General features: G+C 49.3%; 2 protein-coding genes and 1 long non-coding RNA gene across 5 annotated transcripts; 2 read left to right on the forward strand and 1 right to left on the reverse strand.

Moving 5' to 3' along the window:
* Positions 1–20,956: 20,956 nt before the first annotated feature.
* Positions 20,957–24,552, reverse strand: ZNF787 (zinc finger protein 787). Its single transcript, XM_072615793.1, has 3 exons — positions 24,426–24,552; positions 23,751–23,845; positions 20,957–22,680 (listed from the first exon to the last, which is right to left on the reverse strand). The coding sequence occupies exons 2-3, from the start codon at positions 23,827–23,829 to the stop codon at positions 21,533–21,535; spliced, it is 1,227 nt and encodes a 408-aa protein (XP_072471894.1). The 5' UTR covers positions 23,830–23,845; positions 24,426–24,552; the 3' UTR covers positions 20,957–21,532.
* Positions 24,553–25,002: 450 nt separating this feature from the next.
* LOC140508132 (uncharacterized) lies at positions 25,003–33,854 on the forward strand. The gene is made up of 2 exons (XR_011968315.1): positions 25,003–26,706; positions 31,224–33,854. It is a non-coding gene; the product is annotated as an uncharacterized lncRNA (long non-coding RNA).
* Positions 33,855–34,322: 468 nt separating this feature from the next.
* Positions 34,323–54,745, forward strand: ZNF444 (zinc finger protein 444). Of its 3 annotated transcripts, none has more exons than XM_072615843.1 (4): positions 34,323–34,515; positions 35,291–35,640; positions 43,174–43,282; positions 46,023–54,745. In XM_072615843.1, exons 1-4 carry the CDS (start codon positions 34,338–34,340, stop codon positions 46,652–46,654), a joined length of 1,269 nt encoding a protein of 422 aa, XP_072471944.1. In that variant the 5' UTR covers positions 34,323–34,337; the 3' UTR covers positions 46,655–54,745. The 3 variants fall into 3 exon arrangements, with proteins under 3 accessions (XP_072471944.1, XP_072471945.1, XP_072471946.1); XM_072615844.1 differs by having other exon boundaries at positions 46,026–54,745; XM_072615845.1 differs by lacking the exon at positions 34,323–34,515 and adding an exon at positions 34,849–35,121.
* Positions 54,746–62,914: the final 8,169 nt, after the last annotated feature.

Consider the following 62,914-nt stretch of genomic DNA (forward strand, 5'->3'; position numbering starts at 1 on the left):
TTAGTTTGTTAATTAGGGCTTTTTGTGAGGGCCACGCTTTCAGCTTGAGTGTTTGGCTTTGTCTGTCTCACCCTGAATCCCCAGGTTGTTGTGTTGGCCTCTACTTCCCGGGATTCAAACCCCTGCATCTCTGAGGTTCAGAATGCTAGACCTTCATCGTTCTCTCTGGTATCACAGAACAGCATGTTAAGGACCTTGGAGCCCCGGGGCCTGGCCTTCTCCTTGCAGTGGCAGAGCGGCTGGTTGTTGCCACTCCCCAAAGCTCCCAAGGTCCCCACTCTAGGGCTTTTTGCTGACCTCACTGGTTTCTCAGGAGTTCTCTGCTCTGGAGCCTCAGGCCACATGTATCCCTCATTTTGATGGGGGAGGGACTTTTTTATTTCCCTTGGGTTGACTTTTTATACAGTTTGGAGTGAAGGCAGTATTCATGAAGTCAGGTAAAGAGGAGACAGAAGACTAGAGGGGGAGTTGGAATGGTAATGAAGTGAGTAGCATGGATAATGGCTCTCAAGAAATGGGGATCCTGGCCAGGCACTCACCCATCAGGAGAGCAGGCCTTGGGGCATCATCATCCTGAAGTATCTAGGCAACTGGTAGGGTGATGGGGCAGTCCAAAGACTGAGTCATCGCTAGTGAAAATGAATTTATTTTTAAAGCCAATATATATCAAATGGAGATTTGTGGCTTCATCAAGATTGTTTGTGTGTTTTGCTCTGTGGAAGGCAATTCTTTTGGGGGCCTTTATGTTCAAAATCATATATAGATATAGATATAGAGAGAAGTTCATTGTACTAAATTCAAAATACTAAGTACTAGTACATAAGAAGGTCATAGTACTAAGAACATAGTACTAAGAAGTTCATAGTACTAAGGGTATGAGTATGGCTGGAAGGCAGCTACCTCGAAGAGTGAGTAACGTAGCAAAACTAGGAGAGATGAGTGCACCAAATAATAACCCAACCAACATTAAAAATTATGACAAATTTAACCCCAACAAGTGCAAGCAGATTCTAAGGAAACATTGAATTTTTCCATAAGCCTTATATGAAATAAAAGCAATTGTGGAAAGAATTTAAAGACAAATAGTTCAGAATAGAAAGTAGTAAACGATTCTTTTCCATATTGCAATCTTGCATATTCCTTTTAAGCCATAAGAGTTAAAGAAAAGGTCAATCCCTCACAGATAGTGTGCTTCCTTCAATGTAGTAAAAGTTGAACAAACTTAGAGTCATAATCACATATATTCCCTAAGGAAATTAACCCAATCAGACAAACTCAATAGGTAAACTAAGTCAGGTTACAGATCAAACTACATTTAGAGAGTTCACAAATAAGCTGATTGAGGAGGAAGACTTACACATAATCACGGACACTTGAGAGTCTTTCTCTGTTTAAGTAAATTTTCACATCCCATAGGACAGGTTTTGGTCAATTCAGCAATCTCCCAACTAGAAGAAACAGCCCTAACATTCCCTCAATACTATAATTCTATAAGTCAGATTTTAGTTAGGTAAGGTCAGTAAGCCAAAATTCAAAAATTCCCATTAGTTTCTCCTGTTTTGATCTGCAATACCTTATCAATCTCTGCATTGGGCATATTCTCAACTGGACTTAGGCATACATTCCTAGAGAAATATTGAAAATATTAGATATTGAATATTAGAAAACATTGGATACAATAGTAAACTAAGAGTAATATAACTATGATTATTGGTATTGAAGTCTCCTTGGTCCAGCTTGTTCTAATAATCCCCTCCAAATGGTCATTTAATCAACTTATTTCATCTTGAGTCTTAGCTGTCCCATGGAGCCAACTGGTCCTTGGAAACATTTTCCCTTGAGAATTCTGGAATATATCTCATTCCCATAATGGTTCTGGAGACGTGTTCCTCATAGCACATCAGCTCCCTCGGTTCCAAAGTCACATGCAGAAGTTCCATTGGGTTAACTACTTCATGTGGTGAAAACCACTTCAAATATTATGGAGCTAACTCTATTAACATGACAGCTATGAAAGAAGAACATCAAATGGGAATGCAGAAGTTCAAAGAATTTACATACCACTTGTTCTTTCTATCTTTACCTGAACTCTGTACCTGATATGAAAAAAATGCGATCTATAATCTAAGGGAAGAATCTTACAGCAGTCACAGGGACCTGACTTGTAAAATGATCCCTTCTGTCTCTTGATATTATCAAAGACTTCAAAACTGAAAAAAAAAGGTTTAAAAATTTCTTTATAATCATTAATGCAATTTTATATATAATATCCTTAATTGAATTTTGATAACTTGTTACTAAAACATAAGCAAAGCCTCTCTATCCCAGGAGAGAAAAGAAGAGAAGAAAACTTTTTCCAAAAAAAATTAATTTGTGTATATTCAACTAAAACCAAAGACTGCTTAGTATTTTGTTCCACTTTTTCAATCTTATTCTTAATTTTCTTTAGGATAAAAAAATAATTTAAATGTGTACATCAGCCAGGAACATTATGGTGGGTTTTTTTTTTACTGTTCTTAATAGAAATATTTGCAAGCCAATCAGAGATACAGATATGGAGATATTCATCCTTGTTTTAAGAGAAAAAGCTGATCTTGTTGCTTTTATCAAAAAAAGTCCATTGAAACCTAAAACTTTTACATAAAATTTGAAACAAAACTTATATTTTTATCACACCTATTCCCCCCCCCTTGGAGGACATACACACACACATACATAAATACACACACATATGTGGCTTTGATTATGTTTTAGTAATAAGTTCTCAAAACTGGATTAAGGATTTTACATATAAAATTGCATTAATAACTATAAAGAAATTTTTTAATATTTTTTTCTGTTTTGAAGTCTTTCTCTGACAATATTAAGAGACAGAAGGGCTCATTTTACAAGTCAGGCTCTTATGGATACACATATGTACATCTGTGTATACATATGTGTGTGTATAAAACCACATCATCTAGAAAGAGGTGCATGTGCAGACGTAATGCTAAACATGGATGCTTCATCATTAATAAGGGGATGGATGGCAAATCTGGGTGCTTAAGCTAGGCACTTGGAACAAATAGTGACCATAAATTGAGAAGAGTAAAATTAAAACAATTAAGGTCTCCTATACTTGCATCCTATTACAGTAATTCAGCATCATTAGGGACAAAAATTTAAAAACTCTCATAGTTCACCTGCCCTAATTTTGGAGTTTGCTGTGAAAGAAAGGAGGAGGGACATGGCTGTAACAAAAATCAAGAGCACAGACCAGCCTGTCAGAAGAATTACTTCGAGAGATACCTTGCTCTGTTTGATTCCAGGTAAGAGTCTAGTAAGTAATAGCCAAACAATTTATCATCTAAAAAAAAAACCTCTTCTTACAAATCAAACTTGTGAGTCTTCTTACTTCAGCTGTGAAAGGTCCTAGTTTCTCATTAAAAACAACTTCATCAGTTTAGAATTCTACAATGTTGTCAAGAAACCTGATAAAATTTCATGGCCTTGCCCAAAGAAAAGTCCCAAGGAAGCCCAAAAAATTTTGCAGATAAGAAAAAAAAAACCCGTGGCATTTTTTCTCCAAATAGTAAATTATTATCATTTTTCATTTTAATGCAAAATATATCAAATTAAATACTTAACAGGTTTTTCAGCATTGTGATCACATTTTCTAAAAGCTCCATTCATAATCTAACAGCTTCTAGATTAAAAGAGAAATTAATTTCTTAAAGATAAATTGCATCACCCTCTGGGTATTATTGTTCAAATTCACAGCATTTCTTATACGATGATTTCCCAAATATCACAATGCAAGAAAGTCTAACAATAACATAAGCAATATTATGGATTTCTAAAGCATAAAGCAAAATGTATCGCTAGTCAAATAACACCATTTCCTTTGAATGCATTTCCAAATCATCTTACATGGAAAAAAATTATTTCATCCATCAATTTGGCATTTCATGTTAATTGTTTTCAAAAATGAATAATTATACTTTTAATGCTTATTTATCAAATTTCTAAGCACATTACCTTACTGTCAAATGTCCATTAAAATCTGACCCACCTAGAGAGGCTCAGACATCAGAGTCCTGCTGATAAGAGAACACATCTCACTTTAAATGAGACCACACTATAATTTAGTTTCAGGACAAACTCAATCAAATCTAGATATACAATCACAAATAGTATCGTTCAAAATCTCAATTTCCCCAAGAATCATCAGCTGCTAGCATCTCAAATTATAGGACCCGTTGCTTTCAGTTAGCTCAATCTCAAAAATTTATGGTAGTGGTCTTTTGAGGGCTCATGAGGTTCTCTTAAATTATGGAAATTTTAAACATAATGATATTGTGTTTTTGTTGATCATTTTAATCATCTCCAAGTCTTTGTGACTCCTTTGGGGGTTTTCTCAGCAGAGATACTAGAATAATATACCATTTTCTTCTATAGCTCATTTAATAGATGAAGAACTGAGGCAAATCAGGTTAAGTGACTTGCCCATGGTCATACAGCTAATAAGTGTCTGAGACCAGATTTGAACTCATAAAGATGAGTATCTCTGACTCCAAACTCAACACTCTATCTACTGTGCCTCCTAGCTACCTATAATATTATGATTGTACAGTCCCCACACAAAGATTAGAACACACCAGTCTAATGGTCCTTCAAAAACAGAATTTTGGTATGCTGTACTCAAATAATTCTGTATTGCAAATTTCTTTCTATAGTTTCCATTTGGTAAATGTTGTGATTTTGTAGAATCCTATCAATCTCAAATTGCTAACAGGCATTTCTTCAAATTATTTCTCATATCCTAATTATCTCAATGAGACAAAAAATAGCTGCTAAAACCTCTCCCAAACTCCAATCCTTGACTTTCAAATCATCCATTCATGCTAGGTCAGCACCAATGGACTACAACTTCCTTTAACTGTCCTCTCATCCCCTTGTCATCCCTATTTGCTTAAACTCTCTCTTTTCCCTTCCACTGGACTTTGATTAAAGCCCTTAAAACTCCAAACAGGCCTTCTCTTGCTATACTCTGCTTCAGCTCTTCCCTTTACCATCACCACCTTCCTTTACTTATTATTTACAAACATCTTTATTCTCATCTCATCCTTAGCTCATAATCATATACAAATCTAACACTCCACTGAATCTTGTATGAACTTTCTTATCTTTAACATTTCAAGTTGCATGTCACTGTTGTTCAGTCATTTTCAGTTGTGTCCAACTCTTCATGATCCCATTTGGGGTTTTCATGGCAAAGATACTGTAGGAGTTTGCCATTTTCTTCTGCAGCTCATTTTACAGGTGAGGAAACCAAAGCAAAAGTAGGAGGATGTGGCCTGCCCAGAGTCACGCAGCTAGGAAGTGTCTCAGGCCAGATTTGAACTCAGGAATATGAGTCTCCAAGTACAGGCTGAGTACTGTGCTGACTAGTTTCTCTTTAAGTTGCATAGTCTACTTCAATTTCTTTTTGGTATTTTAGCTCTAATTTACTTAAACAATTCTGTGAAATCATTAACAAAAGGGACAGAGCTAAGATTGCAGAGTAAAAGCAGGGACGTACTTGAGCTCTTCCCCAAACCCTACCAAATACCTGTAAAAACGACTCTAAACAAATTCTGAAACTGCAGAACCCACAGAATCATGATGTGAAGCAAATCTCTAGCCCAAGACAGAGTGTAAGGTCGATGGGAAGCGTCTGTCATGCCAGGCTGGGAGCAGAGCGCAGTCCAGCATAGGATGCGCCAGCATAGACAGGACCTGAGCAAGCCTAGTGGGGACTGAATCCCTGGCACCTGTGGTGATTCCCAACCTTCTTGAACCCCAAAATGCCAAGGACAATTTGGGAGTTCAGTGGAAAAAAACTGTTGGATGTGTGTGAGAGCAGCGCAGTCTGGCCCCAGCCCCAAGGTATTGGAAGGGGCAGAGGAGTTCACAGCAGTGCAGTAACAGTGGCCGTGACTGGCGTTCTAGACCCATAGATTGGGGCGGGGGGGAATCCAGGGGCTCACAGTACACCCTCACCCCTACTGGAAGCAGGAAAATACCTTGAAAAAGAGCTCAAAAATCAAGTAATTGGCTGAGGAAATGAGCAAAGACTGGGGGGGGGGCAGGGGATGGGTGAGGGAATCAGACTGTAGAATCTTACTTTGGTGATGAGGAAGATCAAAACATACAACCAGAGGAAGACAGCAAAGTCAAAGCTCCTACATCCAAAGGCTCCAAGAAAAATGTGAATTGGTCTCGGGCCATGGAAGAGTTCAAAAAGGATTTTGAAAATCAAGGAAGAGAAGCAGAGGAAAAATTGGGAAGAGAAATGAGAGTGATGCAAAAAAAATCATGAAAAATAAGTCAACTGCTTGCTTAAAGGGGACCCAAAAATGCTGAAGAAAATAACACCTTAGAAAATAGAATAACCCAAATGAAAAAAAGAGATCCAAAAAGCCAAAAAAGAGAAGAAAAACTTAAGAAGCAGAATTGGCCAAATGGAAAAGGAGGTCCAAAAGCTCACTGAAGAAAATAATTCCTTAAAAATTAGAATAGAGCAGATGGAAGCTAATGACTTTATGAAAAATCAAGTAATTATAAAACAAAACCAAAATAATGAAAAAAATAGAAGACAATGTGAAATATCTCACTGGAAAAACAACTGACCTGGAAATAGATCCAGGAGAGACAACTTAAAAATTATTGGACTACCTGACAGCCATGATCAAAAAAGGAGCCTAGACATCACCTTTTAAGAATTTATTAAAGAAAACTGCCCTGATATTCTAAAACTAGAGAGTTCTAGATCGCTACCTCAAAGAGATTCCAAGAGGAAAATTCCTAGGAATATTTAGCCAAATTCCAGAGTTTCCAGGTCAAGGAGAAAAACCAAGAATCACCTCCCAGCCAAACTGAGTATAATACTTCAATAGGGAAAATGGGCATTCAATGAACTAGAGGACTTTCAAACATTCTTGATGAAAAGACCAGAGATGAATGGAAAATTTGACTTTCAAATTCAAGAATCAAGAGAAGCATGAAAAATTAAACAGAAAAGATAAATCATAAGGGACTTACTAAAGTTGAACTGTTTGCATTCTTACATTAAAGACAATATTTGCAACCCTTGAGAGTTTTCTTAATGTTAGGGTAGTTGGAGGGATTATATATATAGACAGAAGGCACAAGGTGAGTTGAATATGAAGGAATGATACCTAAAAGAAATATAAAAATAAGGGGTGAGAGAAGAATATATTGGGAGGAGAAAGGGAAAAATAGAATGGGGGAAATTATCTCTCACATAAAAGAGGTAAGAAAAGATTTTTTCAAGGGAGGGGAAGAGGGGAGAGGGGAGAGGGAAAAAAGGAACCTTACTCTCATTGGATTTGGCTTAAGGAGGGAATAACATGCACACTCAATTGAGTATGAAAATCTATCTTACTCTATAGTAAAGGAGGGGGAAAGGGGATAAGCAGGGGTTGGGGGATGATAAAAGGGAGGGAAAATGGGAGGAAGGGGTAATTAGAAGGAAATACTTTTGAGGAGGGACAGGGTCAAATGAGAGAATAGACTAAATGAGGGACAGAATAGGATGGAAGGAAATATAGTTAGTTTTTCACAACATTATTGTTCTGGAAGTGCTTTGCATGACTACACATGTATAACCTATATTGAATTGCTTGCCTTCTCAATGGGAGTAGGTGGGGAGGCTGGAAGGGAGAGAAGCTGGAACTCAAAGTTTTAAAAATGAATGCTAAAAATTGTTTTTACATGCAACTGGGAAATAAGATATACAGGCAATGGGGTATAGAAATCTATCTTGCCCTACAAGAAAATAAAGGGGAAGGCAATAAGAGAAGGGGGGAGGTGATAGACGGAAGGGTAGATTGGGGGAAGGAGTAATTGGAATGCATGATCTCTTGGGGTGGGGGAAGGGGGGAATCTTGTAGAAGTGAATGTTGAAAACTAAAAATTAGCTAATTAATTAGAAAAAAGAAGTAATTTTAGCAACAACTCATATGTTATATCATTTGTAAATAGGATTTCTGATTCTGTTTAATACACTTTGTCTTAACTTTGTGACATGAATTTTATGTTAAGACTAAATCTATGTTTTCCCATGACATACATAGATTTTTGTAATTATCACATTCAGAATATGGAATGAAATTGCCAAATATTTAAAAAAATTTTAAAATAAAGAAAAGAAATCATTCACAGAAGAAGGTATCACTTGGTAAGACCTATAGGCTGCAGACTGCCAACCAATTTCTTTTTTGTTTTTTGCATTCTCCAGGTGGTGAAATTATTTTATACTAAAACAATGAATCTATTACCTTCTTAATGAAAGAGTGATTTTTTTTTTAAAATAAAGGTCTTAAACATTATTTACATTTAACCTTAGTTTTAGGAAGCTGCAAACATTCCCCCCCCCCCCCCAAAATCCCATTAAGATATTTCAGCATTTACAAAAACATTCAAACCACAATTTAAAAATTTACAGAAAGATATTACATTTCAATTACAAATTTAGTCTCTAATTAGGTTACAATGCCATAAATTCTCCTTTTATTCTTTTTTTGTACTTATCTTTGCCATTCACTTGGCAACAGTCAAGATGCAGAAGAGATAATTATTATTTCCCTGATCAAAGACAGTGGAAGTAAGTCCCTGCTCATTGGAAAGGGAAGTTCAGCAACAGAACTGCAGTATATCACAGAATGCAGATAGAGAGGATTTAGGTATAATAGTTCATTAATTAGCTTAGATAATAGTGTTAAATCACCCAGTTCACCAAACATTCTAGAATGATGGGGTTTCCACTTTTACCTCCCTCTAAGAACTTGAAACAATGCCAGTGGATCTATGGGGGCAGTCCTGATTCCAATGTCCTCTCTGCCTCCAACCCAGATATAGCCTTACAAAAGGCTCTTCCCTGGCCTCCTGACAGTTTGAGAAGGTGATGATGGCAGTCGGTCCTTCCCTTGCCCCAAGAGAGGTAAAAGCCCTGGAAGAGAGACCTCTGAGCAGCTTTGATCATTGAGATTCTCACTCAAGCCTTTTTCCCCTCCTTTCTTTTATTCTACTATCACAAACAGAGGTCATGAGGGATACTTTTCACCCCTGTTTTACCTTCCCAACCAGAGGCTAATGTTAAAAAAAGAATCCTGGGTCTCATCTGCGGCTTTACCCATGATTTGTTGGATCCTCGATTCCTGCAGTCTCAAGGCTGTCTTTAGTCTTTCCCACCATTCTACAAAATGTTTGTTTACCCCTTGGCTAAGCTCCCTAAATCTGCTCCAGTTTATTACTCTCCCATCCCTTTTCTTGGGAAGAGTCAGGGGAGTGTGTTATGCTGGGAGCCAGGGATCCTGGCTCCTCACTTGCAGTGATGAGGGAAAAGATTTCCTAATCATCGCAGCCCACAGATGCATAGACAGGGAAAGGCATCAAAGCCAACTGTTCGGACAGTCTGCTTTTCAACTTTAGGGCAGAATCTTTTATTCTCAGGGTCTGCCCAAATGTGCCAAGATTTCATTTGGTAAAGATATAGATTCACTGGAGCCAGTCTAAGCCCACCTAGGGTGTTAAAACCAAAAGATCTTTCTTATGGCAGAGGATATCTCTCCCCTGAAGTTAATCCTGTCCAAACTAAGATTTTTAAACTGGGCTTCAGAGAATTTGAATTTCTTGTTAGGAATCCTTTTCCCCATTAGCAAAGAAAAAACCCCTAGGGGTGTCTTTAGAAGAAACAGATTAACTAGATCCCATACTTTAAAGTAAAAAAAAAAAAAATGTGTACTGGGAATTTTTCAACCAAAATCCAAGGAATGCAAAAGAAGAATTATTTTGGAACTAAATTTGGATTAAAACCAATTTAACTGAATCTCTCAAAATAAAATTTCATTGTCAATCTAAAGCTTTGTTAGTGGTGACAGCAACACTACAAAGTAGATAAGTGAGACAGTAAACAGCAAGAAAAGATCTCTAGAGGATTTCTGACCTATCCTCATGCACACAGGACAACATCTGAAGCGGAAGATCCAGTCTTCTCAAACTCGCTGCTTGTCCCTTCAGAGTTTGCCAAATTTGTTACAGGAGAAATATCTCTTCTCCAAGTTCATGTGGTGGGTAACTGATGCCAAATACATATTCACATGTATGAATGTATGTATATGCATATATGTACATATACATAAATATATATTTATCTCATTGTAGAAATTATGGAAAACCTAGGTTTTATTTTTATGCTCAACTATAAGTTCATACCTCAGAGAAAAGCTGAACCCTGGTTAGGACTCTAGCAAGGTCTCGTAGGCAAAACTGCATCAGAGTAACAGAGAAATAATTCTTATCCATATAGCGATCTTGTACATTCCTCCTAGGCCATAAAAGCTGGAGAGAAGATAGATCCATAATTCCATATTTCCTTCAATATCATAAAAGTAGAACACATTTAATTAAAAGTCATAATCTTATATATTCCCTAAGGAAACAAACCCTGCCAAACAAACTTAAAGGTAAACTAAGTGAGGTCACAGATTAAACTACATTTAGAGAACTCCCAAATAAGCTGATTGAGGAGGAGTATTTACATGTTTCCAAGGAATCAGAGACAGCTGAGATTCTTTCTCTGGTTTCTTATTTAAGGAATATTTAAGGCTTTAAATAAGTTTTCACATCCCATGGTACAGGTTTGGTCAACTCAACAACCTCTCAACTAAGATAAACACCCTGACCTTCCCTTTAACATATTTCATAAATCAGGTTTTCATCAGGTGATATTAATAAGTCAAAAATTAAAAAAAAATTCCCATTACAGGGATTTGGTGACTGAAAATATTTACTTGTCCTGGGAAGGAGGAAGTTGGAACCCTTGGGAACAACTGGCACCTGGAAGAGTGTCAGATCGTGGACAGAAGGAGGAGCTTTCCATGCAGTTGTAGAAAGAAAAGAGATCAGCGGTGGGAGAGGGACTTTAGCATGGGGCAGTGTTCTTTCTGACACCTGCAACGACTGGCACTCTCCTGGGACTGAAGAACGATGGAAAAAGGGAATCCATGCAGTGAGCCCTATGAGGTAGTAGCAGAAAGTGTGAACAGGGGAGACCCTAGAATGGACACGTTGGAATTTCTGATTGCATGAAGAATACAGAGGGGAAAAAGAGACTAGATAATTAGAGGAATCATGAATTGGTGAATGAGGATCTAGAGTAAACAGAAAGAATGTGGATAATGAAGAGAGTAAGGGAAATTCTTTTTTGGAAAAGGGAACAAAAAATGAAATTGTAACAAACAGGACTATTTGAAGGAGAACAGAAGGGAGAATCTGCTTGAATGATAGGAAAGATAAAGGGGGAAAGAAAGTTAAAAGCAGGAGATAAAAAGGAACTAATAAGTAAAACCCCAAAGGAAAAGGAGTAACCAAGGAGAAAAAAGGAGAGGGAACGGAAAGGAGGAAGACAGACAGTGGAGCAGGGCCACCTTTAAAAAGATTAAGGTAAAGTAAGTGAAGGAACATTGTACTGTGATTACAGCAAAAGGAGGGGGTAATCATAACATTTTTAAAAAATTCAATATCAGAGACAGGTGGAGGAAAATATAAATCTAACTCTCATAACTTTAAATGTATATGAATAAAACAATCCAATAAAATGAAAAAGAGTAACAGATTAGGTAAGAAAACAAAGCCCTACAACCTGTTGCTTGCAAGAAACACATTTAAAAAACAAAGACATACACCAAAAAAAACTTAGGGCGTAGGAAAACAATTTTACTAGGCACCAAGCACATCCCAAAAAGCAAGAGTTGCCATCATGCTATCAGACAAATAAAAAACAAACATTCTAAAAATAAAAAGGAATAAACAATAAAATGACATTATGCTGAAAGGAACCACAGACAAGAAACCAGTATCTCCATTAATATGCTCCAAATGTCTTAGCGTTCAAACTCATAAAGAAAACACTATCTGAGCTACGTAGCAACACAAGAATGAAAGGAGGAGACATCAAATTTCTTCTCTGTTTTGGATAAGTCTAACAGAAAAATAAACAAAATGTAAAATACAAAAGTGAACAAATTGCTGGAGAAAGCAGAGTTAAAATATTTATAGTATCTTCTAAATAAGACGATCAAAGAATATACATATTTCTCAGCACCATATGGAATGTTTGCAAAAATGGATGCTGATTAGAGCACCGATATATTTCAAATAAAAATTTTTTAAAAGGCAGAAATAGTTAATACCTCTTTTACAGACCATAACACAATAAAAATAGTAATTGGTTCTGGGACCACAAATATAAGATACAGCCCCAAATGGAGACTTACAAATGCAATCCTAAATAATGAGTGGAGTCAAAGAACAAATCATAGACATATATAACTTGGAAAACTGTAAAACAGTATGGCAGAAATTAGGCTTTGACTAACACCTTATACCAAACTCCATAATATATTCTAAATGGACACATAACCTTAACATCAAAGATCATACTATCAAAAATTAGAAAAGAAATGAATAGCTATGAATAAGAAGTGTATTCTTACCTAAACAAGAGATAAAGGCAATCACAAAAGATGAAATAAATAACTGATTACTTGAAACTGAGAAACTTCTGCACAAACATTAATGCACCTAGGACACTAATCATAATTAACAAGTACATAATGATCGTTTCTTTACATATACACATATACACGCATACACGCATATTATACATGATATATGTGTATATGTTTGTATGTGTGTATAAATCAATATAAGATTAATAGTCTTTCCTAATAGATAAGTAGTCAAAGGATATGGACAAACAAATATCAAAAGAACTGCAAAATATTCATATGAATGAATGCTTTGGATCACTAATAATTAGAGCAACGCACTCCACGCCTTGAGGTTTCACCTCTCACCCTGCAAATTTGCAGAGGTTAAGAAAGTGGCAATAGCCATTGTTGGAGGGATTGTGGGAAGACATGCACACTAAGACATTGTTGGTGGAACTATGAAATGGTACAATCATTTTGGAAAACAATTTGGAATTATGCAAATAAAGTGACTAAAATATCCATACCCTTTGAATTAGAAGCTCCACTACTAGGCTTCTACCCCTAGGAAGTTATCAACAAGAAGAAAGTCACCATACTCCAAAATATTTATAACAGCACTTTTTAATGGCTAAGAATTAGAAGCAAAGCAGACAGCCATCAAGTGGGTAATGGCTTAACAAATTGTGGTGTGTAAATGTAATGGAATATCACTGAACTATAAGAAATTTTGTGGATGATGACTACAGAGAAGCATGGAAAGATCAACATGAACCAACACAGAGTGAAGTCAGCAGGGTCAAGAAAACACTCTACACAAGAGCTACAATACTCTCTTGGATATGCTTCTCTCTAGGTTTTCTCTCCTGGTTCTCCTCCTATATCTCTGACCAGTCCTTTTCTGTCTCCTTTGCTGGCTCCTCTTCCATATCACTTCTAACTGTAGATGTCCTCCAGGGTTCTGTCCTGAGTCCTCTTTTCTTCTGCCTTTATACTGCTTCACTTGATGATGTCCTCAGCTCTCATGGATTCTATTTTAATCTCTATGCTGATGATTCTTAGACATATTTGTCCACCTCTAACCTCTCTGCTGACATCCCGTCTCACATCTCCATCTATCTGCCCATTGTAAACCTGGAACTGGATGTCTCATGAACATCTTAAATTTAACATGTCCAAAACTTGAACTCATTATCCCACACACATACACCCTCTTCTCTTCCTGCCTGTCCAATTACTGTCAAAATCACCACCATCCTTCTAGTCCTCTACAACCTAGGAGACATCCTAGATTTCTCATTCTCTCCTATCCCCCATGTCCAATCTGTTGCCAAGGCCAATTGATTTCATCTTCACATCTCTTGAATATGCCTGCTTCTCTCCTCTGACACTGCCATGACTCTAGTCAAGACCCTAGTCACCTCACACCTGGACTAAGGGGTCTGCCTCCTACAAGTCCCTGTCTACTCCAGTTCATCCATTCAACTGTCAAACTGATCTTCCTAAAGTATAGGTCTAGCCATGATATTCCCCTACTTGATAAACTCCAGTGACTCCCTCCTTATTGGCTGTTGTACTTTTTTCTCAAAGAGGATCAAAATGACATCACTGTGCTAGAATCAAGTTTCAGCATGTTCCACTGTGGCTGATCAAACCAATGCAAGCTCAGAATGCTCTACACAGGTTGGGCACAAATAGTCCTTGTGAACATTTGGGATGGGTTCTCTAAATCTGCACATCCTGCATTTCCTTCAAGCTATCTAAATTCTGCTTTGCTCATACAGCACAGCACCTTCCCTGATGTGGGCACACCATGCTAAGTGGCCCTGTGCCAATGTCTCCCATATCACACAACCAGCTCCAAAGTTCTTGAGAGAACTTGAGTGTCCTTGTATCACTTATTCTGACCACCATATGAACCCTGGGTGAGTTCTCCATAAAAGTTGTTTTAGTAAGCGCACATTTTGCATTTGAACAGCACGCCCAGCCTAACATAGTTGACCCACACCCTATTAGGAACAAATGTAAAATCCCATTTGGTATTCAAAGCCCTTCATAACCACCCCCCACCCTCCTTCCTTTCCACTTTTCTTATACCTTACTCCCCAATACATACCAATGACACTGGTCTCCTGGCCATTCCTACACAAGACACTATCACTATGATCTGGGCATTTTCTCTCTCCATTCCCCATACCTGGAATTCTCTCCTTCCCCATCCCTGCCTCCTGGCTTCCTTAGCTTCAAGTCCGGATAAAATCCAACCTTGTTCAGGTAGTCTTTCTCAATTATTTTTTCAACCCTTGTCTAGAGTTTATTTGGGCACAGCTGCTTTCATGTTGTCTCCCCCATCAGACCGCAAGTCCCTTGAGGCTAGAGACCCTCTTTTGTCATCTTTGTGTTCCCAAGACTTAGGACCATACCTGGCATATAGTGGGCGCTTAATAATTCTTATTGTCTGAGAACCAGAAGAACAATTTTATTCAGTAACCATCAATTCCGTAAAGACAAGCAATTTTGAAAGACAACAATCGTGATCCCAGACAACTCACAATGAAACATGCTGCCCACATCATGAGGAGAGGTGAAGGACTCACAGGATAGATGGAGACTTTTTTTTTTAATTTTTAAGACAAGGCCAATCTTGGATTTTTTTTTTTTTTTTTTTGCTTGTTTGTACATGTTTGTAGTAGGGGATTGGTTTTTCTTTGTCATTTTGGCAGGGGTAAATGGCAGATTTTTGTTGATTAAAAAAATTAATTTTTTTCTCCCAATCTGACATATCTGACATGTTTGGGGCCTTGGTGGTTCAAAGACAAAAATACAAAAGCATCTATCTTCAAGGAGCTTATGTTCTCATGGGGAGGCAAGAGATGAACACAGACAAGGATCCATCAAGAGCTCCTGGAGGAAGGAAGGTGTAGCCACCTGTGGGGGACACAGAGAGCCCAGGATCCCAAGAGGTGGCATGGGGAGCTTGGCCAGTCTTTGGAGCCTTTCCTAGTGACCCATTCAGAGTACATTGAGGTATTCCCACCTCAGTTTTGATCATACTTGTTTGCTGGGCCATCTTTCAGCCATAAGTATTAAGACACTCAAGTAGATTTCTGCTGGGTTGGGAGCTGAGCTGGAACCAAGTTCCCATACATAAAGGTTTAAGCAGATGATTTCACTCTGTCATGGTGATGTTCAAGTCAGAAAGATATCTGCGAGTTACCAGGTGGAGCAGTAGCCAAGGCAAGCTGTATATATTTCCCTACCTGGCCACCATATGTCCTAAGGTCATGGGGCCTCCATTTCCGTTTCTTCTCTCGTTATCTTAGGTAAATGAGTATTTTGAGACAGGAGTGCCTAGGAAACAAGGAAAACATGGAGCTCCACCAAAACCCCCTGAGGTCCCACCAATAACCTGAGGCCTACAGTCAGTAGCAGCAGATTACAGAGGCAGACAAGTGTCCAAATGACCTGCTTGACCCAATGCAGCCATGTACTGCTCATCAGAGGTGACACCATAGTCCTGCAAGAGCCAGTGGAGCTGAGCGAGGGAGTAATTGATTGAGCCACTTTTTTCCACCAAGTGAATTTTGGAGGTGGGGGTGAGGGCTCTTTGGAGGGAGAAAGGACTTCTAGGAGCAAGGTCCAGGAGGGATCTCTTGACCCCGAGTCTTCTATTTGCATCTTCACATGGTACTCTAAATTTGAACCCACTCTTCCCAGAGTTTGTCCCACATGCCTGTGCACAGGACACAGGCAAGGGCTTAGGGGATTCTTTTTGTATTTCCTGACCTTGTTATACCTTCTCAGTCAATATCCCTTTATCCAAGATAAGTGAGGCCAACTGGCAAATCAACATTGGGAAGCACAGTCTTAAGATCCCTGGAAGGTTGACCCTCTAAATCCCAAGGAGTGGGACAGTCAGCTATCCTCTGTGGACAGAGACTGCCAGTACAAGTGGAGGCTTAGGGAGTGATATGCCAGCATGGAGGTTCAGCCTAACTCAAGGTTTGGAAGGGGAGAAGGAATACTGAGTTTGGGGAACAAGACCAGTTTGGCTAAAATACAGGGGATATGATGAGCTTTCAATGCCCAGTAGAAGGCTGTACTTGACCCTTGAGCTACAGGAGCAGGAGAGGGATGTGAGGAGACCTGCTCAGCAACAGTTCTGATGAGAAGGGGCTGCAAGGAGAGCCAATAACAAGGAAGCTATTGCAATCCTCCAGGGTGAGATGAGAAGTTGAACTATGGCTTTTAGGTAGAGAGATATAAGTGATAATACTAGGTCTTTCTTAGAGGGGTCTATGATGGGGAGGAGGTAGAGGGAAATTAATTCCTTGTTTAAAAAAAAAATCCAATAACAGTTTAGAAAGAGGGCTGCTTCTTCCTCAAAGTCTAGAACTAAGGAGAAGAAAATGGAGAGGGAGAGATGAGGTACTGAGATACACAAGACAGGAGAAGGAGTTCATAAGGAAGGGCCTTCATTTTCTCAGGTCACCTGAGAGGAAAGTCAAAGGGTGACTAGAGGTGGAAGGGTGGATGAAGCAGCCTCTCTGGAGAGTGGAATTCTCAATGAGGGAAAAGAGGACCCCTTGGGAGCAGCAAGGGCCCTAATGAGAAATAAGAACACAACTTGCCTTGGACCCATCAGGCATGATGGTGTGACTTCCTCTGCCAGAATTTCAGCAGCACATGCAAAGCAGCAGAAAGCTGGTGGTGGACTATGGAGAACGCAAGGGGGCAAGAGAATGGCAAGCAGAGGCCTGGAGTGGCAGGGTGGTTTAGGCTGAAGGCCAAGACTAGGAAGGTGTCCTGTCTGGGCAGACCATGCCAAGAGGTGCACAGACTTCCTCCATCTATGCTCAGAGGCCCAAGCAGTGTTCATGCAGCACCTCTACAAAGGCCCTCCTGGCTAAGTGCTCTGGAGAGCTTAGGCCCTGGCCCCACTCATCCCCTTGGTTTTGGACTCTGGGCCTACAGCAGGTACTGGGGCCTCATCAGGAACAGAAGAAAAGTGACTCACCTCCTTCATGATCTCCTTTCTACCTCCAATTCTCTCCTGCTTTTCTATAAACACTGCAGCAGTTGTGTTGGTTGGTGATTGTAAAACTGGCCATTTTAAAAAGGCAATTGTTTCCAGATAATCCTCCCCACTTGGTTTGAACAGGTCCATGCACTCAGGAGAGTGCCCTGAAGTGCTGTGAGGTTCACTGCCCAACTTTTGGCTAAGGTGGCAGGGGGAGGGATGCTTCTGAAAGGTGTAACTGGAAAAGTCTCCAGAGTGAGGAGATTTGGAACAAGCAGGGACCCACCAGACAAGGGTCTCGCCACCTTGGCTGCTCTTGCACCTGATGCCAAAAGCTGGATAGGCCATGATACAAGGGAGGAGGAAGTGATGACCAAAGCAGAGTCCACATGGCCTGCTTGGTCTCTAGTCTGTGAGACCATTCTTATTACCCCAAGTCCCATCCTGGAACACATGGAATCATGCAATGGCACCATCAGTCCTGCCAGTGACTTCCCTCACTGAGTAGAGAGCAGGAACAGAGCCAAGTAACCCGATGGGGGGAGACAGGTGACACTGAAGGTCCCTAAAGAATCTTCTCATGTCAAAGTTTTCTGGAGCTGGAGCCTCTCTGGGTCCCAATTGAATCACAGGATCTGCAAGCCCCCTTGCTCCAGGCACCAGCCTGTCAAGCTTTGCAATTAGGCTGACCGTGTGGTCTGCTCTCCCAAACTCGTCAGTTGTACTGACTAGCTCAGATCCTGGTAGGGGACTGAGGCAAGGAGGTTGAGAGGGCGCCCATGTGCCCAAACAAGTCCTTTTGTGAGAAACACAAAGGGACACACACACACACACACACACACACACACACACACCCATGAACAAATGGACAGATGCACAGAGACACAATACATCAGACTATCAGCTACACAGGACTCTTGAGGCCTACTCCAACCTCTCCATTTTAGAGGGGGCAGATCCAAGTTTATAGACTGCAGAGAGCCCCTTGCAAGGATCCCCTCCAACTTCCAATTGCTGCATCCCACATGCTACTCCCAGTATGTGATCCCATGCATCCGTGTTGTCAGCTAAGAATGAGACCTCAAAGCCCTCAGCTACTGAGCGAGAAACCCAGACACTCCATGTGTAACCCCAGACAAAACATACCAGCTCTCTGGGCCTTAATTTCCCCATGTATGAAATGCAGGAGGGAGAGAGGGAAGGATTACTAAAACCTAGGCTCCAATCTTCCCTAGCCAGGCCAGCCCCTAGGCCTCCTTCAGCACCATGGCCAGAGAAAAGCCAGATGGGCCTGTCAATCATGCAGAACGACTTAGCCCTGAAGACCTCTCCACTTTTGCTCCAGGACCACCCCCAATGAAATCCACTTTTCTTCAACATCCATTCTCAATCTCTCTCCAGGACAAGTGGAACAAATCCAGTCACTGCTCCTTTCGCAGAGTCGGGCTGTAAGCAAATGCTGCTGCTGGTACTGAGCAAGACCTCTCAGGAGGCAGGTTCAGAGAGCCCTACCATGTGACAGGAAGAAGTCTAGGCCTGGGGAGGCCAAGGTCCCCCTCCTCTCTCCCTGGTAGGGGCACAGGAGGGCAGCCAGGATGGCTCCAAAGCAGCCTCCACACCTGAGCACTGGTGGGAGAAACTGGGGAAACAAAGGCTGGGGATATCGGACATAATGGCTGGCGCTGCACTGCGGGGGCATCACCGTAAGGAAGAAACCACAAACAGGTGAGCTGCCCAGGTAGCATAGGCTTCCCTTCCAGTCACAAATAAGCTGGACTGGGGCCTTGTCCAAGGGAGTGTCAACCGGGTTTTCTTCCCCCTTGAATTTCTCCTCCTTACAACCAAACACCTCCAGCCCAGGAGAGGATGCTTCACAACGCTCTCCACCCAGGACTGGACCAGCAATAGCATCCTTTTGAGGAGTGAAACAATCGAGATAGGTCTTGACCAACATCACTTAAGATCCTCAAATTCCCCAGCCCAGGGCCAGGGGTCCTGGCCCCAAAGGAAGTCAGGAGCTGAGTGAATCTAAGGACAGAAATAATTCCAACAGGTTTAACCAGGCCACGGACCCAAGCCAGCTTCAGATGCTCTCCCTCTGCATGAACTCAACCACTTCTCAAAGGACTTGGCTTATCACAAGGCGTGGGGGCAGGCCTGAACGCTTCCTCCTTCACATCCTGGCCAGCACTAACCAGAGCACAGGAGCAGGGCCTTTTGGCATCTCTTCCTGAAGCCGGTCTGCAGCCCATCTCGACTGCCAGACCTTTCTCCACTGAATTGCTGCCTGACCATGACCATATTGTCATCATCTTAGAACCAGCCCAATACTTTAGGCAGTCAGGGCAGTTTGGAGTCTCGCTCTCCAGGGTTAACTAGCCCTCCCAGTTGGAATAAGCAAGCCACATGGGTCCTTTGCAACAATTTCAAGTTACACAAGGCCAAGCACAGATCCCTGGGACACACACTGGAGGTCCCTGGCCAACCCCACATAGAATGACTTACAGACTGCCACTGCTGCAGTGATTCCAAAGCCCAGCCATCTCTCCTCTTTTCCTCCAACACCGTGAAATTGCATCAAACATTTTGCTGAAACCCAGGTAAAAAAATAGCTCTGGAATGGCACCTTCCTCATCTTGCAGGCCCCTGGTAACAGGGCAAGGATGCTGGCCTTTCTGGTCATTTACTCACCGTTCCCTTACCAGGACACTTAACTGATCACATCCTGGTGCCAGCCTTGTCTCCTTAGGAAATGGAACCATTGTGACTCCTGGTCCATTCTCAAGTCTTGGCCACATCTGCCGATGAGGCACCTGAGGAGTATGTCATTCTTCATCAACTCAGGAAGCTAGGGATGTACCCCACTTCGGGATCAGCCGTTTCCTATCCCATCCAAAGAGCATTAACCACCCCACCCCAAGTAGCTACTTGGGATCCTTTGCTGTGATTTTGTCCTAGAGCAACTTGCAATCTGGAGCTCTGTTCTCTAGGGCTCTCTGACAGGTACAAACGCCGCTTGGGTCATCTCAGCCATCCCAACTGACCTGTCAGCAACTCTGGCTGGCCTGCCTTATTCCACCTTTCCTAGCTAGGCAATCACCTACTGCACTCTAAAACACACTGCAGGCCTAACTTCTTGGGTGCCTCGTTCCCCAAGGGTACGTCTACTTCCCAAAGGAGACGCCGGGAAGCAGGGTCAGAGCGCAGCAGCCAAACTGGGCCCAGACGTTGGCTCCACATTGCAGTGTGCCCACCTGTACCACGCAGGTATCCAAAGACCATGGTCCTAGACACCTCCTCCCATCCCTTCACCCTTCCCTTAAAAGGAGACTCCACTCCTAGGCCTTATTTGCTCCTGGCCTTGCCCTCTCCCCCCAAAATCAAGAACCACACAGGGAGGGACAATCCGATGGCTCCATTTATTGTTCCCAACTCCCCCTCCCCCAACCTTGCCTGGGGAGGGCAGATCAGCATGGCTGCCCCAGTGGAGGAAGGGGAGGGAATAGAAAAGGGAGAAGGGGAAAAAGGACTGAGAGGAGGGAGGGGATAAGAGAACTAAAATAAAATGCTAAATGAGAGAGAAAAGGGACTCCTTTACCTCTTTCCTCCCCACCTTGGCTCAGAGAGAAGGGGAGACATTTCTCCCCCTCCCTCGTGGTTCCCCAGGTAATGGGGGAAGGGGATCCTCTGTCTTGGTCTCTCTCTCTCTCACTGTGTCTATCTGTCTTTTGGGCCCAGGGGCGGGAATGGGGTGGAGGGAGGCCCAGCACCAGAGGATCTGCAGTGGCTCCATCCCTCATGCCCACAGGCCCCAACTCCCCTATCTCAGACTGTGGGGGAATGTGCCACTCTCTCCCCCTGCCCGCCACCCATCATTCACTATGTCTAACTCCTGCTGAGTGTCTCTTGGTCTGGCTCGATTGCGCTCTCTCTCTCTCCCAGCCCGAGGAGCCCCTCCCCCCGGGCCCCGCCGCCCCTACCGGGCCCGGCACTCACTACACCGGCCCTCATCCACGACCCCAGCAGCCACATAGTAGTTCTGCCCGCAGGCCTGGCACACCAGGGGTGCCCCCACAGCATGGGTCTTCTTGTGTCTCCGCAAGGCGGCCCCCTGGCCAAAGCCCTCCCCACACTCCACACAGATGTGGGCAGGTTCCTCCCCAGCTGTGGCCCCCTCCCCATCTTCTCCCTCCTTCTCCTCCTCCCCATCCCAGGTCCCCAGCCCATGCTGAGCACGCTGGTGGGCCAGGAGCTCTGAGCCCTGCGTGAAGCCCTTTCCACACTCCACACACACATAAGGCTTGAGAGTTGGGGCTCGCCGGGGCCGGGGCACCACCCCACCAGCCCCAACTTCCACCTTAATCACCCTCTCCCCCACTTCCCCCTCCCGAGCTCGGCCTGAAGCCAGCCCCCCACCATCCCCAGCAGCAGCCATGTCTCCGTCCTCCACCGTGGATCCCCCCATGGAGGCGGCAGCAGCGGCGGCGGCGGCGGCGGCGGCAGCAGCAGCAGCAGCAGCCACCTCAGCCTCCACCTCGGCCACCACGGCAGCTCTGGCTCTGCGGGCAGCCGCTTTGCCCTCAGCGGCCAGCTCAGGGTGCAGCCGCAGGTGGCGGGCCAGACTCTTGGCCTGGCTGAAGCCACGACCACAGCGGGGGCAGACAAAGGGCTTGAGACCGCTGTGGGAACGCCGGTGCTTGGCAAGGCTCTTGCTCTGAGTGAAACTGCGCCCGCACTCGGGGCAGGCGTACGGCTTCTCGCCTGTGTGGATGCGCTGATGCTGCATGAGGTTGGAGCTCCAGCTGAAGCGCTTGCCGCATTCGGAACAGGCGTAGGGCTTCTCGCCTGTGTGGATGCGCCGGTGCTGGACCAGGTGGGAACTCTGAGAAAAGGTCTTCCCACAGTCGGTGCAGGCATTGGGCCGCTCGCCCGTGTGTGTGCGCTGGTGGCGCGTCAGCTTCGACCAATGGCTGAAGCTCTTCCCGCACTCATTGCAGATGTAGGGGGCTGGCGGGCGCGGCCGGCCCCCAGGCCCAGACGGGGGGATGGGTGGTGGTGGTGGGGAAGGCTTGGGAGGGGGCCAGCTGGGCTCATCCTCATCATCATCCAGGAGGAGGATGTCCACTGGAGGGAGGAAGGAGGAAGGGAGGGAGGTGAGGAGGGGGCCTGGCCAAAGGTGTTTCTGCCTGAGCAGCCCCAGGAGGCCAAGCCCCCCCGCACTACAGAAGGGCTTGCCAAGGTCCCATCTGGCGAGCTCAGGGAGCCCTCAGAGACATCTCTGCTCAAGGTGGGGGACGGACCCTTCCCATGCCAGTCTTCTCTGCCTCACCTAACGCTCCCTGGGCAGGTTCTCAGACTCTCAAACAGGATGGGCAGTTTTCTAACAGCTTCTCCATTACAAGCCTTTCCCCCTTTCCCCATTGCCTGCTGGCTCTAATAACCCCGTTTACCAAGGGCCCAGAGCACAGGCCAGGCCACCTGGGGGGGGAGGGAGCCCCCAGGCAGAAGCAGCAGTGGCCTAGGCTGTTGGGGAGGGAATGAATGACCTTTCTTCTCACTGCTGGTCAAGCTGGGAAAACCTCAGTCACCAAGGGGGGGCTGCTGCTTCTCGGGAGCCCTGGGTCGTGGGGGGGCGGGGGGGGGGGGGGGGAGGAACGGAAGGAGGGGAAGGAAAGGAGAGGGAGGGAGGAGGAGGGGGAGGGAGGAGGAGGGGGAAGCAGGGGGAGGGAGGAGGAGGGGGAGGGAGGAGGGGGAAGCAGGGGGAGGGAGGAGGAGGGGGAGGGAGGAGGGGGAAGCAGGGGGAGGGGAAGCAGGGGGAGGGGGAAGGGGGAAGCAGGGGGAGGGGGGGAGCAGGGGGAGGGGGGAGCAGGGGAGGGGGAAGCAGGGGAGGGGGGAGCAGGGGAGGGGGGAGCAGGGGGAGGGGGGAGCAGGGGGAGGGGGGAGCAGGGGAGGGGGGAGCAGGGGAGGGGGGAGCAGGGGAGGGGGAAGCAGGGGAGGGGGGAGCAGGGGGAGGGGGGGAGCAGGGGAGGGGGGAGCAGGGGAGGGGGAAGCAGGGGAGGGGGAAGCAGGGGGAGGGGGGAGCAGGGGAGGGGGAAGCAGGGGGAGGGGACGCAGGGGGAGGGGCGCTGGGCCCGCAGGCCCCTCGCTCAGCCCGCCCGCCCCTCCCCCCAGGCCCAGCCTCCCCGGGCCCTCACCCGGGTGCTCGCGGCTGGCCATCTGCTGCTCCGACGAGTCCAGGGGCTCCGGGGACCAGTCTTCCTCCCGCAGCTCCATGCCTGGGGCCCAGATCCTGGGGGCGGGACGCAAGCCGAAGGCAATGAGTGGGGGGAGGGTCCGGAGCGGGGGAAACTGAGGCCACCCGCCCTGCGCAGGCGGGGGAGGGGGGGATGGGAGCGGGGTGACCTTGGCCCAGTCACTCCTCTCGGAGGGGGGGGCTGCGGTCCACCGGGTTCGGGCGGGGCCTGGAGGGAGAACTGAGGCTCGCCCCTCCCCCTCTTGGCCTCAACTTCCCCCCGGAGCCTCAGAGGCTGCTTCCGGTCTTGAGGCCAGGCCTGGCCAGAGGGGGGGAGGGGCAGGGTCACGTGTCACTCCTGCCCCTCCCCTCCCCCAACATCCGCAGGAGGCGAGAGCGCGCACCAGGAGGAGCCCGCTACCTGGGCGCGCGCCCCCGAGCGGGAACGTTACCCCCGCCCCTCCCCCCGCCCCGGGAGCGCGCGGGCGCGGCCCCGAAATGTCCTTCCCTTTCCCCGCGCATGCGCGTCCCCGAGTTGTTCCCCCTCCACCCCCGAGAAGGGGGGGGGGGCCTCCCGGCGGAACGCGCATGCGCGTCCCCAGGCGCTCCCCTTCTCATACCCCCCCCTCCCGCTCACCGGCGCGGTTCCTGTTCCTGTCCGTGTAGGTCGGTCTGGGGCTGGACTCCCGGGGCCGCCGCCGCTCCGTCCTCCTCCTCCGCCTCCTCCTCTTCCTCCTGCTCCTCGGGTTTCTTCCTCCTCTTCCTCCTCCTCCTCTTCTTCCCTGACGGCAGCGGCGGCGGCGGCTCCTCGGGGCCCGGGGTCAGGGGGACGGCCGGACAGACCGGAAGTGACCTTGACGTCACCTCCGTTCCCTCCCCGGGCCCCGCCTCCCCCGGCCCCGGGCTCGCGGGCTGCTCCAGGGCTCCGGGTCCGAGGCCGCCCGCTGAGCCGCGAGGTTTCGCAGGCGCGTCCGGGCCGCGGGCCGCCCGGGGCACAATCTCCGCTCCCCGGTGCCCGGGCGGTGTCCGCACCGGCCCCGCCCGGCGGCCGTTTCCGGGCCGCTCTAGGACTCTGAGTCCTCCCGCCCTCGCGCTCTGTGATCGGCGGTGGGGTGGGGGCGGAGCCGAGTCCGAAGGGGCGTGGCGTCGTCTCTCCTTTCTCCTCGCCCGGCCCCGCCTTCCCGGCGAGCTGACCTTCCCCCGCGGATACAAAGTATAAGCCGGGGGGCGGGGCCTGAGCCCAGCGGCTACTGAGTAGCTCCTGCCTGACGTCAGCGCCCCGCGCGGGGCGGGAGGCCCCGGGAGCGCGCGGGCTTGCGCCAGGCCCAAGGTCTGGAGGGAGGAGATGAGGGACTCGCCGAGTGGGAAGGGCTCGGGATGCCCCGCTGAGGGACGCCATGCCCGTGCTCCTAGCGCCGCGGGCAGGTCTCTGTCCCGGGAAAGGAGGGGGGACAGTGGGAAGATACTTCCAGCCTCCGACCTCTGGGGACCTCGTAGGTCAAATGAGGGCGTCCGATCCCGACCCTCAGTGCCCCTTTCAGCCCCCAGTCTAAGACCCTGTGACTTGAGGTCATTGCGGTGACAAGGAGAGGCCTGGCGTGGGTGGGGGCTGAGAGGAGAAGCCCTGGTCACCTCTTGGTTTGGAGGGAGGAGGAAGAGAGAAGAGACCCCACGGTTCTCGAGCTGGGGGGCGGGGCTTGGGGAAGCTGGTCTGGAGTGGGGCCCACAGGCAGGATGTCCCCAAAGGCTCAGTGCAGTTTGAAAAGACCCTGAGGTTATAAAGGGCTGGAGCTGAGGAGAGAGAGAATTGGGGGGCCTTGACATCACGGTCCCACTTAAGGCTCTGGGTGTTGATGAGAAGGGGCCTGCAAAGATCGCTCCCCATAGTGTGTCAGTGGATGCAATGGGCCCTCTGAGTCAGGAAGACAGAGCTGAGTTCCCATATGGCCTCAGATGCTTACCAGCCGGGTGACTGAGCAAAGTCACAACCTCTGTCTACCTCAGTTCCTTCATCTTTAACATGTGGATAATAATAGCACCAACCTCCCAAAGTTTGTGATCAATTAAAAAGTGAACTGCTAGAACTGCCCTTGACAGTGACCAAGGCAGATCGGAGCCAAGGGAGGGCCCAGCCATAGAAAGCAGGGGAAGACAGGGCCTTCCAGGAGGGGGTGGGTGACAGTAGCCAGCTCTTCGGAGAGGATCGAGAGGAAAAGCTGCACCTGAAGTGAGCAGCGTAGATGGAGCCTGGCTGCAGGCGGCCTCAGATAGGGCTGAGGCTCCTGGGGCACCATTCAGCTCACTGTTTCTTCACACCGGCTTTTGTTACTAGGTGTGGCTTTCCACTGAAATCACAGATCCAGTTTTGATCCCTCTCCCCTTCCACTCCAGAAATATCCCTTCCACTTTTCCCTCCCAAAAGGAGGGAAAAAACAATTCTGCAATTAGCCAAACCTGGCATTGTATCCAGGGCTCATGGTTCACTATCTCAGCAGAAAAGGGGAAGAGAGGAGCTATCTGGGCCACTTGGTTGGGTCCTGCCCCCCTTGGCATCAGGGCATCTCCAGGCTTAGCGGCTTCTCACTAACCTTCCTGCTCTGTTTCTAAGGGCACAGGACTCCTCCATTCCATTCAGAGGGCATATTCCCCAGTCAGTGGGCACCTGCCTTGCCAGCCTACACCTAAAGGACTACCACATAGACTACCAACAGTTGTTGGATACCCAGTGTCCCTAAAACCTGGCTCCAAGCCAAGAGGAAGCATTGAGGAGGATTGGGGGCGGGGCCAGACTAGAGGTCGGTCACTAGGTCTCTGTAAACTGCCACAAGCTTCTTGTGGAACTTCAGTGCTCTGGAACATTTTGGAAGAACTCAGGGAGAAGGGCCTGAGGAGGAGGAACCACTGAGCTGGGCACCAAGGTGGGCAGAGAGAAAAGAGATGTGCTTCCTGGGCTGGATCCTGGAGGGAGACAGGCCACATATTGTTCACTGAGCTGAGGATTCAAGGAAGGAAATCTAGGCCTGTGCTTTATGCTAAGGGGTGGGAAGGAGGAAGGAGGCTGGCAGGGACTCCAGTGGGGTGTGACACAATAGAGAGGAAGAGGCCACAGGCAGGCAGGAAGCTGGAGGCCTATGCTGGTGGGCCAGGAGGGGAGAGTGCCCAAAGCCAACCCCATTTGGGAGGGGTGAGTCCCAAGGAGGAGCTGATGCCCTCTGCCAGGAGGATGCCCACACAGTCTCTCCTTTAAGGCCCTCACTGGCCACTTCTTAGGTCTCATCTTGAGCCCCCTGCTTGGGCTGATCCCCTCCCACTTCTGTTCTCTCCTAGATTAGCCTCCTAGTTGATCCTGAGTCCCTCCCATCTCTCCTCCCCCAGCTGCTAAAGCAATGGCTGATGGACCATGGTACTGGAGAGTTAGAGGTGCCTTCAGCTAGGTGTTAAGACTGAGCCCGCTCACCCCAGATGCTGAGATGATTGGGAGGGGGAGGACAGTGTTCCTGCCCCACACATTGCTGTATCCGTTCTTGCTGTAGCTTCACAATAATTATCACTTTGTGAAAGCTAAACAGGAATTGTTTAAATGGAATTAGAGCACTAGTTACAGACTGTTCTACACATACCTACGGGTTCACACTGATAACATCAGACAAGAAACATGCAACCTCACTGAGCTACCCCTAGACCTTGAGGGGATGATATAGCAGCCTGACCCAAAGACCCAAAGCATGCTTGAAACACAGTAATGTGCCTTAAAAGCAAAGGCAGGAGCTGGCCATCTAATGGGGGAAACAACCCTCCCAATGAGGCGGTGCCAGGGAGGAGCACTTTGGCCCAGAAAGTCATATAGATGGTTAGCGGGGCCATCTGTAGTACAGTGACACAACCCATGCAGAAACAATGGCCAAGGTGGTTTGAACAAGATTCAAGCTACCAGAACTGGAGAGGTTTTCCAAAAAAAATCCCAGGAGAGTCAGTCACCAATCTGGAGAAGAGGGGCCTAGAACCTAAGATCATTCATCCTGGGAGGTAGATGGTGGGGGAGGAGGAAAATGATGGGAAGGGTGCTGGGGAGGAAGAAGGCTGTGGGAGGAGGGAGGCTTCTGGGGAGGAGGTAAGCTGTGGGAGAGGAGGGAGGCTGTGGGAGGAAGGAAGGTGTCTCCTATGTCTGAACCTCTTCCCTTCTGCCTTGTAAAGCCCTTGATTCTTTCTGAGGTTGTTGGTGGTGATTCCTCCATGATCTTTTCCATAGCCCTGCTGTCTTCATCTCACACTGCTGTGGCTGTGTCTATGATGTCTCCCAGTCCCTGGGAGCACTCACACAGGGCTGGGCCTCCTCTGCGACCTCCTGTGCTAGCATCACTTGTTTCCCACCCCCTGTCTCCAACTCCTGTTTTCTATAGAAAATAGGAAAATGTCATGGGCCCTAAGTCCCCTCTCATCTTCCCCACATTTCACAGTCCCTTGATGTCATGCCCAGCCCCTCCCCTTCCTTCCTCTACAGGTTGCCTTCTGGATTCTTACCCACCCCCAGCAAGAGATACCTCTCCACCCCAGACTGCTTTCTCCACTGGAAGTAACCTCTACCCCCTGGGACCTCTCCCTGGAATTGGCCTCCATTTTAAGGAGGAAGCTCAGGCCAACCATGTCTTCATCCCTCTCCAGGCCACCTTGCTACTCTCCTCGATACTCTCTGTCAGGCTAGATAACTTCATTCCTCTTCCCTTTCTCCTTTGGAAAGGAAACTCTATTGAAGGCAGAGAGTATCTTTCTATGGGCAAGTAGGTACACAGTGGATAGCGAGCTGAGCCTGCAGTGGGGAAGACTCATTAAAGCCAGCCTCAGATACATATTAGTTGTGAGACCCTGGGCAAGTCACTTAGCCCTGTTTGCCTCCGTTTCCTCATCTGTAAAGCGAGCAGGAGAAGGAAATAGCAAACCACTCCACTGCCAAGAAAACCCCAAATGGGATCAGGAAAAGTCAGACATGACTGAAACAACTGAATGTCAACTACAAAGCATCTTTTCGGTTGAAACTATTCCCAAGGCTTAGCATAGGGCATGGCATTTCATGGACTCTCAAAGAAGGCTTCCTGGCTTCTTTCCATGGTCCTTTCTTAACCACCAACCCTTCCATGAGTGCCCTCAATCCTGAGATCTGCTGTTTCCAACACACAGCTCTCTCCTCTTCAGCTTCTCCATTTCTCTCTTCCCCATTACTCTCAAACACACCCAAAATTCCCCCATCCATAAAAATCCCTTACCAGACCTTAGATAATAGAAGCTAATCAATGCATGGTGTCATCACCCTCTCCAATCCTTCAATCCAGTGGATTAAGTGGATCTTGGCTCCCTATTTCCTCCAGGAAGAATCAAACTTGAATTCTTCTCTTTACCTCAGAAAGCTCTTCCCAACTGGATTCCAGCCTGCTCTTCCAGTCTTATTTCTCCTCTCCCTTTACATTACAGTCCTTCCATCCTGGCACCCTTTTATCATCTTGCAACATATTATCACCCATTTCTGGGCTGTCCCCCATGTCTGAAATGCCCTCTCTGCCTCTCATGACCCTTTGTTTCCTTGAAAACTCCCCTCAAGCCCCACCTTCCACAAGATACCTTTTCTTAGGTCCAGGTGCTAGGCCCTGATCCTTCCCCCTGCCCCCACCAACATGTATTTATTTTCTATGGGACATACCTGTAACATCTCTACCAAAAGAACATAAGCTCCTTCAGGGCAGAGACTATTTCATAACTATCTTCAGAATTCCCTGAGCCCAGGACAAGATATGCACAAAGTGGTGAGAAGCAGGTGCATTCTTACTAAAATCGATCAATATATTGTCCCAATCCCACCCTCCCACTTCTTTATTTCTGATTAGTAGCTTCTGGGCCATCCTCAGCTCTTCTTTATTCAAGGGACACAATCAATATCTCCTTAAAAAACACACACGTAGATATTTTATTGAGCTTTTGTTTTCATATCATCTAGATTTACCCCTGTAACATTCCCCTTCCCAGGGAGCAATCCTATAAAAGAAAGGATGTTCTTCCTTAAAAAGAGAGAGAAAGAGAGAGAGAGTGAAAAGAATAAAAAACAATAAAACCTATTGACATATTGAAGAAAAGTCTGTTTTTATATGCAACATCCTGCAGAAAGGCTTCTCACTTCTTTGGAATGAGAGGAGGGCTCTTCTTATATCTCCCCTTCTTCATAATGCAGGTCAAGAGCACCACCATCTTCTGGGTTCTTCAAGTTCCCAACCTAAGAATCACCCTGGACACCTCACTCTCTCTCACCCCCCCAGATCCAATATGGTGCCAAGACCTGGCATTTCACCTCTGCAACATCTCTTGTCATTTCACTTGTATAAAATCCCTTGTCAATTCCACCTCTGCAACATCTCTTGTCATTTCACCTGTATAAAATCCCTTGTCAATTTCACCTCTGCAACATCTCTTGTCATTTCACCTCTGCAACATCTCTTGTCATTTCACCTGTATAAAATCCCTTGTCAATTTCATCTCTGCAATATCTCTTGTCATTTCACCTCTGCAACATCTCTTGTCATTTCACCTCTATAAAATCCCTTGTCAATTTCACCTCTGCAACATCTTTTGTTGATTTCACCTCTGCAACATCTCTTGTCAATTTCACCTCTGCAACATTTCTTGTCGATTCTCCTCTGCAACATTTCTCCAATGTTCTCCCCTTCCCTCCTCTGACATTGCCCCTACCCTAGTGCAGGCCCCCAATCCCCTTATGCCTGGTCTACTGCAATAGCTGCTGGGAGACTGGCCTGCCTCAAAGGCTCTCCCCTCCTCAATCCATCTTCCATTCAGTTGCTAAAGTGAGAATGCTTTCTCTTTCTCCATCCCACCCCCACTCAGTCAGATTCTTTAGGAATCTGACTCTTATCTCTCCCTCTCCACATTCAGTGTCTCCTCTCTCTGTCTCCTCCTCCCTCCCTCCTCCATCTTCCTTTTCTCTTTCTGTTCCCCCTCCTTTGTCTCTCATCTCCATCTTTCTCTCTTGTGTCTCATATGTCTCTCTCTTAAGAACTATTTGTTCATTAGCTCTTCTGATCAGTACAGTGATATAAGACAATTCCAAAAGACTCATGATGGAAAATGCTATCCACATCCAGAGAAAGAACTATGGAGTCTGCAGATCTAAGCATACTATTTTCTCTTTTTTTGCTGTTGTTTTTTCCTTCTCAGGGTTTTCCCCTTTTGTGCTCATTCTTCTTTCACAACATGACTAATGTGGAAATATGTTTAATATGATTGTACATATATAGCATGTATCAGATTGCATGCTGTCTTGGGGTGGGAGAATGGAAGGAGAGGGAATTTAGAACTCAAAATCTTACAAAAGTGAATGTTGATAATTAAAATAAATTAATAAACTAATTTTTAAAAAAGAAATATTTGTTCAAAGGTTAATAGAATGGAAGTTGAGAGGGGGCTGGATGCCCTGCTGGGCACTGACAGCATTCAATGAAAGGAGCCCCAGCACTGCTAAGCCTCCAGGGCAAAGAAAGGAAGATGGAGATGTGGAGAAATAGAAGCCTCAGGCTTGATACCAAGGAAGGACAGAGAATGGCTGGACTCTAAGGGAAGCCTGAGAGGACAACCTGAGTCAGACAACTGTGCTCCTAAAGTTAACTGTCACCACCCTACTCAAGATGCTGCCATAGCTATCTCTTGCCTCTGGAGCTAAGTACAAATACATTGATTTAGCTTTTAAAGATCCTCACAGTCCAGTTATGTTGTCCTACAGGGCATAATCACTTCCCCTCATGCCTTCTTCCTGCCAAATGGGCTTTATTCAGGAGGCAGCTGGGGCATGCAGTGGATAAGAGCCCTGAGAGGGAAGTGCTATGTTATCTCCTTTTACAGATGGAGAAACTGAGGAATGGAGGAGTCAAGTAACATGTCCAGGGTTACAGGCTAGTATCTGAGGTAAGATATGAACTTAGGTCTTTCTATTTCCAGGTCCGACGTCACTTAGCTGCCAAATAGGAAGGAGGCCCAGGTCCTGTTCTGAGTAGCTGGGGTGGGGGGAGGGGGGAGAAACATGTATTTCAAAGCAGAGGAGGCAGAGGAGTCCCAATGGCCATGAAGGTGGCTGGAGCAGCAGCGCTTGGGGCTGGGTCAGACATCCAAGAGACCAAGGTCATCAGCTGCATCCCAAGCCACAGCCAGGCATCCTGACTTTTGTCCGGCCACTTCTGGAGAAGACAGTGAGGCTGAGGATTCTGTGCAGCTCTGCCTCATTTCAAACCAATTTGGGGCAGGTCAAGAGGACAATGACAGAGCAGGAGAGAAAGGCTCCATTTGCAGACTGAGAAAGGCCTTCTTTAAGCCAAGAAAGAAAGACAAAGAGAAGGCCAGGGAGGGTGTTTGCATCAAGATGGATGGAGACAGAAAATCTGCAAGGGAGCTCCATGGGAACCTCACCTCTCCTAAATCCCTGACAATGGGCATTGCCTCTTGAAACCTTCAGTGACAGGGGGCTTACTCCCAACAAAGGAGTCCCATTTAGACAATGGACAGCTCTAACTGTCAAAAAGTGTTTCCTTCCATTGGGACCGAGGATAAGAGGAAAAGGGAGTTCGTTTAGTTCTGGGGCTCCTAAGGAGGTGGGAATGGATGGGGCCCAGAAGATAGGGGAAGGCTTGGCCACAGGGAATGGAAGACTAGTTCTCCCCTTGAACCTCAAGGAAAGATGAGAGGGCATGCAGCCACTGTCTAAGGTGAAAGGGGAGGTCCTGAGCTAGTCTCCCTCCTCTCTCACTTCAGTTATCTGAGAAAAACAAAGGACATCCACTGTCCCACCCACCCACTCACCCATCCCTCTGGAGTCCCAGGCTTCTGTGACTGATCTTTGCATGGCCAGTGTGCTCAGTGTGCTCATTGCCATCTGCCTGCCCTCTGGCACGCATCCCTTCCCCGGGCTAAGCCTGTTCTAAGTGGAGCAGGGATCCAACTCTCCCTCTTCTGCCCTGATGGATCCCTCCAGGTGCCAGCTGCCTGTGCCATCTCCACAGCCTGCCCCCTCTATACTGCCCATCATTTCAGTTTGCCCCAACCAGAAGGCCCTGGAGAGCTCCGCTACCAAGTGATGATGATCTGGGAGCCACCAAAGAAAGGAGCACCGAATGAGGCTGGTCCCCGCCCCCCTCCTACTCCTCTTTGGAACAGCCTGGCACATACTGGGTGTGTCAGCCTCCTCCTCACTTTCTCATATGGCAGGGGTCTGGGGCTAGCCAGCTATCTGACCCCTCCAAACTCCAGTATTTGACTCCTTCTCTGGGTCAGGCCCTCTCACCGCTCCCCAATCACGTGCTTGGACCTTCCTCCCCTGACGATCAGGGAAGACCCACTGGAGAAAAGAGAGATCTCCCTCCCAGCACCCCCAACACGACATAGGCTATGCCTACACTGACCGACTGGCTCCTATCTCCCCTCTCAGCACCTGGCCACTGGTTGTCCTTCCCTCCATTCCCGGCTTCCCTCAAGCCTCAGTTTAAATTCTGCCGTTCCTAGCCGCACTCCTGCCTCCTCTTCTCCCCAAGATGCCCTCCCCTTCCCCCGTCACGTGGTGTCCCGTAAAAATGGGGGCTCCCTGGCCTTTTCTGTTTGTTTTTCTCTGTATCCCCAGCACTCTGGGCACGACTGGTACACAACAGGCGCTAAATAAATGCCTGTAGCCCGAAGAACTGAAAAATCTAGTCCAACCTCTGCATTTGACAAAAGGGGAAACTGAGGCACAAACCGAAGAAGGGCCTGACCCCAGTCGTCGCTCGTCCCTCCGGTCAATTAGGCCAGGCCCACCAGCTCTCCCCCGGCACGGACCGGCGGGCGGGGCTCAGCTGAGGCCCAGAGTTCAGGCGCGGAGGTGGGAAAGGGGCCCGAGACCAAGCGGGCGGGGCCTTGAAGCCACAGTCAGTAAGTGCGCCCCGGTCCCTGCCCCCCAGCCCCGGGCAAGATGGGGGTCACATCGTGAACAGGGTCGCGAGGCCGGCGGGAGTCCCCGCCCCTCCCCTTCGGTCTTCTTCGACGCCCCACCTCCCGAGGGGGCGGGGGAGATTGGGAGTAGTAGTCAGGACGACCACTCTCACCGCCTCCGATTGGCTGGGACTTCGAGAGCCGCTGCTCCGGATTAGTCCCGAGCTGGGCCAGGCCCCGCCCCACTCCCGTCCCTCCCCCCCGGAGCAATCATCCGGAGGCCCCCAGCTTCCGGCGGAGCCACCTCCTCCCCTCCCTCCCTCCCACTCCGGTCTCCACAGCAACCGCCCCTCCCTCCTGGGCCCCGCGGCGCGCGCCTGCGCCCTCACCAGTCTCTCGGCCCCCACCCTTTCCCGGCCCCCGAGTCATGCGCCTGCGTACTCCTCCGCATTCCACGGCTCCCCGCCTCTCGCTTGCGAACGACCTATGGGGAGTCGTACCTTCGCGCGAGGCTTCCTGGGAAGTGTAGTTCCCGCAGAAAACTGGGCGCATCTCGCCGCAAAGGCTGCCGGGATATTGAGTCCTGTGTGTCCCTGTGCGCATGTGCAGGAGGCTGAGGGGGCTTTCGGGGGCGCGAGGGCGGGCGGGGGGCCCAGCGGTGGACACGGACACGGACACGGACACGGGCACGGGCACGGGCACGGGCACGGGCGTGGGCCCCGACACCGAGTCAGGCGCGGGCTCAGAGGGAAGTGGGCGGACGGACAGACGTGCCCGCGGTGAGAGACCCGGGGGGCGGGGGGGAGACAAAGGGGAGGGGGCGGGGCGGTGAGGGAGGGGATCCCAGCCTCTCGGACCCCAGACCACCTCCCTTCCCCCTGTCCAGCCCCACGCTCTCCCCCTCCCCCATCTGCCCCTCCCCCTGCTATACCCCTCCGTCTCCTCTGCCCCTCCCCCTTTATTCCCCTCCCCCTCTGCCCCACCTCCCTTTCTGCCCCTCCTCCTTATATCTGCTCCTCCCTCTTGTCTCAGCCTCTCCCCCATTATCCCTCCACTTTTGCCCATCCCCCTCCTCTGCTCCCCCTCCCCCTCCCCCTTCGTCGCCCCTCCCCCTCTGCCTCTCCCGGTTTCTCCACCTCTTGAGGTTCCCTCCTCTGCCCCTCCCCCTTCTCTACCCTCCCTTCCACCTGCCCCTCCCCCCTCTGCCCTTCACCCTACTCCCCTGCCCTCTCCTTGCTCCTCCTATCCAGCCCCCCACTTCCCTCCCAGTATTCCGTTCTCCCTTCCTTTTTTTCCCACCTCCACCGCCCTCCTGAGGGCTTGGGTTCAAATTCCAGCCCCTCACTTCGCCATGTGAACCCGGGTCTCAGTTTCCTGCCCCATAGGTCCAAGCCCTTTTCTGATCTGGATTCAGGCCAGACCCCTAGCGGTGGGGGAAGGGCTGCCCCTTGGAGCCCTGGGGGAAGGGCTGCAAGCGGAAGGCCGAGGAGGGGGAGGGGGACATGGAGGAGGGGGGGTGCCCGGGTGTGATCTCTGAGACTCAATTTCCCCCAGGCTCCAGCTGCTGCCCCTCCATGGAGGTCACGCCCCCGCTGCTGCCCCCCCAGGGGGCCTCTGTGAAGCAGGAAGCCCGGGCCACGGAGGCCTTGGCCCCCGACTCTCCTTGGTGCCGCTTTCGCCACTTTCACCTGGGGGACGCCCCGGGCCCCCGAGAAGCCCTGGGCCTGCTGCGGGCTCTGTGCCGGGACTGGCTGCGCCCCGAGATCCACACCAAGGAGCAGATGCTCGAGCTGCTGGTGCTTGAGCAGTTCCTGAGCGCCCTGCCAGCCGAGATCCAGGCCTGGGTCCGCAGCCGCCGGCCTGAGACGGGCGAGGAGGCCGTCAGCTTGCTGGAGGAGCTGTGGGTGAGCCGAGGGCCAGGGGAGGGGCGGCGCGATGGGGTACTTAGGCGCTCCGTGCCTCAGTTTCCTCACCAGGACAGCCCTGCGAGCCTTTGCTGTCTGAGGGCTGTGGCCATCCTCCCTAGCTTTTCCCCAGACTAGTGAGGGCGGCTGGGGTCCCAGGGTCTGACAGAGGAGGGAGGGAGGACACAGACTTAGCTCCCCCCAGAGAGGCGGTCTGGCCCATCTCCTTGGGGTGATTCCGATGGCGGCATCAGAGGGCAGCCTGGGGGGGAGGAGGAAAAGGGACCCGAGGTGTTGTGCAGGACTTGGGTGATTCTTGTGTTCTTGTGGGAGAGAACCTGCCTCCCCAAAGGGGAAGAGGGGCTCGATCTTGTACTGGGGATACCTGGGGAGTCTGGGCTTCCGTCCACAGTCATTTACAGGGACAGGTTGGGGGCCCTCCTGCCTGCCATCTGCCCTCCCTTCCCTGGCCCCCCAACCTCTCCCCTCTCCCACCCATCCGCCTCCCCTTCTCCTGCCCCCTCTCCCTGTCTCCCCCTCCCCCTCCCCCTCCCATTTGCCTCTTCTCTGCCTCCTCCTCCCTCTCCCTCTCCTCTCCCCTCCCACCTTTACCTCTATGAATCCACCTTACCTAGTTGTGTCCAGGGCTGGAAAACTGTTGGGTTTTCCTTGAAGAAGTGGAAGCCTCATCTTGATTGATCACAGCCAGTCCCTTCCCAGACCTTGGTTGCCTTTGAGTCAGGAGGGCCTTGTGGGAGGAGCAGTGGGGTCTCTTTTCTTCATTAAGATCCCCTACAAGCTTCCCCTTTGGAGGGGAGCCCAGGCTGCCCTGAGGGCCCAAGGCTGCTGCCATCAAGCTAAGTGACCTCTCGTGACTCGCAGGGGGTCAGTGCGGGGCTGTCCCTCAGGAGCATCCTGCTGCCTTTACTTAGGAATGACCTCTACTGATCTACCACACTTCATTTAACTGGCCCTCAGCTTCTGAAGCAGACCACTGATGGGTTCAGAGGCTGCCCTGGCTCCGCATGGCACGTATGTGCGTACACACACACATGCATGCACGCACGCACACGCTCCATGAGTCTACCCCCATCCCCACTCAGAATCCCTAGGATCCTAACCACTCAGCATCAATGTTGTCTCTTCCAGGAAACCTTCTCTGCTGCCCCACTCCAGACAATGCCTGTCCATTGTGCCTTGGAGGGGGTCTGATTTAGCTAGATATCTCTTGGTGGTCACTTCATTCCCTGATGGAAGATGAGCTAGAGGTCAGGGTGGATTTCATTTTTTCTCTGTGACTCAGGGCCTAGTACATGGTCGTAAATGCTTGTTGATTAATTAATCTGACCTGATTTCTGGCCCTTTGAGCTATGAGCAAGACCCTGTGCTAAAGGCCAGAGCCCAGAGCCTGGCTCCCTGTTCCATCCAGTGATCACCCTGTGTGTGTCCCCTTCCCCCAGAGGGACTCCGGGGCCCTTGTCCCTGCTGTCCAGAGTAGCCCTCTGACCTTGGGCCCTGGGCGCTCCCCCTACTGCTCTGTACCAAGTTCTCCAGCCACGTCCCAGTCTTATTTGTCTTACATTTCTGTCCCTTGAATTTGGTTTCTATCAGAGTTGGTCCATGGTCCTAGTCTGCCCTCACTGGGTCGCAGCCTCATTCTGTCAGCCAGGGTTCAAGCCGTCTCTCCCAGCTTTATAACCTCTAGATATTATGAGTGAGCTTGTCTCTAGGTCTTTACCCAAGCCTAGGACCTCCCCAGGGACTGCAGGGATTCATTCTTTTGTCATTCCCCACCACCACCAACCGGTGGGGCCCTTGCTGGCCCAGCCATAGCCTGGGGGCCTTTGGGGACGGCCTTACTTCTCTGCAGTGCCAACTTGGTGTTGATCAGGTTTGTCCTCTCTTCCTCAGTGCTTCCTCCTTCGTTGCTTCTGTCATGTCTGGCTTTCAAGGCTCTCTCCTCAGCCTCTCCTGTAATTGGAGCCAGTCTGGGACTGGTCCCTGAGGCTGTGCAGGTGGTCCTCTCTTGGCCTGCTGCCTCCCTTCCTAGTGTACAAGCCGCATTTGGGGTGATGCCCAGGCAAGTGCTGGCCCTGGCACCTGTTGGCTTTTCTGCGTGGGTGTCTGAGCCTTTCCTAGGCTGGTAGCTCCTTGAGGCCAGGGACCATGTCTTTGTAAATGTTTTGAATAAATTTTTGTTGCTGTCTTTTGTTTCAGTATCAGCAGGATAAGAGCCATCTCTGAAAATAAATTGAGAAACAAAGCCATCTCTATTATAAAACTTTGAAAGATGAATAGTTGAAAGGTGTGCTCACGGCTCTCCTTGGCTTCTCTCCTGGATGCACAAGGAGTCAGACACCCGCATTTCTCCCACTTCCTTCCCTCCTTTCTTCCTGCTATCTACACACACAGAAGCTATTTGGTCTCACATGCTCAAGATTGCCTGCTTTCTCTTTGTCACTTGCTTAGACCCAAGACTTGGAAAGAGACACGATCTCTTTCCATTTTGAAAATGTTATGACTTGACACATGCAGGCCAGTTTCTACTGGGTGGCAGTTGGCTCTTTTCCAGCCTCCCTGGGCTTCTCCTCTCTGTCTCTGCACAGGGATGGGGTCTGTGCTGCAGCAGACAAAGCTCCAGCTGGGCTGGAAGGTGGAAAGCCCAGACTGGAGTCACAGCTTGGCCCCTTTCACCGCAGGAGGATTTTGCAAAGATACTTCCTTTCCCTGGGTCTCACTTTTCCCCTTTGTCCAATAATAGTTTGAACTTGGTCTTCAAAGTCCCTTTAACCTCCCTGAGGCAAATGTCAGGATTTGGGGAATGTGTAGGGATTCACGAAGGAGGACAGAACCAGGCCACCTTAACTCTGGCAGATGCTCAGGATTGCTTTAGTCTTACTGGTGGGAACGTCCTTTTCCTTCCCTCGGTCTTAATTTCTTTCTCTTTAAACGAGATCATGGCTTGGGGGCCAGGCCGACAAATATTTCTTTGGCTTCTACTAGAGGGAAGATGAGAATTTGGATAGAGTCAGCTTAGAGAATGACAAGACAGAGTAACTACCCTCAGTCTAGAACTGAGGGACACTGAGGTGTAGCTGAGACCAATGTTAACTGCCCAGTGGGTGGGTGTAAGAGCCCCTGCTCTGGGCTCTGTGAGAACAGACTGTCTCCTCTTTGTGCCCACCCATACTGTCTTAAGTTTTCTCCTTCTTTCCTTGGGTTGAAAGCGTTTGAGGGCCAGGGAGGGTGCACCAAGAGCCTCGAGCATGGAACCCAAAACCCTGGTTCTGTTCTTGGGAGTGGGAGAGTGTGAACAGCTTGGCCCATAGGAGCCATCATATGAAGGCCCTGGAATTGAACTCCAGGCCTCCCTCCTGCCAGCTCATCTGTATCCTCCGTACCCTTTGGGGCTGAGCTCTGAAGCCCCTCCTCATGTGTGGACCACAGGCCTCCGGGAGAGTTGCCTTCCTGCCTTGTGAGTCCTTGTTTCTCGGAGTGGATTCTCAGGGGTGCCAGGGCTGGACATCCCCAGGTGAGCTCAGCCCTGTCTCTTTGCTGGTGCCTTGATGCCTTCCTTCCCCTCCACTTGAGTCACCTCTACTGCTCTTCCTTCCCCTGCTTCATCCTCCTCCTGGGCCCTTCTCTAGGCAGGCTTTCTCTTCTAAATGCTCAGCTTGTCTCCAAACTCTTCATCCAGAGAACCCTTCACCGTAACAGATGTTGTGATCTGTGAAAGTGGACCTCTTTGGCACAGACGCTATACTCTCATGGTGCCCTGAATGTATTCGTGGGCCTGCCTTGCAGTTCAGAAGCCTCCATGTCACCCCCATTGCCCACTGTTGAGCCAGATCCAACAGCTAGCCCTCTGTGCTTGGACTGTGTGGTCTCCAGACTCCTGACAGAGCATTTTAACTGGGCCTCAAAGCCCATCGTGGGGACAGACTGGACAGGTAAAGATGGAAAGCAGGGACATCTGAGGAGTCAGAAGGAGAGAAGCGTGCCCTTTGGTCGGAGCGTAGTGTGGCTACAAGGTTAGGGCAGCCTGGGGTGGGGGGGAGATGCTTGTAGCACCACAGTGATACTCACAACGCCTGCGGCAGCTGTGAATATGCTTGCACGATTCTGAATTGAGAAATACAACAGACTCTCCACATGGAAGACAGAACCAAAACATTTATTCAAACACCAGAAAACCAAGTCCATCATAGTAAGAAATCTATACACAATAACAATGCAGAGAAAACCAATCCCTAGGCTTCCCACAAACCAGCTTTCCCCCTTGTGTTCGCCCACTTCCTGTTTTCTCTCTCTTCCTCAGCTCTGACCAGTTTCCTCTCAGCTCTGTTCTAGGCCTGCCTCTTCCTGTTCCATGTGACTAATGTGACTCAGGCTTCCATGTAACTTAAACACATCACATGGGCCTGTTAATGAACAGGAAAGATCTTCCCATTAAGAAGCAAAAGCACGTTATCAATATATTTGACCCCAAGATCTTTCTTATCCATTACATAGGTCAGTGGGGCAGTTGGTATCAACAGAACTTTAACAGGGATCACACAAAATAAGCACTTAAAACAATGTCTTAGGGGTGGGCTTGAGCAGAAGCACCCCATCATTCCCCTCCGCAAAGGATGGGCCCCAAATCTTGGGGTAAGGAGCAAAGGTCTCTTCTTCCATGGCTACTGCTTGCTGAGATTGGATGATAGAGCTGTCCCTGCCTCAGTAGGCCCGTCATTCGAGGGGTCAGTTCTTCAGCTGGCATCTAGAGCTTGGCCGACACCAGGCCCAGGGGTGACATCTGGCCCAAGCTATCAGGCTTCTGCAGGTGGAGGGTAGTAAGCTGCAGAAAACAAATCTGACAAACAAGGTGAACAGACAAAAAGCCAAAAAGAAACAAGGCAACGTAACCAGAAGCAGGGTAGCTCTAGGGTCAGCCATCTTCTGGAGCCCTCATTCACAATTGCTTCCTGTTCTCCAGTTTGCAGCTTGGGGGTCATCATTCTGGCTACACCCCCTTTCGTCTGAGCTGGGGCCTGGCCCATTCCCGCATTCTGCCTGCAGGCCTGAGGAACCTGGATACAGTGTTTCAGAAGGATCTGCCGGGCGGCTCCTACCTCCCTGCCCACTCTAATATCAAGCCCCTTTCCTTGATACATTTTACATAGTTCGTCAGTTGGAATGCCATCTATTGTTCCAAAATCTACCCCTCCTCTCAACAGAGCAGCAAACAGTTCTTTGCTTGACAGCCTGTTCTGACTTTGGATCTGCTGGCTATTTAATCTCTCTCGAGGAAATTGATCTTTTTCACTAATTCTCACCATCCGAAGTACCAGTGATTCTTTTATCTTTTGGGTGAGCCAACTCAAAATGTCTGTGACTTCCAGATGAGCAGAATACTTAATTACCCCCTCCAATACTGTGGGGGCCCCTTGTTTCTCCTGCTTCCTTCTTAGTAGGGGCTGAACCTCAGCCTCACTTGTTTCATTCTCCTCCCACACATCCTCCTGGCCCAGCCTGTGCAAGGACTACATTCACTTTCCTTCTGTTAACTTTTCACCTCCTGTGAGCCAAACCAACAAGTTTTTTCTCCCACCACCTGAAATTCTCTAGCTTGCTCTCCAGAGGAGAGTTTTAACACTGCAAGATAAAAAGCTGCTAGAAATCAGCCAACTCCCTTTCCATCAGAGCTTCTCTTCCAGCAGCCTGTCTTTGCTTATACACATAAGGTGATACCTTGTTAGCAAAGTTAGCCTCTCCTACATACCCCTGCCAGTTCTTTCCCCTGTTCTGTTGGAATTCCCTGCAAACATCTTTCTAAGCCTCTGCGTTCTCCCTTCTGTAGCCCTGGTTTCCAGTTTTCACAGAGCCCTGTGCCTTTAGCCCATTCTCTTGTCAAGGAGGAATAAGGCAAATCCTCCCACCCTGTGCCTTTCTGTGTTCAGATAGAGGCCTGATTTTTCACAATCCCATCCTTGTCGCCATTTGTAGCACCAATGCAATATTCACAGCACCTGTGGCAGCCATGAATATGCCAGCATAATTCTGAATCGTGAAATGTAGCACTCTCCACATGGAAGACAGAATCAAGACATTTATTCAGATACCAGAAAGCCAAATCCATCCTAGTAACCAAAACATATACACAGTAGTAATGCAGAGGGCAATACCATCCCCAAGCCTTTCCTCTGTTTGGCTTCCGACAAAGAAGCTCTCCTTAGCCTGCTCCCTGTTCTCTCTCTCCCTCAGTTCTGACTTCTCTGACCCGATTTCCTCTCAGCTCTGCTGTAGCTCCACCCCTTCCTGTTCCATGTGACTTGACTCATGTGACTCAGGTTTCCATGTGACTTAAGCAAGTCATATGGGTATATTAATGAATGTGAAAGTTCTTTCTATTAAGAGGCAAAGTTACATTGACAGTAAGTCAAAATGCATTATCAATGTACTGCTGGGCTTTATGCCCCTGGCCTCCAGTCATGAGGGAGCTACATTGGTCACTTTGTTGGGTGGATATAGAGAAGGCATGTCACGTTCCCAAACCAAATTCTGGCCCCATTTATGAGATGCTTTCCCAGACAGAGGCCCCTTCCATGGTCAAGAGAGCTTAGGGAGGCTTATGTGGATGCCGGTGTAGACAGAGCTGTTGTGAGAAAGTCTCTGTCCAAGACACAGCACCTAGCAGAATAGTGAGGTCTTCAGCTAGAAAAGGTCACATGCCGTGGAAACAAATATTGCAGGGGAATGCAGACCAAGAAGTGAGGTGGTACTGCCCTCCAGGGTCTCCCCTTCTGATGGGCAAAGTTCTCTACTGCACATCCTGGGGCAAAGATCCTGAGCAGGGACAGCACCCAGGACTTGAGGCCACCAGTGGCTCCCCTACAGGGCTCTTCCCCAGGATGAGGATTGGTCATGTCCGTATTTTCCAGATTGAGACATTGTGGGCTAGGCACATTTGACTGGGTGAGGGCAGGAGGAAAGTGGTCAAAACGCTTGTGGAATGCATCTTTCTCGGAGGCCTAGGGACAGACAGGAAAGGTCCCTGAGGACTGGTGTCATCTCACCTTCAAGGCCAAGGCCCCATCACCCTTGCCTGCAGAGTGAGAGTTTGTGCTCCCTTCCTTGAAGGGCCGGGGAAGAACAGAGCCCTGGGGAATGAGGAGCTGCCATCACTGTATTATCACGCTTCGCTCCTACTCCTCAGGCCTTCCTAACCTCCACCAGTTGCCTGCTCTCATGTTCCTTGGGAGAGCGTGGCTTCTTATCTCCTTGTCTTACTGTGCGGTGAATTAGGGGGTTGGTAGCAAGGCTTTCGACATAGATGAGTCTGGGACAGAGATGGAGCTAGGACCCAGGTCCTTCTGTCATTTGTCACCCACCCCCAAAAAATGGCTGTAAATCATTAAGGTCCTCAGGTGCAGGGGAGGGAGGCTTTTAATAGCAGTTCACCTCACCCTTCCAACCTCTGAAACTTCCACTCTGCTGGGGAAGGCACACCTCCAATGATCACTTATTAAGCAGGCTTTCCCACTGTTTCAGGGCCCAGTGACGTCTCAGGATCGGCCCCAGGAGCTCAGGGGACAGCGAGAGATGACAGGTGCCCCTGGAGTCCCCACCGGGAAGGAAGATGGTGGGATGATGGCACTAGGTGAGAAGCAGCCTTCCCCACTCCACAGGAAAATAGGAGAGGCAGGCAACAGGGCCTGGGCGGATGCAGACATGGGCAGTTGTCCTTCTGTGAAGCCTGTCATGAGCCCTAGTGCTGCCTCAAACTCAATGCTGTGTGCAGCCCCAAACCTGACTCCCATGCTCTTAGAACCCTCCCCTTATCTGCTGCATATCCTCTGGCTTCGCTCAGGTCACCTCCTCCCTGGCCGCCATTGCAGAGCTCTAGCGCTCAGGATCCCATTCCTGGACTGTGTGTGAGCCCTGCTATCAGTGAAACCTAACAGGCGCTTGGTTCCCTCCCTCCCCTGAGGTCATGGCTGGTTCTGGACACCACTGGGTCACAGGCCTTGGGCATGTTTATCTTGGAGAAGAGAAAGAGGGGAAGGGTGTCAGGAAGTGCTTCTAACCACTAGTAGCAGGAAGCCTCCTTTACACACTCGACTGTTGCTTACCCGCCATGTGAGGATCCTCATGGAGGGGAGAATTGGGCCAGATGGCCTTTTCCTGGTGGTTAGCAAGTTGACTTGCATTTATTAAGCACCGCCTCCATCCCCGGCAACAGCCCCTCTGTGGACAGTGAGGAGGAGGAGGATATAAGACATTCTATAGACCAACTTGCCAGAGGTTTTTGGCAGCAGAGCTAGGCCAGGGCCCCAAACTGGACCCTTCCCTCATGCCATGTCCTGGGGCCTGGTCATTCTGTTTGCAGATGGCCCAAAGCCAGGAGTTTCCAGAACACTGAGGGCACTGGGGTGAAGCTCTCCAGGTCAGATTGATGTTTGGGTTTAAGAAATTCAGTTCAAGCCCCTTTTACAGAGCAGCCCAGGCTGGTAGTCCAAAGACAAATGTCAAAAGCCTCACAGTCTGCACTGATGCTGTGTGTATTACGGGGTTGGGACAGAGGACTTGGAGAGTGGCTGGAAAGCCAGGTGGGAGGTAGAGTCAGGAACAAGGTCGGGGAAGAGCCATGGAGTCTTAGTGGACAGCCAGCTGATGGGCAGCCCAGAAGGCTGGCAGGCTTTGGAGGTATCGTGTTGGAGAAGAGGGAGCCTTTGGCCTGCGCAGACACAAGGGGAAGATGACAGTGAGTGCCGGGAACCACTTGGGAAAATGCCCAGAGTTGCTGCTGGGGGTCCTTGGAAAGGACTTTGAGCTGGGGAGTCAGGCCCTTGGAGTATCCCTAGAGGACCTCTACCAAGAAGGTTCCCTCAGGTAGAGAGCACCAACGACTTCCCAGCCACGTAGCCCAGCTCTGAGGGATCTCCATCCCCATCCCCTCCACGACAGTGCTCAGTGTTAAGGTAACCTTCCCCAGTGTCTGGTGTTAGCTGGATTCAGCCTCTGGGGGCCAAGGCCAGCCATTAGAGCCCCCACAGACAGGCATCGTGCTCCAGGCCTTGAACTGTCCCTTACCTGGCATGGACCCCTGGCCCTTTCTTCTCCTATGTGCCTTCTAATCATTTGCCTTTTTAAATGGGAGTATAAGCAGCTGCATAAAGACAAGCTCTGAAGGCTGAGTAGGAGATAAACCACTGAGGGAAGGCTCTAGTATTAATGGGGATGAAGAAGGCTTCCTGGAGAAGGGTGGGGGCAGAGGGAGAGCCCTCCTGGCCTGGGTGCCAGCCAGAGAAAATGCCCAAGGTAAGGAGACAGGTTTTGATGGATCAGCTTCGAGGCTGGCATCGCTGGATTGGGTTTACGATGGGGAGTCAGATGTGAGAAGGCCAGAGAGTGAAGAGGGCTCTGAGTGCCAAGCAGAGCATTTTGTATTGGATCCTGGATGATGGGGAGCCATTGGGGTTGGAGGGGAGAGTCAGATGGGGGCTTTAGGAAAAATCCATTGGGTGGCTGGAGGATGGCCAAGGATGAGACACCTGAGGCAGACAGGCCCTGCTACTAGTGTAGTCCAAGTATAAGAAGGTGAGGGTCTGCACCAGAGTGGGACAGGAGCAGAGTAGAGAAGGGGGTGAACTGGGGAGAAGGTGCAGCTCACAGACCTTGGTACTATATGGAGTCTGGATGTGAGAGCGAAGGAGGAGGCACTGGGATTGTTCTGGATGGTAGTGCAGAGTCTGAGGCTTTGCTAAAATGCAGGAAGACACTCCAGGCCCTCCCCTTTCCCCCGGTCCACATGACTTGTTCTCCGCTCATGGTCATCCCTGCATCCCTTTCTGCAGCATCTGCTCGGGGCCAGGATCACCAGTGGCTCTGCTCACCTGTCCTCTGTCACCTCACAGTCTCTCTCTCCTCACCTGCTGCCCCCTCCCACCTGTCCCCCTCTCCTCACCCTCCCCTCCCACCTGCCTCTGTTGCCTCCCCTGCCCCTCTCCCATTTTCCATGATCAGGGTAATCTGTCTTTGGGCGCACAGGCCAGCTGTTTCAGCCCGAGGGCAGAGTTGGCTTGGCCTTCTGACTTCCTGCCCCCTTTGATCTTGGTCTCGGCTCCCTCACCAGCATCTTATCCCGCTGCTCCCGAACCTCAGGCCTTTGTCATAAATAGGCTGTGTCCAAAAGCCTGGCATCTGGACATGAGGGTCTTGGGGGGCTCTTGAGACAAATCTTGGTTTTCTTCCTCCTTGGTGCAATTTGACCCCGGGAGCAGGACTCAGAGCAGAGGGTGGGGGTGTGAGGGCCAGCATTCTGGGCTCCTTTTCTGTGTGTGTTACCCTCATTCCTTCTGCCCCCAACGGCCCCCCCCAACTCTGTGTCTCTGCTCCAGCAGGAGGTGAGCCACCCTCGGGGGCTGTGAGTGTCAACGCTGCCCCTGTCCCTGGAGCCTCCTCGGAGCTACCCCGCCCCTACAAGCAGGAACCTGGCAGTCCCCCACCCCTGCCATCACTGCCCTCCTGCCTTCCTTGCTTCCTGGGCCCAGCTGCGGCTGTGGTGGCCACACCTGCTTCGTGCCTTGAGTGCGGCAAGGCTTTCCTCAAGCCTGCCCACTTGCTGAGGCACCGGCAGAGCCACTCTGGCGAGAAGCCCCATGCATGCCCCGAGTGCGGGAAGGCCTTCCGCCGCAAGGAGCACCTGAGACGGCACCGGGGCACTCACCCGGGCCCACCCCCAGGGACCGGACCCACACCCACCCTGGGCCTGTGCACGGGCCCCCGCCCGGCCCGAGAGAAGCCACATGCCTGCCGTGACTGTGGCAAGACCTTCTACTGGCGGGAGCACCTGGTGAGACACCACAAGACGCACTCCGGGGCGCGGCCCTATGCCTGCTGGCAGTGTGGCAAGGGCTTCGGGCGGCGGGAGCATGTGCTGCGCCACCAGCGCACCCATGGGCGGCCCCCAGCCCCCTCTGGTCCCGGTGCAGCTGGGGGCGGGCCTTTTGCCCCGTGGCCCGTGGGATAGGGCGCTTGCTGCCCACCTTGTCTTGGGCCATCGCCGGCCACTCCCTTCTCCTCCTCCCCTGACCCTTCAGATGGAGCCCACTCTCAGGAGGCAAGGAGAGAGCCCCAGACATTTGGGCCGACAAGGAGGGGTTGGAAGAAAGGGCCTGAGAAAAGAAGGCTGAGGCACAGGGGCCAGAAGGGGACTGGACTCTGGTTGTGGAGGCCAGAGGCCAAGAGCTGGACTTGGCTGTGTTCAGGAGGATGGGCCAGGATGGGTGGGCGGTCACCCTTGGCCTCTCCTCACAGGCTGTGAGCAGATGCCCGCCCCCCCACCCCGCCCCAAAATAGAATTTGAAGCCAAGAACACAATAAAATCATTGAAGCTGTGTGTAAAAGGCCAGTCCAGAGTCACGCCCTGTCTCAGGCTTCTAGGCGAAGGGTCCCACATAAGCAGGGGTGGTCCTGGAGGGGAGCTGGAAACCTCAGCCTCACTGTGGCATCCAAGGCCCCATTTTGGGTTCAGTAGATCAGGGTTTGAATTGCAAACCCTTTTCTGGTCTGTACACAGGAGAAGGCTGCAGGGGCCTTGGACTGGCCCTGTCAGGTGTTAGGACATTTTGAGGGATTGTTAACCTTGGGTGAGAGGGTCCCAAAATCTGAAACTTGGGTTTTTTAAAAAATGATTTTTCAAGTAGAAAATGGGAGTGATGTGGGGCCAGCAGTTTGAAAGTGCTTTGGTCACTGTAGTGGACAGCTCGATACATAGAAGCCCTTCATGAAGCAGCAGCCAAGAGAAAGAAGCGACCGTGGGTGACCCTTCGAGCAGTCCCCCACCCGTGGATGAGAACCTGAGAGACCTGGAGTGCATTTATTAAATGTCAATTGTGTGCCCGTGTGCAGAGAGGAAGGACAGGTGGTCTGTTCCCCAAGCCTTTCTGATCTTGTCTCTACAGCAGAAGAGAGGATGGGAGTGAGGGGTCACAGGAGGATGGAGGGTGTCCCAGAGACAGGAAGCGCATTATTGGGTACATGGAAGAGCAAGAAAACTAATTGGACTGACAGCAGTAAGGGAGGCAGTAGAGCAGAGAGAAGGGGGAACAGGCAAGCGTTGGCCCTGGCTTGGCCAAGAGTGAGGAGGCCATCGGTTATAGCCCTGGGTGAAGGATGCTGGAGCTGAACAGAGAGGGGCTTAAGGATGAGAGGAGGTGTCTAGCCAGTGACTGGCAGTTCAGGGACCTCTGGTCCCTGGGAGAGTGGACTTGTGGGGCCCCAGGGAACCACGGAGACATGATTGAAACTGTCTTGTAGGAGGTGAGCTCTCCAACCCTGAGGCTCCCTTGACAGGGCTGTCATATAGAGAACTCTTTCTCATACATGCTCTGGCCACAAAAATCCATTCCCTCCCCTCCCCCACCCTGTCCAATGCTTAATTATGGCCTCTAGAGGGTGCCATGGTGTAGAGTGCTAGGCCAGGAGTCAGGAAGACTCAAGATCAAGTTCTGCCCCAGACACTCACTAGGGCCGTCTGTATGTAGCAGTCTTGTGCTCTCGGGGTGCTGGTCAGTCATCTCATTTTGTTGAGGTAGAAACTGGCCCAGAGGACTTCATTATTTATCCAGGATCACAGTGTGGCAGGCATGGGTCAGCACCCAAGTTCTCCGAGTCAGTAAGTACTGAGGAAGCACCTACTTGTGCCAGCCTCTGGGCATGCAGAAAGAAGCCTTCAAGGAACTTACGGTCATTGGGGGAGACTACAAGCAAGCAACTGTACAGACCAGCTATCTGCAGGATACATACATAGGAAGGAAAAGAGAAGGAAGGCTTTGGGATTCAGAGGGGCTAGGGGAGGCTTCCTGTAGGAAGTGGGATGTTAGCTGGGTCTTGAGGTAGAGGAGAGGAGGAAGGGTGTTCCAGTCCTGGGGGACGGCTGGAGAGAATGCCCAGAGCTGAGAGATGGATACCGCCCAGAGGCCAGTATCCCTGGATGGGAGAGGACTGGGAAGGGAGAGCTCAGTGTCCCCAATAGAAGACAGGATTAAGGAGTGTCCAAAGATGTAGAGGTCTAGCAGAATGAGCACCAATGAGATTAAAAGGTGTAGAGAAGGTGGAGGCACCAATTGTAGGTGACCTTTTCCAGGATTTTAGCCTCAAAGAGCAGAAGAGATGAGAAGACATAGGGATGAAAGGATCAAGGAGGGCATTTTAAGGATGGGGAAGATAAGGTCATTCTTGTAGGCATCAGGGAAGAAACCAGGAGAGAGATTGAAGATGAGGGAGTGTGGGCCTGGCAGGAGGCAGTCTGTTGGAGGAGATGGGGTGGAAGGACACTTGAACAGGTAGACAGGTCAGCCTTTTTCAGGAGTCAGGCCACCTCAGTGTGGGAGACGGGTGCAGGAAGGGAGTGGCAGGAGGCACCTGAGTGATAGGAGATGACCAAGAAGGGGCAGGAGAGGCTAATGGCCTCCATCTTTTGTAAAATATGAGGGGGAAGTCTCAGCTGAGAGAAGAGGGCAAGGGCGAGGCATGGGAGGGTTAAGAAGACGAGATTTGGAAGAGTGAGCTTCCAAGGGAGATGTGAGAGGATTGCTTGGTAGTGGTGAGGGCCCAGGGCAGGTGTGTAACTAACTTGTGGTGGACCCAATCAGAATGCTCTGATTTTATCCATCTGGGCAAGTTTGTGGATAAGAGGGGCCAGGGATTCAAGAAAAGAGGACAGTGCAGATTGGAACTGGTTTCCCAAGGGGAGAGCCTGGGAGAGAGCTGAGGAGTCAAAGGCCTGGAGGTGACCATACCAGTCAAGAGCAGTTTGGTAAGGGAAGACGGAGGGAGAGGGGAAAAGATTGCCTGGCAGAATTGAGGGTCCCCTCCAGGTTGTGTGATACAAAGTGTCAGGGACTCCAGCATCCTCCACCTGGGTTTCGCAGCAGGTGTGAAAGTGAAGTGAGCCAAGATTGAGGCTTAGCTGGACAGGAGTCAGAATGACCAGGAGAGTTGTCTGTGAAGGGGAGGTGGCCTGGGAGAGAACTGAGGGGTCATGGGGATGAGGAGCTGGGCTGTGTTAGGGAAGGTGGGGGGAAAGGGGAAAAGCCAGTGAGTTACACAGGATTCCAGAATTCCAGACCATGGAGGTGAGTAACCATGCAGGTGTCGTGTTTGTGGGCAATGCCAGGATCCAGGATGTGGCCAAGGGTTTGGGGGAGCTGAGCAAGGTCTCAGCCCAAAGTCACACACCACTGCAAGTGGTTCAGCTAGGATTTGAATCCAGATCCCTTTCCTCTAAATCCAGGACTGTCTTTCCTGCTCCTTTGTGGCCTTTCCCAATGCGTTTCCTTTTTCTGGTGTAAATTGGACGCTTCCCTAAAGCAATCAAAAGCAGTGTGGAAGGACACAGCATTTAGATGGCACGTGTTCATTGGAGTAGTGATTAAAAGGAAGGTGAGACCCCAAATGAGATTCTCTTCTGGGGGGCCAACCTGGCGGGGGGAGAGACCCTTCCCCACCCCTTCCCTGTCCTGCGGCAGCTCCACACAAAGCCTTGAACTGGTGAGAAGCCGAGCACCCGCCTGTTGGGACATTTTGTAAAGTAAACTCCTTGGGATCAGAGGGACAATGTAAGGTGTGCTTTACAGATGGCCGATTTTATCCCGTGGGGCGCAGGGGTTACCATTATCCTTATTTTACAGATGAAGAAATTGAGGCAGACAGTGCTAAAGTGACTTGCCCGAGGTCACACAGTAAGTGTTGGAAGCTGGATTTGAACTCGAATCTTCCCAACTCCTGACCTAGTGGTTTTAAATGTGCTACTAATTTCCATGGCCAGCCACCAGACAGGAGTCTAGTCCCATTTTACTGAGTCATCTGCCCTCAGGACTCAAGTGAATGACGGGGAACGTAATTCTGAGCAAGGTTTAAAGCAGTGTAAATGCAGAGACCAGCCCCTGCTCTAGAGTAGCATTTCTAGGGGAGGGGAAGGGCAGCCAGCCACCAGCATTCCTTCAGGCAAGGTCTCTAGAATCACAGCCCACTGCCACATTGCAGCGTAACCAAGTCTTTCCCCATTTTTCTCTTTACTGCTCACCTCTTCTTTCACCTAAAGCCTATCCCTCCCCTGGGCCCCCCTGCCCATCCCTTGTCCCTAAGGGTGTCCTGAGCTGCGGTCACTCTCTAGCGTTCAGATGCAGAAGGGGACAATGAGGCAGTGGTACCTGGAGCCTGGCTGAGAGGGGGGGTGACCAGGAGCCCGTCACGTGGCCCAGGCCGTCTTGCCGTCCACCCTCCTGGAAGCATTCAGCCAGGCCCTGGGAATTCTGGCTGACCCAAGAGCCCTCCCGCTCCCCCCCCCCCCCCCATTTTCTCTTCAGTGGTGCTTGAGAGTAAACCAGTGGATGACAGCCTTTGCTATCACCTTCCAGGTCCCTATACCCTGGTTCCAATTGCCTGTCCTAGTTCTTGTGATTCAATGTTCCTGGCTCCTTAGAGTTTGAACATCTTTCTCCTACCTCTGGGCCTCTGTGCCCAGCTCTGCCTCCCCTCAAACCCTTGTTCTCATTAACAAGTGTCTCTCTTACCTGGACATATTCCTCTCCCACTCTTACATCAACGTGCTCCCTAGAAGATACCTCATTCCTGGAAAACCTTCCCAGTAGCTGCCAGACCTTTTCTCATGGCATTCCACTCTGGGACAGGGGCTTCTTGGACCCTCCCCTTGCCACCACCACACCAGCCACCTCTCCCCATTTCAAGTTCACTGTCTCCTTTCTATTAGCTATATAAAGCACATTCATTAAAAACCAGATACAACCACCCTTTGAACACCACCTATCAATGCCATACACTGAGGGGACTGTCTACTCCACTTTCCACTCTCAGTTGGGGACTCCAAACACGATCGTTGACAAAGCCTTGCCCTTTGTTGACCAGGCCTCTGACTGCTTTTGGTCATCTGCCCAGTTAGTTATCTACTGTCCCAACCACCAAGACCAGGAGTGCCCTTGGGCTTAATACTTTCCAGGAAGCAGCGCATAGATAGGAGACTACGACCCAGAGGACAGAAAAGGGGCAGCCAAGTGGGAAGAGGAAGGAAGCAAAGAAAGATGAGTGGCCAGCAATGGTTCCCATGACTCACCTTGTCCTATTTGAAGGGAGTTCAGAACCTGGCTCAGCAGCTTCCTTTCTATCTCCCCTCCCCCCACTTCTGTAATTGGACGTATTGGTCTGATCAGCCACAGTTGGACACATTGAAATTTCATTTTATCATGGTGATGTCATTTTGGTCCTCTTCAAGAACAAAGGACAACCAATTGGGCACCCCAATGCTCATGTTGGTAGCTACCCTGCTGTCTCGGCTCATCAGCCTTCTCAGCTCTGGGGACCTTCACCTGACCTCATCCACTCCCCACAGGGACAGTCACGTCTGTGGCTCCAGAAGCTGAAGACAACCACGCTCTCCTGTGCTGTCTCCTCAGTCCTGTTGTCCACTGTTACCACCCCCAGGCTCTCTGAGGCCCAGCCTCTCCCCATTTGCCCCATTGTGCGTCCAAGCGCCCTGAAAGCCCTTGGAAGGAGCCCACTTCTCAGACCAATGTCTCCTCGTGAATAGTGCTGATATTTCTAAAGAACTTTCCAAAGCCCTTCCCCAGCCTTGTAAGTAGTGAATGAAGATGCTTTCCACAGGAAATGGGAGGTGGGTACCAAGATCATTCTCATCCCCATTTCATAGATGAGCAAATCACCTCCGAGAGGTTCAGTGAGTGGCCTGAGCTGGTCATCCAGCTAGGAAGGGGTGGGCTTGAGGCTAGCACCCAACCTTACCTGGTGCCAAGGCCAGACTCCACTGCTACAAAGAAGGACCCTTTCTGGGGGTTCACTACGTCAAAACGTTCCATCATAATACTAAGATTTTTAATTTCTAATATGGTAAATGTCAGTAGATATAACTCACATAAAAGTTCTTGGGGAGGTGGATCCTCAACGATTTTTAAAAGTGTAAAATGGTCCTGAGAGTACAAAAGTAGGGGCCCTCTGCCCAAACCATGCTGCTTGTCAACCAGGCCTTCACTGGTGCCCAGGACACCTCTTCTTCTTAACTGATGTTCTGCCCCTGCTCCTTACCTCCTCCACCTCCTAGGGAGGTGACATTGTCTACTGTATAGCCTCCTTCCTTGCTGCCTCTGATCAAAGGGCCGCTGTGCCATCCCTGTTCGCTCTGGTCTCTGGTCAGATGCTGTCCCTTTTCCTTTCTGACCCCATCCCCTCCACTGGTACCCTTGACCCCATTCCCATCTTGCCCTGTTTTCTCTGCCATCATCCTTTGTGAGCTCTCTGTGCCCTTTCACACTGCTCACCCTTTTCCCTCTCCTGCTTCTCCTACCTGTCTGCTCCTCCTCAGGTCACTTGTGCTGGATGTTCTTCCACATTACACTCACCAATCACAGGTGATGTCCTAAATACTGTGTGTGTGTACGCATGTGTGCATGCACATTTTGTGTTGCCATGTTGTCCCTGAGCCGTGTGTGTAGCATGTACATATGCATGTGTGTCTATGTGCGTAAACTGTGAGGAAACTAGGCTATGCAGTGCACCAAGCTCCATGCTTGGATTCAGGAAGCCCTGACTGACTCATGACGTGCCTCGGCCACATGACTTTGACTTGCTCAGTTTACCTTTCTGCAGACTATAGCACTTGCCTCCCAGCGTTGTGGTGAGGATGAAATGATGGTCTATGGAGTGCGTGCGCTGTAGAAATACTGGCTGTTACATACATGTACACACACATACATGTATATGTATGCATGTATAAATAGGAATATATAAATCTATATGTTGAGCTTGAGTGCTAATATGGTGAGCCAGGACCTTCTCTGTGTGGAGGCCTGTTCTCCACTCCACTGAAACCCTCATCTGTAAACCACCAAGGCCAAGAGACAGACCCACATAGACACCCACATGCCTCTGGGTGTCTATGCTGGTGTTCCCAGCTGGGCAGAGTCCGAATAGACCTAAAGAGCCTGGAGCCCAGGTCTGTGCAAGCACAGTCTGAAGGACTCAGACGATATCTGGAAGGGATCACTTGGAATTGTTGTCATTTTTACACCGTATCATGACATGGTGAGGGGTCCATCAAAAGAGAGAATCCCTTAGAAGGAAAGGGAAACCAGCAGCATTTCTGGAGTTAGAGGGCCTGGGTTCAAATCTCCTTCTACTGCTCCACGTACGTATAGCCTCATATGTATCACTTAACCCCTGTGGACCTCAGTTTCCCCACCTGAAAAATGAGGTTGTTGGACAAGATGCCTTCTGACACTTTATTTTTGTGAGTATTCTGAACCCCTGGATGCCTTAAGTGCAGCTAGCTGGTGCTGCAGTGGATAGAGCAGGAAGACGGGAGTTCAAATCTGGCCTCAGGCACTTCCTAGCTGTATGACCCTGGCCAAGTCACTTCACCCTCCTTGCCTCAGTTTCCTCATCTGTAAATTGAGCAGAAGGAAAAGCAGACTGCTCCAGTATCTTTGCCAAGAAAACCCCACATGGGGTCATGAAGAGTGATAATGTTTAATATAAAATTTTGGAATAATCTCTTTGTTCTCTCTGAAGCAAACTCAGAGAATGCCTCTTCCTATGTCAGCAAAAGCCAGCCAAAGCTGACTCTGCATTCCTTGGAGACCTTTAACCTATGACATACCTTGAATAATGGGACTTCCCTTTGTATCTTATTATCTATAGACACATACTATGTTATGGCATATTAATGATAAGGAAAAAATAGGCATCCTGGGTTTCTATTGAACATTGTTTGCCCCTTCCTGTGTCAGTTATCTGTTTAGGGCAGGAAGCCTGCCACTCACTAGTGGTGGGATTTCCTTCCTTGTCACCGAGACATGTGTTTGCCCAGCTTGGAATCCCAACATTTGATTGACATTGCTTTGTTGGTTATCTTGTCTTGCTGAATTTGTGGTTTGCTTGGTTGGGAGGGTTTCCTCCTCATGGCAAAATGTACTTAAGACAGTCAATTTCTGTACTAAGGCAGCCAGAACATTTCTGGCTCCATAATGCATTATGTTACCGTTGTCTTTAATAGGGAATTGATTAATTAATTAAATCATAAAATGTATGCATTTAGCCTGCTGCCTTTCTTTAACCAAGTTTTCAGGTCAACAAGAGTCAGACATGACTGAAACCACTGAACAATACCACCAGCAAGGATGGCTAGACAGTGTAGTGAAGCCTGCAGGCTTCTCCTCAGAATACAATATATAGAATTGCAAAGGAAACCAATTGTATTCAAATGTAGCTATCAAAATACTTCTAAAAACACATTTATGGGCCCAAGTTAAGATGGCCTGGTGGAGATTTGGGATTCCCATGGACTCAAGCCCCCATTGCATTCCCCTTGGGGGGCAGGGAGAAGAGCTTTGTGGGGAGTTTGATCCTCCCTCTCAATTTTGGCTTTCTCTAGTATTTTACTTTGGAGTCTTTATGGTTAGGGTTTTGTTATCATTAGGGTATGATAATGTTTAATATAAAATTTTGGAATAATCTCTTTGTTCTCTCTGAAGTAAACTCAGAGAGTGCCTCTTCCTATGTCAGCAAAAGCCAGCCAAGGCCGACTCTACACTCCTTAAGGAGACCTTTAACCTAGGACACTATATCTTGAATAATGAGACTTTCCTTTGAATCTTATTATCTACAGACATGTACTATGTTATGGCATATTAATGGTAAAGAAAATATAGACATCTTAGGTCGTAATTTCTATTGAACATTGTTTACCCTTTCCTATGTCAATTATCTGTTTAGGGCAGGACGCCTGCCACTTACTAGTGGTGGAGTTTCTTTCCTTATCACCGAGACATATGCTTACCCAGCCTGAAATCTCAAGGCCTGACTAACATTGCTTTGTTAATTGTCCTGTCTTACTGAATTTATGATTTGCTTAATTAGGAGAGTTTCTTTCTCATGGCAAAATGTACTTAAGACAGATGATTTCTGTACTAGGTAGTCAGAGTCACCTCTGACTCCATAGCGCTATGTAACTGTTTTCTTTATGGGGAATTGATTAATTAATTAAATCATAAAATGTATGCATTTAGCCATGTTGCCTTTTCTCTAACCAAGTTTTCAGATCAACAGGTACATCTATTCTGTATCTAGGAAGATGTGTTGAAATGTCAAGAGAGGAGAGAGAGAGAGAGAGAGAGAGAGAGAGAGAGAGAGAGAGAGAGAGAGAGAGAGAGAGAGAGAGAGAGAAGGAGGAGGAGGAGGAGGATCTGAGAAGTCCAGACCCTCCCACATAATTGTGCTTTAAACTGGGATGCCAGGGAAGGTTTCTGCATTGTCAGGGTCCCCTTGGGAGGATGTTTGTACTATATGGCTGCTGTCTGATGCTGCAGAGATCTCCCAGGTCCACCAGGAGATAGCAGGGGTTTGGAAAGCCTGTCACGGTGCCTGGAGGGATGATTTTTAGGGACCAAGGTTTTAATGGGAAGGAGGATGTAGAAATATGAACTGGATTCCCTTGATCTTTGGAGAATCCTCCCTACAGATGAGTGCACATCTCCCTGGACACCTTTGAGAGGTTGAGAACATCTCTGGAATCAAGGGTGGGAAATTTTCTGGCCAGGGTCCTTGCTGACCCATTGTTGCCATGTGGAGAATACTGGGGATGGGAGGGTCAGGGCACTCTAGGGGGTCTGTCTCTTGGCCTTGGTCCTTCACAAAGGATCTGGTGGTTTACAGATGAGAGTTTCAGTGGAGTGGAGAACGGGCCTCCACACAGAGAAGGTCTTGGCTCATCTGAATAGTCCCACAGGGGGCCCTGAGCCCAGGGTGGGAGCCAGGAGAGGGAATGACAGGATCTCTCAGCTGGAGCTGCCCCACATGGTGCCGGTGACCCTGGGCAGGAGCAGCCCCTGGAAGGCATGGTGCTGAGCAGGAAGTCGCCTCAGCACTCGTTGAACTGATCAGATGATCAACAAACACCTACTATGTGCCAAGCAGTGCACTGGGTGCTGTGGCTACAGATACAAATCCTTTCCCTCAAGGCCCTTCCATTCTAATGGGGGAGGGCAACAAGTTCCCATATAAATATAAACAGAACAAATTAAAAACCACCAAGTACTTAAATGCAAGGTAGCCTGGGAGGGAGCTCACAACCAACAGGCAAGGAGATCAGGGAGGGCTTCATGGAGGGGGCATGTGCAGCACATGAGGAAGTCTGTGAAGTAGAGGTGAGGAGGGAGGGCATTCCTGACATCTGGGCCTTCCAGTGGAAAGACACGGATTCATAAAACCTACATTGAAGTCTTTGAAATTTCTCTGTATTTTTTCCAGTTCTGCCCTCTGGGGCCAAGGCATCCCTCCTCTACAGGAAAGCCCTTCATCTGTTTGAAAACAGCTTTCCCATCCCCCTGAGCCTTCTGTTCCCCAGGCTCTCCAAGCCCAGCTCCTTCAACTGACTCTCATTTGACATGAGCTCAAGGCCATTTGCTGCCCTCGCTACCCCAGTTCATCAGTGACCTTCCTGGACTACTAGATGTTGTCAGAGCAGGGTGCCAGACAAGCCGTCCTCTCTCCACTTCATCCTCTCTCAAGGTAGCAGGGATCCCTCTGCTTTTCTCTCCAGAACTTGGTCCTGGATGTCCTCCACTCCTTGTCCAGGGACAGATGTTACTGCCCAGAACTGCCTATGTAGCTTCTCCTTTGCAGAAGCCCCTTGGGTACTGATAATATTTAATATAAATTTTAGACTTTAATAAGGGCCAAAGTTTGAATTAAGAAGAGCCTGAACCTAATAGTCCCCTTTGTTTAACTTAGAGGATGCCTTTTGATGTCAAACAAATGGGACTTCCTTACCAGACCCTTCTTCTAGCATCCTAGTGTTAAGAGAAAAACACAAATACCTTGGGATGTGACTTCAGCTTTGTCAAACTTTGTTAAGATAAACAACTTCAAAGACCTGTTTAGGAGAGGATATCTGTTATCCAGGTGATGGGACTTTTTCCTTATCTTAAATCACAGAGACATGCTACGGAAAGAAGATGCCCATAGCTTGGGATCATAAAACCCAACTGATGATACTTTGTTTTCAGTGTGTTTATCTAAGAGAACTCCTTTCTCACGGCAAAATGTATATAAGCCAGAAGATTTCTGTACTGGGTAGCCAGAACATTTCTGGCTCCATAATGCATTATGTTACCGTTTTCTTTAATAGGGAATTGATCAATTAATTAATTAAATCATAAAATGTATGCATTTAGCCTGTTGCCTTTTCTTAACAAGTTTTCAGGTCAACAGTACCCAGGGCATAATGTGGGCAGGTTGTTATCATGAGAAGGCAAACAAGAAAAGATAAGAGCAAAGCCTTGGTCAGGTACTAGTTAATGAAAGAAATGCATGATCAACAAGAAAAGCCCTAGGCTGTGACTGTCACTGTCAGTTCCGTGATGGTTGTAAAGGTCTTATCTGGCTGGGAGGCAAGGTATACCAGTATGGATTTAGTGTGTCATGACTTCATTGTGTGTTCAGTTTTTGTATTTCTTCCCCAATTAAGTGACTAACCATGGTCAAAGCAGAGACAAACCTCTCTACCATGGGAGAAAGGGAAGGAGTACAGGAATGCCTCTCCATACTCTAGGTGACCAGCAAGGAAGTAGCAGTGCCAGAGAGAAGAGAGCATATTGGAGAGATGTTGTGGAGATGAAATGGACCAGAGATGGGGCAGAGGTGAAATCAACGGACTTTGGCACCATATTGGATCTGGAGAGTGAGAGTGAGGAGTCCAGCATGGCTTCTAGGTGGGGAACCTGAGGGAGGGTGAGGCCCTCTACAATAATAGGGAAAGGGATGGGGATTGGGGACAGATAATGAGCTCAGTTTGGGACATGTTGAGTTTAAGAGAGCTACAGAGCATCTTGTTCAAAATGTTCAGTAGACAGGGATGGGTGGATGTATAGACCAAGTGAGAGTTTTTTAAGGATGGTTAAGACATGGACCAGGGCAGCTAGGTGGCACAGTGGATAGAGTGCTATGCCTGAAGTCAGGGAGATTCATCTTCCTGAATTCAAATCAGACACTTACTAGCTACATGAACCTGGGCTCTTTGCTTCAGTTTCTGCATTTGTCAAATGAGCTGGAGAAGGAAATAGCAAATCTTTGCCAAAACATCCCCACATAGAGTCATGGAGAGTTGCCCACTGAAAAACAGCAACAGGACATATGATTGTAGGCAATAGAGAGGGAGAAATAGAAGATAGGTCAGAGAGTGGGGATGATGGAGGAGTTTAGGATCTGGCATATGGGGCCCTCACTCTCAGCCTTCTGTGTGGTCCACTGGATAAATGCCATTTCAGTCTTTTCTGGCACCTCCCATGATTTCTTCCTTCCTTTTTCTTTGAATTCTGAAGTTTCCCATCCCTCCTCTGCTCCTTACTTGTGAAGAAGGACATTTGGATACTCTGAGTGGTGTGTGGACTTTTACATACTCAAGGACTGATCTGGATCTTAGGGACAAAAGGAGAGCCTGTGGACCCTCTTGGAGGGCAGAGGACCTGGGAATCTGTAAGTGATTGGATGTTCCTGGGGCCTGCAAGCTTGGCCTCGACCAGACAGGGTGTCAGAGGGTTAGTTTCTTCCAATGGTGGTGTCTTCTAAGAGGGACATTGAAGCATCTTGAGCATCTTGGAGGTATGGAAGGACAGTAATAGGAGAAGGGATTTAAAACTGCAGACTGGCAACCCTGATCCAAGCCCTGAAATCCCAGGATGGAATCAGTCTAGGTCTGAGCCTAGGAACTCCACCAAGATGGGCAAAATCAGTAGCAGTGGGGATGATGGGAGTGGGGAGGAAGAGAGGGAGGCAGAACAGTAGCCCAGTTTAGGCTCTGTGTCTACAAAATACTAATAGCTTGCATTTTATCACCTCTAAGGTGTGCAAAGGGTTTTACATATGTTTCATTTGGAAACCTTAATGAGAGCTGAACTAGAAGGGGATGGGCTGCCTGGAGGGGCTTCCCTCCTGATTGCCAAGTTCCCCTATTCTGGGAGTCTAGGATCTCACTGGCACTGATGTTATGATTCCCTCCTATGGAGAGGCTCCAGGGGTCTTTGGGGAACAAACATGGCGGGTGGAGTTTGATGGACTTTCAGATCCACGGGATCGAGATCTGTGACAGAACCCACAAAGTAAAAGGTCACAGAAGCCTTGCTCCCAGAAAGAGGCCCCTGGGAATGTGGAAGAGGACAGTGTGGACACTGAGTTGAGGAAGTCAAAGAGTGTCCTAGGCTGGAGAAGACAGGCACCACAGGGAACATGGCTGCTGCAGGCCATCCGGGGTTGACAGCAGGACCAACCTGGTTCTTCCTGGCCCAGGGGGCAGAGGTGGTGGGAGCCTCTTGGAGGCAGAGTTCTTTTATAAAGAAATACTTCCTACTGTCCTAAAGAGGTGCAGGCTACCTGGGCAGGGGTTGACCTCCCCTACTCTGGAGCTTATCCCATGGCAGGAGGATGGTCATTTCTGAGGGACGCAGAGAAGGGCATCCTGGGAGAGAGATAGATTGGCCTAGGTGACTGCTGAGGCCATTCGGAGGCCAAGATTGTGGCTGACCATGTCACGGACAGTGCAGGGGGGTGGTGGACTTGGAGGGGGATCTGCCTTTCACCTTCATAGAATCCAAGTCATAGCCTCATAGAATCTCAGAAGCAGAAGGGACCTCAGAGTCCATCTCAGCCCATCTCACTCAATCAGAAGCATCTCCAGCCTTGGCAGTCAGTGACCAGTCACCACTGGGGTGGCAGCTCATTCCCTACCAGGCTCACTGACTTGCCGGAAATGTTTGCATCAAGCACCACTGTGCTTCCCTGAGGCTTCCTCCCACTGTCCCTGTCTTGCCTTCTGGGGACAAGGAAGGAGACAGCCACAGTGAATTATCCAAGTGGGATCTACCCAGTTTCTTCAAGCATCCTCCCAAGGCCTGCTGGGCCTACCTGAATACAATGCTCCCCTGGGAAACAATCCAGATGAGCTTAGGGATCTCCTTCAGAGGACCCGAACTGTGAGGGAAACCCTGAGCATTGTACACAGTAGGGCTCAGCACAGTCAGACTGCTGCTTGTAAAGTGTCCCCCAGGGCTACAGGAGAAAAGTACCTAAGTGCACCCAGGGTTTGGGACTCCTTTTAATTTTACTCTGATTATGAACCATAGGGGCTGAGGACTGGGCACTCAGACACTAAGTAAAGCAAAAACAAAGTTCCTGCCTTTGAGGAGTGCCCCCTCTAATAAAGGCGACAACATGTAAATACCTCAGTTAGGACCAGACATGTGCTCAGATAGAAGCTGATCTCAGAGGGAACGCATCAGCAGTGGCTGGAGGATTGGACTGCCGACTGCTGAAGGAGGTGAAGGGGAGAAGGAAGACCATTCCAGAGACAGCAGACAGATGCTGTCTTCCAGGGGTTTAAGAAGACTGGAAGAGGTCTGACTTGGGAAGATGTCAGGTTGTGAAGGGCTTTAAAGGCAAGGGTAGATTTTATATTTCATCTTGAGTGTGACAGGGAACCACTAGAATTTCTTGAGTAGGCATGACCTGGGCCGACCTGGCAAGACTTCTTAGTGGAGGATGAACTGGAGTGGGGAGAGACTGGAGGCAGGCAGACACAACGGCAGCTATTGCTGGAGTCCAGGCAGGAGATGAGAAGGGTCTGCACTAGCGTGGGAGCTATATGAATGGAGAGGACATATAAAAGATGTGAAGCTAGAGAAGGTGGATCTTTCCCACTCCTTCCTACAGGTGACAAACCTCAAAGCCAAGGTCCTGAGGGGATTGAACAGGAGATGCTTCTGCCATCATGGGCTCTCCCAAGTGTCATAGCAGGGATCTAGCTGGAAAGAGCCTGGTAACACCCAGCTAAGTCAGAGGCAGCTGCACATTGACAAATGGACCCTAGGGTTCCAGTGGATCACCTTATCCAGCAGAGAAGTTTCATCCTGGGCAGAGCCCAGTCATAGCCCAAGGACCAAGGGACCTGCCCAGCCTCAGATTGGTCTGCCTGCACTAGCCAAGCAGCCTCCAAGCTTGGGACAGGAAGATCAGAGCTTTGTGAGGACTCTCCAGAGAAAGAAAGGGCTGTTCCTCCTGACCATTGCACTTTGTGCCCATTTTTACCACAAGGGTTCCTTCCTCATGTATTTGTGGAAGAGAGAGACCAGTTTTGAGGGAAATGCTTTAACATTTGAGTAAATGCCTTTTGTTAAAAGCTAATTGAGTCTGCTGACTGATTGTTAAGGGAAAGCACCCTGGTAGGGGCTTGTGGGCTACAATGCTCCCCTCAGGGTTATCCTAGAACCCTGAGGGGAGCAGCAGCAGCCCCTGTGGGAATCTGACCTGATAGCACAGGTGAAGACTTTCCCCAGTAGAACGGGTGGATGAGAACGGTTTGTTCCAATGGCCATGATGGCGGCTGAAGCAGGTGCTGTGGAGTGCTGAGAGCTTGGTTAGGCATTGAAGATGCCAAGGTCATCCACTGTATCCTGGGCTATTGACGGCTGTCCTGACTTTTGTCCTGCCGCTGGACCATGATGACTCGAAGAGAGAGGCTGACGACTGCGTGCAGCTCTGCCTTGCTTAAATCCAATTCACTCAGGAGTCAAGTCGTCACCTGGGCTGTCACTGATCTTCTTCAAAAGCAAAGGATAAGCAACAACCAGTGAGTTGGGGAGCATGGGTCCAGAGGGACTGCTGTGTGTATGAACAAAGCAAAACACCCTCAATGGCAGAATGGGAGAGTGTTGGACAGGGGTCAGATGGGACTTCTACATTTTAGACTGGCCATAAACCTTGGGTTATGGCCCAAAATCTTTTGACCAAAAATCAACTCATTGAATTGAACTGGATTTCCCTGCAACCCTGAGTGGAAGGTCATATCCCCCACCCAAAACACCTGACTTTAAAAGAGAGAAGGGCAAAATGACCCACGAATCAAATTCAGCCTTCTGCCTGGTTTTGTAAGACCTGAGAGCTAAGCATGAATTTTACATTTTAAAATACCACTTTATTTTAAAACGCAATAACCATTCCTAGCTCATGGGAAGTAAAAAACAAACAGATGGTGGACCAGATTTGGTCTATGGGCCATAATTTGCCAATACCTGCTTTAGAATATGGAGTTAAAGGTTTTCAGAGTTGGAAGGGCCCTCAGTGGCCCCTAACCCAACTCAGGGATAGAGAAGGATCCTCATCATATCCTGCCATCCCTGTGGCTTGCTGAAGATGGAATGTCCTGGAG

Source organism: Notamacropus eugenii, chromosome 5 (genome assembly GCF_028372415.1).
Source record: "Notamacropus eugenii isolate mMacEug1 chromosome 5, mMacEug1.pri_v2, whole genome shotgun sequence".
Lineage (NCBI taxonomy): Eukaryota > Metazoa > Chordata > Mammalia > Diprotodontia > Macropodidae > Notamacropus > Notamacropus eugenii.

Bases quoted from the DNA above. Each gene is read 5' to 3' on its own strand.
- ZNF787 (XM_072615793.1), bottom strand. From the start codon at position 23,829: ATGGAGCTGCGGGAGGAAGACTGGTCCCCGGAGCCCCTGGACTCGTCG. The intron at 22,681-23,750 runs GTGAGGGCCCGG...TCCTCCCTCCAG, and splicing joins GGCCAGCCGCGAGCACCCGG to TGGACATCCTCCTCCTGGAT.
- ZNF444 (XM_072615843.1), top strand. From the start codon at position 34,338: ATGTGCAGGAGGCTGAGGGGGCTTTCGGGGGCGCGAGGGCGGGCGGGG. The intron at 34,516-35,290 runs GTGAGAGACCCG...AATTTCCCCCAG, and splicing joins GACGGACAGACGTGCCCGCG to GCTCCAGCTGCTGCCCCTCC. The intron at 43,283-46,022 runs GTGAGAAGCAGC...TCTCTGCTCCAG, and splicing joins TGGTGGGATGATGGCACTAG to CAGGAGGTGAGCCACCCTCG.